This window comes from Spermophilus citellus (assembly GCF_964194105.1).
Source record: "Spermophilus citellus genome assembly, chromosome: 5".
In the NCBI taxonomy this organism is placed as follows: domain Eukaryota; kingdom Metazoa; phylum Chordata; class Mammalia; order Rodentia; family Sciuridae; genus Spermophilus; species Spermophilus citellus.
In genome coordinates, this window is record NC_138186.1 from 48,611,410 (window position 1) to 48,683,498 (window position 72,089).

General features: G+C 39.9%; 1 protein-coding gene and 2 pseudogenes across 3 annotated transcripts; all 3 read left to right on the forward strand.

Annotated features, from left to right (window-relative positions):
- Positions 1–2,589: 2,589 nt before the first annotated feature.
- Positions 2,590–15,725, forward strand: LOC308650344 (butyrophilin subfamily 3 member A2-like; the record flags this gene model as incomplete). The annotated part of the gene is made up of 10 exons (XM_081296406.1): positions 2,590–2,726; positions 3,528–3,610; positions 5,144–5,491; positions 8,301–8,582; positions 8,689–8,889; positions 9,163–9,183; positions 9,272–9,298; positions 10,443–10,472; positions 14,700–14,726; positions 15,082–15,725. The coding sequence occupies exons 2-10, from the start codon at positions 3,538–3,540 to the stop codon at positions 15,723–15,725; spliced, it is 1,653 nt and encodes a 550-aa protein (XP_081152532.1). The 5' UTR covers positions 2,590–2,726; positions 3,528–3,537.
- A 16,459-nt stretch (positions 15,726–32,184) lies between these two features.
- Positions 32,185–38,385, forward strand: LOC308649381 (butyrophilin-like protein 1; annotated as a pseudogene). Its single transcript has 5 exons — positions 32,185–32,325; positions 33,008–33,094; positions 34,619–34,966; positions 37,747–38,027; positions 38,135–38,385. The product of its transcript is annotated as a butyrophilin-like protein 1 (transcript).
- Positions 38,386–44,762: 6,377 nt separating this feature from the next.
- Positions 44,763–46,315, forward strand: LOC308649382 (butyrophilin subfamily 2 member A2-like; annotated as a pseudogene). The gene is made up of 3 exons: positions 44,763–44,766; positions 45,294–45,320; positions 45,673–46,315. The product of its transcript is annotated as a butyrophilin subfamily 2 member A2-like (transcript).
- Positions 46,316–72,089: the final 25,774 nt, after the last annotated feature.

The following is a 72,089-nucleotide window of genomic DNA, read 5'->3' on the forward strand; positions in this document are numbered from 1 at the left end:
GACAGGAACAAGGTGTGCACCATTCTAGGGAGTGTTAGAATGTGCCTCTTGGGGCTAGACAGGGCCTCTCTTGCTCTGGGCCCCCCTCTACTTCTCTGAGGGTCAGAGGTCAACCTTTGAGACCTCTAGGCCTTTTTCCATGATCCAGGTCTGAAATCCCTCCACTGGAACTCACCTGTTTCACATTTGAACATACATGGGCCTGACCTACCTGGGATTGGAAACATCAGTAAATTCTTTCCAGGTCACTGATGGGTCACACATATGGTCAGTGCCTGTGATGGCTCTCTGCAACTGATCTGACTTAGAGTAATTGGGGAACATGTTTCAGATACTCTGGGCCAATGTGTCCATTCTGGTGTCACATCTCCTAATAGGCAGACCAAATGCCAGGTCTGACCTTCCAGCCTCCCTTTTCTTAAAAAAAAATATTTTTAGTTGTAGATGGACACAATACCTTTATTTCATTTACTTTTATATGGTGTAGAGGATCAAACCCAGTGCCTCACATGTGCTGGCCAAGGGCTCCACCACTGAGCCACACCCCCAGCCCTGCTCCTTTCTTTTTATGGCAGCTTTCTCTCAGTCTGCTGTCTTTTCCTTTTAAATTTTTATTTATTGTTTGCTTTTCATTAGTCTAATACATTTCACTCAATTTTCTATAGGCATGTATATTTTTCTCCCTCTAGCCTCACTCCCTTACCCTTCTCTATCTCAGGGCTTGAGTGGGAGGGATATTTTATGTCCCTGGAATCTCAGATGAGGAACGGGTGAATTGCTCATGCAGAAGGTGGTGAGGCAGGTGCTCCAGCCAGGAGGGCTCAGCAGCTGAATTCAGGGTGGGGCTGGGCCAGGCCCTGGCTCCACTAAGAGAGAGAGGCATAAGGAGGTCTCTCAGATACTGGTGGTTGGATATTTCAGGATGTATTCAATCCACAGTATGAACTGAATTGGGGGTCTGGGGGATTAACTACTTTATATAACTGTCACATTTTTAGAATCTCAATGAATTTAATACATTTTACATTAACCATTGTTTTATGGTTTTAGCAATTATCCGAAGCTATTTAGAAAACATTTAATATGGGAAAAGATAAGAGTTATTTATTACGTGTTGGTCATAAAAGAAAGTTAATATTAACCTCATTAGTATTAGGATCATTTAAGTTTATACAAGAAAATTATTTGTGGTTTACTGAATAGTGTTTCTTGTCAAAGCAGCTGAATGGTGATCCTGATGAGCTGGGAGAGGACAGTGCTAAGGTTCGGTGTCCCCTGCCAGTGCTGGTCAGGTATTCTGCCAGTGTTCTTTAAGGAGACCTGACCTGCACTTTGTCACCACTTCCACCCCCTCCTCCCCAAATGGAAGGCAAAGTGCACCTTGGGAGGGAGAATGCTCAGGTCAGGGTGAGATAAGCTTTCTGGCCTGTAATTGAGGCACCTGAGAGTCCAAGGTCCCTTTCAGGATCTTGATCACTTGAGTTACCTGGGGCAAGGGGCTGGGCTTGGCTGGAGATGTGGTGGTGGGAGGCAGTCTCCTGGCACATCTAGCCTCACCCTCCTCTAGGAAGTTACTAGATTGATGTTACCAGATGGCAGGGCTCATGGCTTTATCTCTGCAATTATAATAATGAGAACCATAAGTAAAAATTATGTAGCACAGCTCTTGATAATTAGTAGGGATTCGATATAATTTTGTTTTCTTTCTTTTGTATCATGTCCCTAACATTTCCAATTTAGAGTTTGCCCTTAGGGCAGGGATTGGTGGTGGCATTGTGGGGTGGTTGTGGCATTTCACCTCTAAGTGGGTTGTTCTGCAGTGTTCCAGGAAAATTGTGGGTAGCCTCTTTTTGCTGCTCTGCTGTGCTGCTTTCTTCCTGGTTAAGGGAGCGATGTCCAGAGGGCAGGGCACACTCTGCCCAGGCTCCCTTTGCAAGCTTTCACTTTAGATGGTGGAAGGAACCAGAGAGGGGTTGCTCCTCTAACTGGGAGGGCTTAGTGAGGTCCCCGTGTCAGAGACTCTGCAGAGATCACTGCAACTTATGTCTGGTTCTGCTTTTTCCCCCTATTCCTGGGGACCAACTGCCTTTTGGAAATGAGGAATTTGGGACCCCAGCATTGGACTCAGAAGCAGAGGGTAGGGCTCTAAGTGCAGTTTGGGGCAGCTGCAAATTCTGAGGGCAGCTTTGGGGCCTACTGGGGTCCTTGTGACTCTGACCTATCTCCAGCTGCTGTGTTTAGAGACGCTCCAGGAAATCACAGCCTTTCATAGGTGGGAGAACACAGAAGCAGGTAAGTTGGCTTTGAAGATACCTCTGACCTAAGAGGAGGAAACCAGGGTGAAGCTGGTGGCAGAAAGAAGCTGCGGATGAGCTGGTGCAAGAGGCAGTGGGAGTAGGTAGGTGAGACAGTCTTGTTCTAGGAAGAACCAGGAGAAGCTTAGTGAGGGTTTTTCCTATATTCATTTGTTTTAATGATATTTCTGTAACATTTTCTGTGCCCAGGCCCTGTTCTATTACATGTAGTGACTATAAATTCACCTCATTTTCATTACAAACTTGGGGGGTAGATGTTGTAAGTGTGCCCATCATACAGATAAGGAAACGGAGGCCAAGAAGTTCATTTGGAGAGTGGCTAAGTCTGGAGGGCAGCCTAGAAGTTGGCTCCAAGAATTTGTTCTTCCCAATACCACAGACTGCCTTCTCCCAGCCACTTCCAAACAGTAGGTGATTTGGGGTCTTTTCTCTGACCAGGGCTCATTAGCTCTATGCTCTGTCTCCAGGAAGGGTCCCTTACCTCTCAGGATGAAATCTTTCTTGAAGAAACAGAAGGAAAGGAGAAACCTGTTGGTGGGGATATGTGTGGCCAATGAAAGACCATGTTCTGAGCCCACAGTGGAAGGGACTGGGCTGAGATTCAGGTTTAGGTGAACTCCCCATCTAAAAAGGCAGGACAGGGTTCTGGGCTCCTGTGATGGGCACCACAGCCTCCTTGAGGATGTGTGTGTCTCTGACACTGTCCAGGCCCAACCTGGGCATAACTAGGGGGCAGAACAAGAGAGAAGCAGGAGCTGGATGTCCTTCCTGATGAGAGCCCTGAATCTGGGTCCTCCTTTCTGGGGGGTCATGAGTGGTGTGTGAATAACAGAGAGATAGAGGAATGGCTTCCACCACAGAGCTCCAGGTATGGGGAATGGAAGAGCCTGGTGTTCTGGGATGAGTAGAGCTGCCCTGAGTTGGCCTGGGAAAGAAAGGAAGATTTTCTTACCAGGGAACTCTAATGGTTTCCTGATACCACAATCTTCTCAGAAGAGCTGGAAGGATCCTGGGCTCAGCTGTGTGTCAGTGTCAGGGTTGTGGGGGCCCTAGCACCCTCTTAGTATGATGTGCCACTTTGAAATGCTTTGCTCCAGCAGGGGACTGCTGTCCAGCACTGAGTCCTGCTCTCTATGCTGAGGTGCTGGAGCTCTGGGCTGGACCTGCCTCCTGCCTGCAGGTCTTGGCCCTCATCCTCATCTCTCTCCCCAGCTCTAAAGATATGGAAGGGCGCTGTAGTCACTCCTTGCTCTGCTGTCTCACTTCCCTGCTTCTCCTTGTCCAGCTGTCCATGGGTGAGTGTCCCCATTGGTCTTACTTTGTGGTTTTAAACAGCAGGATATAAAACATCTGAAAGTATATTTACCCTCAATTTTTGTTTTATTGCCTTTTTTGTGTGTGTGTGTGCTGCAAGCGTTAATTCTTTCATTTTATTCCTGAAATATTAATGAAATGTTGATTGTTAGGTGGAATTCTATGAAAGAATCAGACAGAAATTCTGTCATAAAGTTTGCCTTCTAGTTGGAGAGAGTGAGTAATAGTAGGTAGAGCGGCCTAAGTGTATTGAAGGAGATGACCATGATGGGAATTTCAGCAGGGCAAGGTGTGGGCAGTCAGGGACATGGGAGGCAGGTGTGGGCAGGCAGCAGGGTTCAGTGAGGTGGTGTGTAGATGGGAACATAACCCTGGAGAAGGAGGAGTGAGCTGTAGGACCATTTGGAAGGAGGGTTCCTGCAGGGGGAGGAGCCTGTGCAGAGCTGGAAGTGTGCTGAGGTGTGAGGAAGCTCAGAGGCCAGTGTTGCTGGACAAGAGCCCATGGGGAGAGACTCAGCAGGTGAGTTCAGAGGGGTCTTGGGAAGGAGGGTCCACCTTGTCAGGACTGGGGAGAAGTGGGAGCCATGTGGAGGCTTTGAGCAGAGCAGCAACATGGATTATCTCACATGTTAAAAGGATCACTGAGATCAGGAATCCTAGTCATCCTCCAGTTGAGATTTAAAGGTGACTGAGACCAGAGTGGAGAGACACAGGGTTTGAGAGTAGCTCTTTGGAGGCCCATTGCAGTGTGTCCTGCAGAGGAGTCATGTGGTAGCCTCAGAAGCCCAAGAGGACCAAGGGTGGAGAGTGATGTGAACTTGCTTCTTGAACATGCAGTGATGGGGGTTTCTGTGAATGATGAGAGCAGGATCTTCACAGCAGTAAGTAGCATTTGGCTCTGTGTTTCAAAGAAATACATATATTTATATGTATCTCTCTCCTCCCTCAGTGGAGGAGAAAACTATAGACTGAAGTATAAAATTCAGAATTGGAAGAGGGGAATTTCCAGGGTGTGACTGAATGTTCAAATAGTGCTGACCTTTTGTCAGGTGTGCTCTTTGTCAGTTTTGAGGTTTGTCCTTAGACAGGACAAGTTTGACGTGGGATTCACAATGTGTGTTCCCCAGACCACCCTTGGAACTTCTTGTAAATGCACATTCATTGGCCCACCCCAGATCTAGTGAATGAGATGCTCTGCAGTGGGGTCCAGTGTTGTGTGCTCTATAAGGCATCCTAGTGGTTCAGGAGCATGAAAGCTTGAGAACCACTGAATTATAGATTACTTCATGGAAGGGCCTGGGACCAGGAGCAGAAGACAATGAGGAATTGTCCTTGACATCATTTCTGGCCACATCATTATGATCAGAAGACCTCTTCCAAATCTATCAGACTGGAGGGCTCATCTCATGTGGCCCCTGTCCCAGCTTTCCTGGCCTTCCCACCTGGTGGTGTGTGTTCTCTGTTTTTTGGTCTGTGTTTCTCTAGCTTCCTTCCCCCTATGTCTGTGTTCACAGAGCAGTTCGAGGTTATTGGCCCTCAACACCCCATTGTGGCAGTGCTCGGCGAGGATGTCATTCTGCCCTGCACCCTATTCCCAGCCATGAATGCAGAGAACATGGAACTGGGGTGGTTCCGCACCACATTCTCACAGGCAGTGTTCATCTACTGGAACCAACGGGAACAGACTGAGGAGCAGATGGCTGAGTACAGAGGGCGGACCTCACTGGTGAAGAACTTCCTTTCTGAAGGGCAGGCTTCTGTGCACATCCACAAGGTCCAAGTTTTTGACAATGGAATGTACACCTGCTTCTTCAGACATGGAGACTTCTATGAAGAGGCTGATTTGGAAGTGAAGGTGGCAGGTTAGTTTCTTGATGTCTATTCTAGAGACCTTGGGAGTACTGGGTTTGGTTGGAATATCAAGAATCATCCAAATTAATCCTCACATTTTATAGGTGAAATGAAAGAAAAAAGTGGCTTTCTTTTATTCATTGATTCAATACAAGCACTGTTTAGGGGCATCTAAAATAAGTGAGGACTTATCCTGTGCCCAGAGATATATCAGTGTAACAGAGATCCCAGCCATGAGGAGTTTACTTTCAAGAGACAAAGAAAAAAATATAATAAATAACTCAATAGAAGATGTGATAAGATGATAATTACTTAAGACAAAAGACCAAATAGAATTAAGAAAGGGGCACAGGATGTGGGCTGAGAAGTTAGGACAAGCTGTAGTGTTACATAGGGGCTTGGGCAGAGCCTTAATGACAGTCTGAGCAAGACTCAAAGGAAGTAGGTATTTAGCCAGGTGGATATCTGGGGGGCCAGAGTTTAATGCAGATGGAGCACCTGGTATAAAACCTTTGAAGTAGGAGTATGGTTGATTATTCTGCGTATAATGAAGCCATCATGGTTGGTAGGAGTAGTGAGGGAAAGGATGGTAAGAAGTGGCAATACTGGCATAAAGAGATGGTCCTGTATTAACACTACTCTCAGGTGACAGGATGAGGTCATTAGGAGTGGACACCTGGGCTGGCACAAGAGCCCTGGATGTTGATGGGATGGAAGGTGAAAAGGCAGAGGGCAGACAACATGATGATGGTGGCTACTTGCATTTGAGCAGATAGTTCTTGGGTTTGAGTATGTGAGCCCTGAGGGTCTCAGGTTGTGGAGTTTGGGGAGAAGTGTTGGAGAGGAAGGCAGTTACCAGGTCAGTAAAGGCTTTGTGTGCTGTGTTATGGAGTTTGGATGCAGAGTAGGGGGAATCTTAAACAGAGCCATGCTGGGAATGCTCATGTTGGCAGCTGTGAATGGATGGATGGGAGGTGAGCAAGACAGAGGCCTGGAGTGCAGTTATGATGTGGAGAGAATGAGTGCCTGACCTGAGGCATGGCAGTGGGGTGGGAGAGGAGGGGTCAGACAGGTTTAGAAACTAGAGTCAACTGTGTAGATTTGTGGGCCCACACTTTGGAAGGCCAGGAGAAGACTTCAGAGACTTCCAGGATTTTATTTGAACCATTTGTTGTTTTGTGGCAGGACTATTGATAATCATGTGTCAGTTCTACTGCTGTGATAATGCTGTGTAACAAACAGCCACAATCTCAGGTGCATTTGGCAATAAAAATGTATTTAATTCAGGCACTAAGTGAGTTCAACTCATTGTGGCTGAACTTGGCTTATCTCATCTGGGTTTACTCACACCTTTGGTCATATTTCAGAAACATAATTACAACCAGAATATTTCTTCCATGCTAGGAGAAAACACTTTTATACTTTTATTACTGAATAAGCATCAAACCAGAGTGTGATACATAGTATGGTGATCTGTGAATGGATTACACAACCAGAAAAATAATTTCATCATTCTCTTTAGAGCCAATCATATATAATCTCCTGTATATTTGTTTTCAGGATGAACAATGAGTAATCCTCAACTAAGACGGCTCAAAGCACTGTTGTTCCATATAACTCATCCTAAATTTACCTGGTAGTTTGGGAGACCATCTGTGTCATCTAATAGGCTTTATCTGGAAGCAAAATTAACTCCTTCAGCTTTATGACAGGAAGCAGTTTTATTGGAGCAAGATGCCCACATAAGTTAGGCTCCTATCTTTCCACAAAATGGGGGCAAAGTGTTGCTATCTTCCCTGATGTTTACATTTCAAAGAAATGGCTCCCAGGTCCTTGAGAAAGGAATTCCTGAGCCACAAAGCTGGCAGAAAACCTAACCAGTTTTCAAAATCATGTGTAAACATTTCAAAAGAGGAGAAAGTACCTATTTGTAATTGACATTTCCTAAAGCAAATGGTATAAGAAAAAAGAATAAAATATTTTATTCAACAGGGAGAATTAAGCTTTTTACTTGTAATTTTTATTTGTTCTTAAGTCAGCTGGAAAGTTCACCAGGTGCGTCTTGATTGGGTGTGTTCATGTTTTAGGTGGTCATTTGGCTGAACTAGGGCAGCTGTAGCAGGTTGACCAGGCAATGTTACATGAGTCCATCCTCCAGTGGGTAGCCCAGGATTGTCCTCCTGTGGAAATGGCAGAGGGTAAAACCAAGGTGCAAGTGCTTTTCAAACCTCTGCACTAGCCACATTAGCTAATTTCTTATTGGCTAAATCAAATCTCATGCCTGGGCCCAGAGGCAGAAGATAAAGGCTGTAAAAAGTGTGTGGAAGTGGGAGAACTAGGTATAAAGAAGGGTGAGGAATTAGGGAGATTTCAATTTTTGTTTTATCACAAGTGGTACAAATTTATGAATTCAGTTTGGAGTTTGGAGTTTGAGGTGTATGTGAGGAAACTGGGTAAAGATAACTCATGGGAACATGAGTGTAGAAGAGAATTCAGGAGACAAGGTGGTCACTCAATATAATTTTGGACATGATATACAGAGAGGCAGATGTCTCAGGAGAGTGTGTGAGGTGAGAAGAGTGAGACTCAAGGAGGGAGTCCTGGGACCAAATTCTTCCTGTTTGCCTTGGCCTCACAGTTGGGGAGAAGAGCCCACTGCCCTGTGGGGGTCCCTGTGCTCCTTCCTTTCCTTCCCTCTTCCCATAGAATTCTCAGAATTCAACATGAATCCATCCCTCTGAAGTTTTGTGATATCTAGGCAACTTTGGGGTCTCAGGGCCCAAGGTGGCCTCCTGGGGCTCCATAGCTTCCTTCCCACAGGGATGGGCTCTTCCCCCCAAGTGCACATACAAGGGCCAGAAGAGGATGGAGTGCGCGTGGTGTGCAGAGCCTCAGGATGGTTCCCAAAGCCCCAGGTGCAGTGGAGAGACCTCAGTGGAAACAAGTTCCCGATGCTTTCTGAGGCCCACACCCAAGACACTGAGGAGCTGTTTAGTGTGGAGGCCACTCTGGTGGTGAGAGACAGTTCTGTGGGGAATGTGACCTGCTCTGTCCTCAACCCTGTCCTGGGCCAGGAGAAGGCCGTGGCTATTTACATCCCAGGTCAGTGCTGTGCCCACTCCCAGCAGAGCTGTGGGGAGGGCTGGCCTCTCTGAGTGTGCTGGCTCTCCTGGGTGTGCCCCTGACCTGCTCTCTGCCTGGGCCACAGAGTCCTTCTTCCCTCAGGCTTCTCCCTGGAAGCCAGCATTTGCTGTGGTCCTGACCATGCTGGGTCTCCTACTCTTGGGGGCTAGCTATTTAAGCACCAAAGAACATTCCAGAAGAATGCAGGTGAGACAGGAAAAGGAGCATCTGCCGCGGCTTAAGGAGGAGGAACAGCAGGCAAAGGAAGAGGCACTGAAGGCCATTGGTAAGACCCCACAGGGCAAGTGCAGACCTGGTGGTGAGTGGGACAGCTGATAACGGCCAGAGTCTGGGGTCCAGCTCTCTAGGGAGATCCAGGGTCCTGGGCCCAGAGGAGGTGACTGAGCAGATCAGAGAGGAGAGCTAGAGACTGGTGGGGTTGGGTGGGTTTGTAGTTAGAAATTCTAGTGAACAGAAACATTATTCCTAGGTTTTTCCAGGCACAGTCTTTCCTTTTCTTGGGGATGGGTGTTCATACTTTTTTTCATTTTTTTTTTAGATGAACTCAAGGCAGACCTCCGTAAGTTCTTCTTTCCTTCCTGAATTTTCTGTTTCTTTGGTAGCACATGTTCTAGTTCCAAGCTCCCTTCTTTCTTGTTGTTTTTCAGATCAGAGGAAAGAAGCTTATCTGTCTGGTAAGTGACTCTGCAGGTAATCCTTGTTTCCTTATCTTACCTGTGTCCTGGTGACCCTGTACTTGTTTCTGTCTAGGCACAGACATATGGGGCCCCATCCCTGGGAAGCTAGTGGAAGCCAGAACACTGGTCCCTGGACTTTCTTTGACCTTGGCTGCTATTTCCTACCTAGTGCTTGGAAACCTGGGTGTGATGGTGACCCATGGTGTGTCATGTATTCTGCATCTTATTTCAACCCTGGATTGCCCATTATTTTGTTTTATTTCCTTCAATGCATGTAGCTGTTGGACTCCACCTAAAAGATTTAGGCATATAGTATGATTTTATTAAATGATCTATATAAACAAATGGTGTCATTAAGTTTACGAGTGTGACCTTCTGTTTGTGTCCCTACAAATTGCCAGTGAGGGATTATGTTTTCTCCAGCTCCTGAAGGTGCTAATTCAAGGGGGCTGCTCATCACAGGTGGAAATGTGTTGGAGTGAACCAAGTACTTCCTAAAAACTGGTTCTTATTGTCTAGAAATATTTACAAAAGTGAAAAATTGGGCAGTTTTACCACAGAACTCATTGCTGTCTCTAAACCATTCTTCATATTTGGTAATCTCCCAAGTGTCTTTTCAAATTTAAATTTTATTTTTTTCATTTTGTGGTGCTGAGGCATGCACCTGGAGCCTCATGCATGCTTGACAAGCCCTCTACCAAGGTGTACATCCCCACCCCTTTTCAAATATATCTTTGCCAGAAAAAGCCTGGATATAATAATAATACCCCTGACAATTGCAGAGTGAATTATATTTTATTCTCTCAAATATTTTCACACATTTTTATCCTTAGTGGCAAAACTGAATAAAGACAAATAGAATATGGACTTTTATGAGTTTTGAGGCAGATGGTTTTCTGACAGATAGAAATCAGTTGGGCAATGGCAGCAATTGGCCTGTAAAGCCGCTGTCTTCATCTGTGGTCCAGGGGATTTCCCACAACACCCAGCAGTCCCTGCATACTGCATGAGGCCATCTCTTTCTGATTCTCTCCTCCTGTGGGTAGTCTCATCTTTAGAATGGAGGGAGGCCAGGGAAGGTACATTCCTGCTGAGCAGGCTTGTATTAGCTGTGGTCTCACCACCCTGTGTTCCCTTTCAGCCTGGAGGAAGGCCCCCTCCCTGTATGCAGGTAAGTGACTCTGGTGTTTCCTTGGCCTTTCCTCCTTTTGGCTCCACCTCTGACCTTCCTTATCAGTGTCCTCCACCCAGAATGGGATGAGGTTTCCTGCTCTCTCTTCTTTAATTTGTTTCCCACCCCTCCCAGTTAACACTTTTAACTTCTCTTGTTTTTTTTTTCTTTCATAATCGTCACAGATTAATCTGCCCCCTGCCCAAACTAACCAAAGCCAAGCACAATAGGAAAGCAAAATTCTCCTAAATGGAGAGAAAAATGATTGTAACTTGCATTGGAAGACCACAGAGACTCCTTCTGTTTGGATCAAAGAAGTCACCTCATATTCCTATCTTTTAAACACTCTTCAGTTTTTTAAACATTTTTTTAGTTGTAGATGGACACAATACCTTTATTTTATTTTTATGTGGTGCTGAGGAACAAACCCAGTGCCTCATGCCTGGTAGGCGAGCGCTCTACTTCTGAGCCACAACCCCAGCCCCAAATCATTCTTCATTTTTGGTAATTTCCCAAATGTCTTTTTTAATTTTGATTTTAGTTTTTCAATCGCATTTAACTGTTGGTACAGTGGCACTGGAGAATTCAGTTGTGAGCAGAGCCTGGATGGAACAGGGTTGGAACTGGGGATAGGAATTGCTGGTCTCCCAAAACTTCAGAAATCATATTTGACAGTTTAGGAATTTCACCTTCCTAATGTGGGGCCTTGGTTCTCTATTCCCTTTACCCCAAATTCCCACTGTTTTGGTCCAGATTTGGTTTTCTTGTTTTTTTTTTTTTTTTTTTTTTTTTTCTGGTCCTCTGGATATTGGTCTTCTCTCAGCCACCTCCTACTCTGACTCGCTGTCCTAGCTGGGTTTCTTCCAAGCACCTTGGTTTCTGAGAAATGAGTTTCTGGTGTTCTGAATTTTGGGTCTAGGATGTTTAGGGGATCTGTGAACCATGTGAAATTACATACAAAGTCTTTGTTTGTATATAAGGAACACAATGCAATTTATGATGTTCACTATAATTTTCTTTGCTTTTAAGAATTTTTTCATTTGTGTGTTGGTCTTTGAATTTTTTTTAATGTGTGAAGATCATAAAAAGAGAAACCTGGAGAGTTTAATATTGTTTCCCTGAGAAAGGTTTGGAACAAATCAGAAAAGAAAGGATGAGGTGGGAGGAGAGAGGAGGTGAGAAAGAAAGTAGAGTGCCCAAGATTCACATGGACATTTTGGGTGTGCTGAAGCAGTGAGAGATGGAAAATCCCATCCAAGGTGGTTAGAGTTGAGTGTGAAGAGGATTTGTGGGTTTTTTGTGTGCCTGAAATGTAACCAACTCCTTGATACATCTTTGAGAGTTTTCAGTGAATACATTGTGTGTGTGTGTGTGTGTGTGTGTGTGTATGAATTCCATTAAGCCATTTCTAAGTAATAATCTCATTGAATTTGTGATAATGAGACCACCTCCACCTTCCAGTAGCAGTCAGGACAGGCATATGCTAAGGTAGTTTCCTATGCAATGAAAGATAATCCAGAGGAATCTTTAACTCTGGGGGTGAGTTTAGGACCTGTGCCATCTGAATTTGTATAATATGCCCTTTTCCTGCTCTGGATGTTTCTTTTTGGCATCAGGGATATAGACTGTGAGAGACAGAGAAGGGTGAGTCATGGCATCAAGGAGGCTTTGGATTAAAATATCTGAGGAACACTCTTTGAGAATCTTAATGATTTTCCTGGGGACATGTTTATTAAAAAAGAAGGATCACATAGTCTTTTTTAAACCATCTCCCCATTTTCTGCTGAATTAATGTCTATAAGTTTTCATGCATAACTTGCATACTCTTTTATTTTGTAAGGATAAACACCATTGCTATACTAGAATCAACACTGTCATATTGACAGGTGCATAGTGTGAGGTGGACAAATCTCTATTTCATCTTGTTCATGAAATTGTAACAATGAGTTATAAATTAAAATTTTCTGTGGGAATTATGTGAAGGCTGCATTAAGGTGCATAGCATGGTACTTGATACACTGGAGAATCTCAAAAGGTTTTCTCTTTCAGTCCTTCTCCTTTTCTTCCTCGTCTGCTTCCTTTTCCTCTCTTTTCTTCTTCTTTGATAATCTCAGTCAGTTATTATATAGAAAATTATAATTGAATTTCAACTAATGTCTTAGTAAAAAATGATCAAAGTTTACTTTTCTCCGAGGGTTACCTGGGTCTGCTGAGCCATTTTATATGATCTAGTTTCTATCAAGCAACTCAACAAAGATGGAAATACCCATGTAGGTGATTGAACATATATTAGTGGAAATGGGGAGAACAAATTTAAACAAAAATCTTTAAGAAATAAAAATGTTGTTTAGTTCTTATGCTAATCATTCTAATCTTGTTCCTGAGGCTCTTCCCTGTTGGAGGCAAAAGCTTTCCAGTTGAAGACATTTTGGAGTGTATGACATATGTAGACTTTGCTTAGGTCAACTACCTTCCTGACCTCTTTCCAAAAGGGAGTGTGGTGGTTTTAGGAGACTTATGTAGCCTTGGGACGGTGGAGGAAGAGGGACAATGTATTTTCTCTTAGTTATTTCAGGTCTTCTCCATCAGGAGGCTAGTCTGAACTGGTTCATAAGACTCTTGGGTTGGTGTCTCCTGAGAAAAGGCAGTTCTCATCTCATTGCTTGGTCCCCCTTCCCTTGACCCTGAGGTAAAGTCCAAGGTCTGTGTCACTGATTCTTGGTTGCCACTGGACTTTTTCCTCTGATCTTTAGACCTTTTCTGGTTCACTGGTTCACTGGGCCCCTGACTTTTCACCATCTAGCAGAGAATGTGAGATTTTCCTGGTACTCAGCTTCCTAAGTGCAGGAGACAGGGAGGTTCATGGTTTCTGTAAGCACATTTCTCTGCCAGTGCTTTGTTCCACATTGGGTGTGTCATCTATGTGGGCATATTAGTTTTCTATTTGCTGCCAAGTTAATGCAAAATTAGTAGCTTGAGTCTGGGGTTGTGGCTCAGTGGTAGAGTGCTCCCCTAGCACGTTCGAGGCTCTGGGTTCGATTCTCAGCACCTCATAAAAAATAAAGGTATTGACAACTACAACTAAAAAATAAATATTAAAAACAATTAGTAGCTTCAACCAACACAAATATATTATCTTACATGTTTGTAGGCCAGAAGTCCAAGAATGCACAAGTCTGTGTTCCTTTCTGGAGGCTGTTATATTGTGCAGTATCTAGAGGCCATCTGTATTCTCTCATTTGGGGGCCTGTTCTTCCATCTTCAAAGCCAGCATCACAGCATGGTTTTGAGCTTGTTTCTGTGATTCTATCTGCTTCTCTGATATAGCCAAGAAAATTCTCTCTCTATTCACAAGGGTTCATGTGATTAGATTGGACTGGCCCAGAGAATCCAGAAAAATCTCCCCTGCTCAAGAACCTGAATCTTAGTCACATTTGTAAAGTGGCCTAGTCATGGATTTCACACATTCACACACTCTGGAGTTTAGGACTATGGGTTCTATCATAGCTGGAAGTTTTGAAACTTTTTAGGCAATTCTTGTGGGAGGCAAATGAGTAGGTCCAATACTTTTGGGTTTTCCCATATCTTATTGGTCTTTGCGAAGTGGAAGAAAAGTCACTAGTATTGACCTCTCACTGGATATGTTTGTTTCCTGCTTTGAACTTCTTTCTCTCCCATCTTAAAACCCTCTCCATTGCAACCTAACTGGGTGAGATTTCTCTGAGTTCCCTGCATTCATGATTTATTGTCATCCTGCAAGTTCAGCTAAGCTAGATGTAATTCTCTACTCATGGCTTAGAGTTAACCTTACGAGTTCAGCACAGTCAGTTCTTTATAAGTAAATGGAGGTCTTTGAAATTTTATAACCTTAATTGTATCTCAAGATAACCCAGTTTTCAGGATTGTTGTGTGTCTTTGTCTTGAGAAAGCATTATTGGGTAGCTAAATCTGAACAGTGACTTTTCATATTGATATCCTGCATTTTGATCCTGAGGTGTTAAGCTTTAGGCTTAGTCTTCAGGGGAAGTGTGGGTGTTGTGTGTGTGTGTGTGTGTGTGTGTGTGTGTGTGTGTGTGTGTGTGTAAGAAATAAATATAGCAGCTGAATGTTTTCAAACAGATTTTTCCCTTCTTCCTCCCACATTGCTGTGTTTCAGAAGACTGGGTGCTGACCCTGATATGTAAGGACTCCGCAAATCCCTGACATGAGATGTGTGTTCTCTTGTAGATTGGCGGAAGGAACAGTTCCAAGCCTGTGAGTGACTGTGTGCTTCTAGATGTTCCTCCTGTTGCCCTCATGGCTTCTGGCTTCTCCTTAAGTTCTCTGTGGTGATTCAGATGCCGGCATCACCAATGGTGTTGCTGTGGCAGAAGTGATGGTCACAACACTGGTACTGGTTTTCAAGGGTCCTGTCACAATTCTACCCTCGAAATCAGCCTCTGGCTCCTTCTCCTGGTTTAGGATGTGGGCTTGAGTTACAAGACTCATATCTCAGGAGGCTTATCCCCTCCTCAGCTCAGGCAGCTATATGGCTGTGAGGTGGTGGGTGGCTGTGGGCTTTGTTTTGGGGTGGGAGAGGACCTTGAATGACTGAAAATTCTCTCAACAGGTTCTGTCACACTGGATCCAGACTCTGCTCACCACAGGCTTTCTGTTTCTCATGAAAAGACGCATCTGACCTTGGAGGACCCCTGTGTGTACCGTGATGAAAAATGCAGTGTGTTGGGTCTTGAGGGCATCACATCAGGAAGATGGTACTGGGAAGTGGAGATAGAGAATGAATTACACAGCAAGTGGACTCTGGGAGTCGGCAGGAAAGATGTGAGGAGAACAGGCAACTACCTCGAAGCATCACAAAGGGGGTTTTGGGTCATGGGGAAAGTTAATAAGAGTTATTTTGCCCTAACTCATCCTGAGACTTGGTTATCTTCCATGCAGAATCTTTTCAGGGTGGGGGTTTTCCTGGACTACAGTGAAGGGGTGGTCTCCTTCTATAACATGATTGTTGGGTCCCACATTTTCTCTTTCCCTCCAGCCTCCTTTTCTGGAGCTCTGTTTCCCTACTTCATGATTATGTATGGAAATGTGTCCATGACCATCTGCTCCATGGAGAGTGGGTCTGAGGGGCTCCCTCTACCCCTTAACAATTTTCCTCCTTTGGAGGAAACCATGAGCACCCCAAAGGAGGGGTTTAGCTCAGGTTGTGGTGTTGATGGAGCTCCCCCAGAGGCTGAATCTCTGTTACTTCCCTGACACTCTCGGGTTTTGTCCACATAGGGTCCCTTGCTGTCTGTGATCCCTCACTGTGGCTCTTCTGGGGCTATAGACTCCCTGTGTCAAAAGCCCATGATATGAGACTTGGACTGTTCAGTGGGCTTGTCCTTCTCCTCTGTCTTAAGACTTCTGATGTGTGGTTATGAGAGTTCAGTTCATATCTTTTATTTTCTATAAAAGATAAAATTTGGCTCTATTTTAACTGGTTCAGAGAATGTTCAATTTAACTGAGGAGCCCTATTTTTTGGTATTAATAAGTATTTCAAGCAGCTGTAGCAGCACATACCTATAGTCCCATCTACTGGGAAGGCTAAGGCATGTGGATCAATTTATCCCACATGTTTGAGACCAGCCTGGCCAACATAATGATACTCTGTTTCCAAAAACAAAACAAAACAAAATAAAAATACAAACAAAGGAGAGATTACATTACTGCACCTGCATGTGTGTAGAGGAACCTTGAGGTTGAGCGTGGTCCTCAGTTTTATTTATTTTTTTTAAATTTTTATTGTTTGTGCATATTTGGACCATCAGATGACAGTTTAGTATCCAAAAATTTCCAGTGAAATGGAGAGGTGTGTTATTCATTTTTTTTTGTCTCTGTGACAAAATACTGAGAAAATCAACCTAAAGGAGGAGAGATTTATTTTCCTCACAGTTTTAGAGGTTTTAGCCCATAGTCACCTGGCTGCATTGTTTCTGAGTTAGAATGTATGGGAGCAGGTTGGAGTGAGTGGCTCACCTTATGCAGACAGAAGGCAAGAGAGGGAGAGAGAGAGAAAGTGAGGAGGAGAGAGGGGAGGGAAGGAGAAGGAGCAGAGAAAGAATGAGAGGAGAGAGAGAGAGAGAGAGAGAGAGAGAGAGAGAGAGAGAGAGAGTAATATATAGATAAGGGGCCAAGACATAGTCTTCAAGGACACAGTCACAGTTACCTACTTCCTTCCTCTTTCCTAGTCCAAACCCATTGAACTTTCTACCACCTCCCAAAGGGCCACCAGCTGGGGACCAAACTTTTAACACATGAGCCATTGGGAGATATTTCAGTTCCAAACTTCAATGAATGATGGAGTTTTAAGAGAAGAGTCCAACATTTTATGTTATCTGCTCTTCATTTGTCAGGTGGCTTGTTCATGTAGATTTGTTGTCTTATTGAAGTTCAAATGGTTGTAAAATGGTTGAAACATGTATGCACATGTAAAGTATAAAGTCAAAGATGTGGACAGAGTCCAGTATCATTTCATTGCATTTCTGTTCCAAATCCACTCCATGTTGGTTTTTCTTTGTGTTATTGGAACTGGATCTTGTAAACACTTCTTTGCCATCTGAGACAATGTGAGATTGTTGGTACAATGCACTGGAAGGGCCACTGCAAGGCAAGTTAATTCTCTTTCATTCTTTCTTTCTTTCTTTCTTTCTTTCTTTCTTTCTTTCTTTCTTTCTTTCTTTCTTTCTTTCTTTCTTTTTCTTTTCTTTCCTTTACTTCCCTTCCCTTCCCTTCTCTTCCCTTCCCTTCCCTTCCCTTCTCTTTCTGTTCCTTTCCTTTTTTTCTTTTTTGTTACCAGGGATTGAATCCAGGGATACTTAATCACTTAGCAACAATCCCATAATATATTGTTTAAAAATAGTTTTCTTTAGTAGTGGATGAACACAATACCTTTATTTAGTTTATTTTTTAATGTGGTGCTGAGGATTAAAGCCCGTTCTACACACTTGCATCAACAGTGAGCTACAATCCCAGCACCCAACCCCTGCCTTTAAAAATTTGAGACAATCTTATCCTACATTTCCTATGTTGCTGAGGGCATGGATAAGTTGCTGAGGCTGGCTTTGAGCTTGTGATACTCCTTCCTCAGCCTCGAAAATGCTGGGATTACAGGCACGGGCCACCATACTGGGCTGTTTTCCTTTTTTGTTGCAACTTCTGGTGGTGTACAGAAGGCCCACCTTTTGGTGACATAGTAAGAAATGTCTATATTGATGTATTTATCTGTACTTTTAGTCTCTTCCCTAAAAAGTGATTTCTCTCCCTGATTCCTGAAAACATCTCTTAAAAACCTTGGAATTTTCTGTTTAGATGAAGGGAGAGTCTATTGTTTTTAATAACAAGCCCCTTTCAGCCATCTGAGTTTATATTAATAAAACAATTTTTAGAAAGCTCCTGGGTTACCTGAGGATGGGGGAAGGTTACCAAAGGAACAAATTTTATGAATAAAAAATGAAAGAGGGGACAAAATAGAGCTGAATGTTGAATTAATTAATTGCAAGCAGTCAATGATTTGATCAATCAAAATGACACGGTGAAATATCCATAAAATATTGAGGGAGCTTCTGAGTTGATGAACAACAATGTATTCATGTTTCTGGGGGTGCTACCTCTCAAACTCCACCACAGGCAGGTATTCCTGTGCTCGAGGCTTTTCTGGGCCTCACCCTATGTGCATTTCATCTGGCTATTCACTGTATCCTTTACAAGATGTTTTATAATAAATTGGTTAGTAAACAAAGTTGTTTCTGTTGATTTTCTGAGCCCGTCTAGAAAATGGATGTAGAAAATCACCCAATCTAAGAATGGATCTTGGGAATGGAAGATGGTTATTTGGAATGAGATACAAATATAGGATACTACAAAAAAGCTCTAAAGGAGAAATGTGCCTGTTGTGATGTGGAACAATAACTTGTGAACTGCTCCTGACCTGGACAAAGAATATTAAGCGAGAGAAAGAGACCAAAGGTAAAAATGTACCAAACAATCTCAATAATTACTTTGTAAGTTTTCAGTTCTGTATAAATTTTCTGGATGCAGCAAAGCAGGAAGAAGATTTCAAAAGAAAGACACTACTAACCTCATAAAGCTAGGGGCTAACATTTGATTGGATCAAATACCTGATGAAATATCTGATGAAAACAACATAGCAGACTAGATTTCCTAATGGGAAACCATGTTACTCAATATTTCCCAGTCTCCAGGGAAGTCATGTCCCTTTGGATCATATATTCTACCTTTGTAACCTATAAAATAACCTGTCCTTAATGCCTGGTGGTGTGGTTCTTCTTGCTCTTTAGATTGCCCACATTATTCTCTGAGGGATTCTATATTAACTTTTCACTTTCTAATGATGCTCTTCCTCTCTTTACTAAAGCCAGACACATCCTTACATTCTTTTCTGTGGTATGGGCAAGGGTCTGAAAGTCCTGAGTAGAAGTTTTCTTTGCCACTGGACCTCCTTACAGTGACAGGAACTTCAGAAACAGATGGGTAACATGAGGAGCCATCTTGCGATTGTCATCTGAAGTCATGGGGACATACTTTTAAGACTGTGGGGTCCACTTAACCTGTAGGACTCTCTGGTAATTCCTTAATTGAATTATAGGACACCCTGATATATGCAGAGAATTGGTGTGGAAACCTCCAAACATTTGGTGTCACAAATGTTGGAGCAGGGGTATTATGAAAGAGGACACCTGGTGAGTTGGAGCATTACAGATCCATTTCAACCTTCCAGTGGGCCATGGTTCCATCTTCCTCAATGAATTCTGCACCTCAGTCTCATTGGGGACCCTGTCATACATTTTTTTTCCTTCATTGGCTATTCTGCCTCAATTTAGAGGTATATTATCTTTTCCCTATATATGCCATTTCTGCATTCTTTTGAGGCTTCTTTTACTTTTTTTAGTAGTTAACTCCTTTTTTTATTCAATTCTTTTTCTTTTTACTCTGTGTTGGGGATTAAATTCAGAGCCTCAGACATGAATAGGTCTATGTTAAGTTTTCCTTGTTCAAATGATTTATGTGGTTTCTAGACTTTGAGAGAAGCGTCTAAACTACAATAACTTAGTACTTGTTAAAGGAGGTATATCACAGCATGTCAGAAAGAGTAATTGAGAAATTAATCAACTTAGTAAATGCTTAACTCTAACAATAATGTTATATAAATATGTTGATTTTTTGGTGGTTTTTAAGTATTTTCTACATGTAAATATATTACTTGTCAGTTTGCTTCAGAATTATATTATCTGACTTAGAATGTGATGACATTAATGCTAGATCATGTTGCTCAGAATTGCTTGGCCACACCATTGTCACTGTATTTTTCTTATTTCATTTAACTGCCTCATCTTCCTTTTCAACTAACCTGTTACTACTTGGAATACAGATTGGTTCATTATGGTGCCAAATGGCAATATGGGGGTGTTTGATTCAAGAGAAATACAAAATTTAGGGCAACTGAAGTTGTTCATGAAAGAAGCCTTAATCAAGCTTGGCTTTCTGTTGGGAGCTACCATTTAGGAATTGAGTGCACCTTGACCTTGAATGATGAGAATGTGGAGATGTGGCAAGCCAGCCATGGGCTGTGTGTGTGTGAACTATGAGCACTGAGAACACAAAGTGGACTGAACCAACATTGCCCAGCTGTTTGGGCTGGCCTTGCTCTGGTCTTTTTGCTTGCTCTGCCATGATCCCTATACAGCTCATGAGATGGGCATGACCTGCCCAGATGTCAATCAACCTGCTGACAGCAGACATCATGTAGGTAGACTCAATCCCTGAAATCTGACCCCTTGCCTCATTTCAATGGCTTTTTCCCAATAAAAGTGTTCAGCATGTTCTCTCTCTCTCTCTCTCTCTCTCTCTCTCTCTCTCTCTCACTCTCTCTCTCTCTCCATGGACCCCCTAAGGTTGGAGGAACTGTCACAAGACCTAAGGTATTTCTCTGTCTCTGTGTGATTATTTCATGCAGCCCAGTTCACCTGGAGTGACCCTAAATGTTTATTCATGAAATGCAACAGTTTCCATTTGTTTTGTTTCTTTATGTATCTTTAAAGTATGATTTTTAGCTTTGATAAATGTCTGAAGGCAGAGAAACTGTGGTTGGAGTTAAGATACACTACACTGGCATATGATCAACCCAAACTGAGTCAAGAGGACATACACCATTTATACAGACCAATTTCAAGCAGGGAAATAGAAGATACCATCAAAAGCCTACTAACCAAAAAAATCCCAGGACCAGACTGATTCACAGCTGAGTTCTACAAGACCTACAAGGAATAATTAACACCAACACTCCTCACATAATTCCATGAAATAGAATAGGAAGGAACTCTTTCAAACTCATTCTACAAAGGTGGTATCATCCTGTTACCAAAAGCAGTCAGAGGCACATCAAGGAAAGAAAGCTTCAGATCAATATCCTTGATAAACATTGGTGCAAAAATTCTCAAAAATGGGACTGGGGTTGTGATTCAGTGGTAGAGCACTTGCCTAGCATGTTTGATGTACTGGGTTTGACCCCTGGCACCACATAAAAAGAGACAAATAAAAAATAAAAGTATTGTGTCCATCAACAATAAAAAGTATTTAAAAAATTTCAGTAAAATTTTGGCAAATTGCATACAAAAACGTATTTAAAAAATAGTGCACCATGATCAAGTGGGGTTTATTCCAGGATTGCAAAGTTGTTTCAACATATGGAAATCAATAAATATAATTCATCACATCAATACACTTATAGATAAGAATCATATGATTATATCAATTGACGCTGAGAAAACATTTACCAAAATACAGCACACTTTCATGTTCAAGACACTAGAAAAATGAGGAATAGTAGGAACATACTTCAACATTGTAAAAGCTATCTATGCTAAACTCAAGACCAACATCATTCTAAATGGCAAAAAGTTGGAACAAAAAACTGGAACAAGACAGGAATGCCCTCTTTCACCACTTCTATTCAATATAGTCCTTGAAAAACTCTGCCCAGAGCAATTAGACAGATGAAAGGAATTAAAAGTATACAAATAGAAAATGAAGAACTCAATTATTATTTATTGGTGACATGATTTTATACTTAGAGGATCCAAAAACTCCACCAGAAAACTTGTAGAATTAATTAATTGATAGAGCAAAGTAGCAGGATATAAAATCAATACCATATATCAAATGCATTTCTATATATCAGTGATGAATCCTGACAGAGCAATTAGGAAAACTACCCCATTCACAATAGCCTAAAAAATATATGCTTGGGATTTAACTTAATAAAAGGTGAAAGACCTCTACAAAGAAAACTACAGAACACTAAAGAAAGAAATTGAAGAAGACCTTAGAGGATGGAAAGATCTTCTATGCTCTTGGATAGGCAGAATTTATATTGTCAAAACGGCCATACTTCCCAAAGAGCTATACAGATACAATGCAATTCCAATTAAAATCCCAACATCATTTCTTATAGACATACAAAAAGTAATCATGAAATTCATTTGGAAAAATAAGAGACCCAGAATTGCCAAAGCAACCCTTATCAAGAAGAGTGAAGCAGGAGGCATCACAATAACAGACCTTAAACTATACTACAAAGCTATAGTAACAAAAATGGGATGGCATTGGCACCAAAATAGACATGTAGACCAATGGCAAAGAATAGAAGACACAGAGACAAACCCATAAAAATACAGTTATTTTATACTAGACAAAAGTATCATAAAAAAACATTGGATAAAAGATACCCTCTTCAACAAAATGTACTGGAGACCTGGAATTTCATATGCAGCAGAATGAAAATAAACTCCTGTCTCTCACCATGCACAAAACTCAAAGTGGATCAAGGACCTAGGAATTAGTACAGTAACCCTGCGCCTAATGGAGAAAAAAGTAGGCCCAAATCTTAATCAGGTTGGATTAGGCTCTGACTTCCTTAAAAATAGTCCTAAAGTGCAAAAAATAAAATCAAGAATTAATAAATGAGATGAACTCAAATGAAAAACCTTCTTCTCAGAAAAAGAAATAATCAATGAGGTGAACAAAGAGCTTTGAATTTGGAACCAAATTATTGCCACACATATGTCAGATAGAACACTAATCTCCAGGATACATAAAGAACTCAAAAAACTTAATACAAAAAACAAAACAAAACGAAACAAAAAAACAAACAACCAAAGAACCAAATCAAAAAATGGGCTGGAGATTAACAGACACTTCTCAGAAGAAGATATACCTTCAATGAGCAAATATGTAAAAAATTGTTCAACATCTGTAGTAATTAGAGAAATGAAAATCAAAATTACTGTAAGATTTCATTTCATACCAGTCAGAGTGGCAGTTGTCAAGTATACAAACAACAATAAATGTTGATGAGGATGTGGGGGGAAAGGCACACTCATACATTGCTGGTGGGACTGCAAATTGGTGCAACCACTATGGAAAGCAGTGTGTAGATTCCTTAGAAAACATGGAATGGAACCATCATTTGACCCAGCTATGCCACTTCTCAGTCTATACCCCAAAGACTTAAAATCAGCATACTACAGTGACACAGCCATATCAATGTTCATTAGCAGCTCAATTTATAACTAAACTACGGAAGAAACCTAGATTCCCTTCAATATATGAATGGATGAATAAACTGTGGTATATACACACAATGGAATATCACTCAGGATTAAAAGGGAATAAAATCATACATTTGAAGTAAATGGATGGAGTTGGAGAATATCGTGCTAAGTAAGCCAGTCCCTAAAAACCAAAGGCCAAATGTTCTCTCTGATAAGTGGATGGTAATCCAAAACGAGGAGGGGGGGAGGCATGGGGAGAATGGCGAAATTTGATTGGGCAAAGGGAAGGGAGGGTGGGGAGGGGTTATGGAGGCAGGAAAGATGGTGGAATGAGATGGACATCATTAATTTAGGTACATGTAAGACTGCACTTAGGGTGTGATGCTACATTGTGTACAACCAGAGAAATGAAAAGTTGTGCTGCAATGTATACAATGAATCAAAATGCATTTTGCTGTCATACACCTAATCAAAATTTAAAAAATGATACACTACAGTGAACAATTGAGGAATCAGTGACTACCTACATCATCCTGAGAACCATGACCATAGCAGTATATAATTTAGTATTTGAACAAGATAGTATTTTTACCATATAAAGTATTTAAAAAACAACAGAAAAAATATTACTTGTCATATCCCCCTTCCATTTAGCCTCTATCTTTATGAACTATATTATTTTTGAATGAGCTACAGACACACTTCCTTTGAAACAGAAAGGATGCTATGCAGATAACATGATTTTATCCATACAAAATAGAAGTAATCTTTCTAACAAGTGGACCAGCTGCCCAATCCCAGAGAGAATGTTTAACATCCTCACTATTGATAAAGCTTTGTTAATATTTCTCTGATTTCTAAGTTACCTAGGTAGACATCTTGCAATGAATTTCTCTTGGAAAGTTATACTGATCAAGGTTGCAAAGTGTTTTTCTGAGATTTTTAGGTTTGTTGTAGGGACATGTTTGATTTTACAGAGGAAGACTTTTTTTCTGGCTACATTTATTACATCCAAATCCATGGTGTAGATCCTTGAAACCCTGTTCTCTTTGTTTTAAAGCAGAGATCACTTCTCCAGAAGATTCTTGGTGCTTCTGTACACGCCCAGGTTCTTCAAAGTCCCCCAGACTTCAGAAGGGAATGTAAACTTAACCCCACAAGCTAGCTCCACTTCACTGTCCACACAGATTGGCTGCTCTATGTCCTTGTTTCAGCAGTTCTACTCAGTCTCTGGTTGTTTTTGTCATGGTTTATTCCTATCTTAGTACTATCTCAGTATTATTGAAGGTATCCATTCTTTATATTGTCAAGGAAAATTATTTAAAACATAATAAGTTTAATAAGTTGGGTTTTATGTCCTTTCAGTGTAATACTGGAGCATTAATAGGCTATATGTATTACCTGTATGTATGTGTACATATGTGTTTATGTTGTGTGTTTGTTCATATATTTTCTTAATCTATACATCCATCCATGGACACCTAGGTTGATTTGCCGCAGTCTGGCTGTGCACAAATAACCGAGCTGCCACAAAGCCTTGTAGATTCAAACAGCAACTCTTTATTCCCCAACTCTCACCAGCACTCCTCACACCACACGGGACCACACTCCCTCCACCAGGCTCTGTCCAATCTCTCTGAACCCCTGTGAGAACTCCATGGGAACTCCAAAATAGCGGGCGCTGGAGGCAGTAAAGGTCAAATATACAATACAATCAATCCAGCATCAGAGAAATAATATATAGCTTAACTTAAATCATCATCTCAATGGTTCGCTGGTATCACCTTTCAATCATTCCCTCTGGCAAAGGCCAGGCATCATTCTGACTGGGCTGTGGCTCTCAACATTGATTCCATATCTTAGCAATTGTGAATAGTATCACAATGAATAGAAGTTCAGATATCTCTTTGCCACACTGATTTCCCTTCCTTTGGATATATTACTAGGCATAGGATTGCTGGATCATAGCATCTTTAATTTAAATTGTATTTCTTGTTGCACAATAAAAATTTGTTCCTTAAAATACTCTCTGAATCAGCCTAGAGTAATACTGATTCTAATACTGATTAATTAATTAAACAATTTCTTTGATTTCTATACTTATCCCAGAGTCTTATTTATTTAATATTTTAGTATTAGAAAAGATTTATTAAAAATTTCTTGCCCCTAACTATATAGTATGTGATACTGAATGACCATTCATTAAAACTGGAGGGAAAAAGAAAGAAAAATATCTAAATGAGTAAATGTGGTTTGATTGAGGAATAAAATACATATATAAATAATTTTCTTTTTTTCCCATTTTTATTGGTGCATTATAATTATACATAATAGTGGGATTCATTGTTACATATTCACAAATACATGTGATATAATTTGGTCAGTATTGTTCCTCAGTAAGAAAGATGTTTATGACTATGAGAACTATACAGTATTTTATTGCTTTCAATAGATTGATTTTATAAACTTTTATACTACTTGTATGTTGAATATTTTTATATTAGGGGTTTTATGATAAACACTTTACAATATATCTTTTTATTAATTTGTAAATATCAAACATTAAAATTTAAGTTGCAATATACCCAAACATTTTTTTCTGCTGCAGAATTGACAAGAAGAGTAAAGAGAGGAAGAGACTTTTCTGGATCATCCCCACAGGACTGGAACTCAGATCCTCTATTCTAACTTGAAAGCTGCTCATCTCATAACCGTGGACCCCCTTCTCATTCCCTTACCTTGGTTGTCCCCACAGCTGAGTACCTTCCAGTTTCCACTTCATCACAAAGTCCTTGCTAGTGTTTTCTTTGCCTCATTCTCTGTATGAACCTTTGCTTGTTGTCTGTCACTTTTGCCACTCACCTTTCTGACTCTCTCTCTGCCTCAGTGATGGGGACATGTGATGGAAAGCAGAGTGCTTTAGCCAGAGGAAGGGGGAATCTCAGAATGGCCAAGGGATGTTTGGGAGAGTTAGTTTCTCTTCTGAAGAGTCATCCTCCCTAAATGGCTTTTTTTTTTCCTTCTTTGACGCCTCCTATGTGTCCTCCCACCACACAAAGCTCTGGAGAAACATCAGAGTCTCTTGGGTGAAGCCCAGACCAGAATATTTCAACACTGGTTCTGAGGGAGTTCAATAATCTTTAACTTCCACTGTGTCCTTTATTTTTTCCTTCATTCTTTCCTCTACTGTTCTTTTTTAAGTTGATTTAATTTTTTGAATACATGATGGTGGAATGCATTACAATTCTTATTACACATATGGAGCAAAATTTTTCATATCTTTGTATATAAAGTGTGTTCATGCCAATTCATGTGTTTGTATATGTACTTTGTTTTTTAATTATAATTCCTATTACACATATATACCAAATTTTTCATATCTTTGTTTATATATAAAGTATGTTGACACCCAATTTGAGTCTTCATACATGTACTTTGTATAATGATGTCCATCACATTCCACCATCTTTTTAATCCCCTGCCCCCTCCTTTTTCCTTCCCACTCCTATTTCCTATCTAGAATTCATCTATTCCTTCAAGCTCTCCCTCCCTAGCCCACTATAAATCAACCTCCTTTTATCAGAGAAAGCATTCAGCATTTGCTTTTTTGGGATTGGCTAACTTCACTTATTATCTTCCCCATTGCCATCCATTTACCTGCAAATTCCATGATTTTATTCTCTTTTATTGCTGAGTAAAATTCCATTGTATATATATGCCACATTTTTTTATCCATTTCTCCACTGAAGGGTATCTAGGTTGGCTTCACAGTTTAGCTACTGTGAATTTTGCTGCTATAAACATTGATGTGGCTGCGTCCCTGTAGTATGCTGTTTTTATGTCCTTTGGGTATAGACCAAAGAGAGGCATAGCTGGGTCAAATGGTGGTTCCATCCCAGATTTCCAAGGAATCTCCATACTGCTTTCCATATTGGCTGCACCAATTTGCAGTCCCACCAGCAATGTCTGAGTGTACCTTTCCCCCCACATCCTCCCCAACACTTATTATTGTTTCCTTTACTGTTCTACATTGACTAGCCACATGGCTTTTCCAGTGGGGTCGGAGGGATGCTCTAATAATCCTATTATAATCCAGATTATTTTCTCCAGTACCACAGGATATTTTAACAAAGTTTCTCTGAGCCGAGCACCATGAGGAATGGCACACAGCCCACCTGTTCCTTTATCAACTTACCTATGAAGGAGCAAGGGCAGCAGAAAGTTAGGCCCCTGCTGCACTTATTCTCATTCCCCCTGGAGATTGCTCCTTTGACCTTGACGTTGGCATTTTGCCCTGGTCCACACCAGGAAGTGTTACAAGGATGATCTGACTGGACTCAGTGTTGAATGTATTGTGGGGATTTTGCTTGCTCTATTAAGTGCTGTGTCTTTTTTAGTGAGGGATGACAGGGGTGGAATCTCTCTGTTCTTACTACCAGGAAACAATGGAGTAGTACCATGCTACTATGGTTTGGGTCTTAAATGTCTGCACATTTAAATGTTTGGCTCCCAGCTTGGTGCCAATGGGAGGTGGTGGAGCCTTTAGGAGGTGGGGACTAGCAAGAGGTTTAAGTCATTGGGGGTGTGCCCTTGAAGGAGATTTTAGGACACTTTTCTCTTAGTCTTTCTCTCTTCTTAGCCATGAGATGAGAGGTTTTGCTCCTGCATATGCTCCCACCATGATGAGCTGAGTCACCCCAAAGCATCAGGGCAATCCATGTGATCAGTTATAGTCACTGAACAAATATTTATTAAGTAGCCATGATATGACAGGCTCATATCATATAATCCCAGGCTTTGGGAACACATGCACACCACCATGAAATTTATATTCTAGAGGAAACTTGGGCTTCAATCAAATAATGAAGACTAACTGTAAACTGAAAAAGCTTATGTATGCTTGATGTGTGTTATAAGGGTTATTTTGACCATACTTAAATTTTACCTGCCTAAAAAACATTGTGTAAGGTGAATAGTTTTTTTTCTCTTCCCCTCTCCCATAATCTCTTTCCATATGTATGTATGTATGTGTGTGTGTGTGTGTGTGTGTGTGTGTGTGTTTGTGTGTATTTCTAGTAGGGATGGGACCCAGAGGTGCTTACTCCCTGAGGCACATTCCCAGCCATTTTTATTTTGAGAAAGAGTCTTGCTCAGTTGCATAGATCCTCACTAAATTGCTGAGTCTTGCCTCCAATTTGTAATCCTCTTGTCTCAGCCTCCTGAGCTGCTGGGTTTATATGTGTGTTCCACTGTGCTCAGCCTTTTCTTATTTTTTTAATGTTGAAAGTGAATGAATGCACTGACCTTTAGTTTCCAATTACACAGTTTACTTGTTTGTATACCTGAGGAAGCACCCCAAATTAAGATATGAAGCCTTCTCTCACCCCAGGAGGCACCCTGCTGTCTTTTCTAGTCTTAACTACATCCTCAGCCTGCCCTGGAGCTCCTCATATGACTTCTGTCACCACAGCATTCGTCAGTCTATTCTTTAACTTCATATATTTGCAATCCCAAAGCATCTGACATTTTATGTCTGGTTTCCTTTGATGTCTTCCACATTTTTAAGATTCCTTTTTTTAAAAAAAGAAACTTGATTTAAACTTAATTTCATTCACCTTTTTTATGTGGTGCTAAGGATCGAACCCAGTGCCTTGCACATGCTAGATAAGCTCTCTACTGCTGAGCAACAACCCCAGCTCCCCTCAGTTTTAAGATTTCTTTTCTGCACCTCCATACCCTTTCTCTGTCTTCCTTATGGAACTGCCTTTTCTCTCTGCCACATTCTAGCCACAAGGGGGCAGCAGCAGAGGCCGAGGAAACCTGGTAAGACTGCCTGGGTGGCCTTTCGATTGGCCCAAGAGTGCTCTGGCATCCATGGAGCACACTCTTGTTGGGTGTTTGTGTTTCCTTCCTCTCTGGGAGGGAGTTTCCAAATGGTTCTGGACATGCCCTCCTTTTATTTTAAAAAAATATTTTTTAGTTGTCAATGAACTTTTATTTTATTTATTTATATGTGGTGCTGAGAATTGAACCAGGTGCCTCACACATGCTAGGCAAGCGCTCTACCACTGAGCCACAACCCCAGACCTGCATGCCCTCCTTTAAAGTTATGTATTTGAAAATGCAGCTAACAGATATGTACACATATTATTCAGCTTATAAAAACAAATAGATATAAGGATAAAATTTTTATGATAGAAGTTCTGATGTACTCTTTTCCTTCCCTTTTGTCCTCCAGGTCCCTGAAGCACCCAAAGCGCTGGTGCCCCCAACTCTTTTAGATTTAGATTTTGCCTTGGGGCAGACCTCCCCCTGTCAGTGTTTGTCCTCATGACCCTATGACCTTGGATAGCTTCCATATATTGGAGAGACTCCATCCCTCAACTCTAGAATGAGGACAGTGAGAACCACCTCATGGTATTGTACTAAATCATCGTGGGAATGAGGTATAAAATGTCCAAGGTAAAATGACCCTCAGTGAATGGTGTGCCTAAGTATTTCTTGGTGGTTATTAGAGAGCAGAGGCCCTTGGTGTGCCTTGGGAGAGGAGTCTCTGTGACAGGAGAGGAACAGGGTGTGTAGCATCCCAAGGACTATTAGAATGTACTTCTTGGGGATGGACAGGGCCTCTCCTGCCCTATGCACCCCTCTATTTCTCTGAGGAGAAGAGGTCCAACTTTGAGACCTCTAGGCCTTTTTCCATGACCTAGTTTTGAAATCCCTCCACTGGGACTCACCTGTTTCACCCTTGACCGTACATGGGCCTGACCTACCTGGGATTGGGAGGGTCAGTAATTCTTTCCTGAGTCACTGATGGGTCACACATATGGTCAGTGCCTGTGCTGGCTCTCTGCAACTGATCTGACATTGCTGTAACTGGGGAACATGTTTCAGATACTCTGGGCCAATGTGTCCATTCTTATATCTTATCTCCTAATAGGCAGACCAAATGTCAGGACCTCCTAGCCTCTTTTTTCTTAAAAAAATATTTTTAGTTGTAAATGGACACAATACCTTTATTTTATTTACTTTTATGCGGTGCAAAGGATCAAACCCAGTGCCTCACATGTGCTGGGCAAGGGCTCTACCACTGAGCCACACCCCCAGCCCTGCTCCTTCCTTTTTATGGCAGCTTTCTCTCAGTCTGCTGTCTTTCCTTTTAAATTTTTAGTTATTGTTTGCTTTTCATTAGTCTAATACACTTCACTTAACTTTCTATAGGCATGTATATTTTTCCCTCTGGCTTCACTCCCTTACTCTGTTCTATCTCAGGGCTTGAGTGGGAGGGATACTTTACCTCCCCTGGAATCTCATATGAGGAAGGGGGTGGATGCTAATGCAGAGGGTGCTAGGGCAGGTGCCCCAGCCAGGAGGGCTCCGCAGCTGAATTCAGGGTGGGTTTGGGCCAGGCCCTGGCTCCACTAAGAGTGTCTCTCAGACACTTCAATCCACTTTATGAACAGAATTGGGGGTTTGGGAGAGTTAAATACTTTATATCAACCATCACTTTTTAAAAATATTAATGCATTTAATACATTTAATATTAATCATTGTTTTGTGGTTTAGGCATTTATCTGATGCTATTTAGAAAACACTTAATATAGGAAAAAGAAGAGGTATTTATTGCAGGTTGGTCATAAAAGAAATTTAATATTAACTTCATTAGTATTAGAATCATTTAAGTTTATACAAGAAAAAATAATTTGTGGTTTAGTGAATAATGTTTCTTGTCAAAGCAGCTGAACGGTGATCCTGATGAGCTGGGAGAGGACAGTGCTGATGTTCGGTGTCCCCTGCCAGTGCTGGTCAGGTATTCTGCCAGTGTTCTTTAAGGAGACCTGACCTGCACTTTGTCACTGCTTCTACCCCCTCCTCCCCAAATGGAGGGCAAAGGGCAACCTTGGGAGGGAGAATGCTCAGGTCAGGGTGAGATAAGCTTTGTGGCCATGTAATTGAGGCACCTGAGAGTCCAAGGTTCCTTTCAGGTCTTGTTCACTTGAGTTACCTGGGGCAGGGGGCTGGGCTGGGATGCAGATGTGGTGGTGGGAGGCAGTCTCCTGGCACATCTACCCTCTCCCTCCTCTAGGGAGTTACTAGATTGATGTTCCCAGATGGCAGGGCTCATGGCTTTATCTCTGCAACTGTGATAATGAGATGGCATAAGTAAAATTTATGTAGCATAGTTCTTGATACTCAGTAGGAATTCAATATAATTTTGTTTTCTTCTTTTTGTAAGATTTCCCTTATAATTCTAGGCCTTGGGGAATCAGCCCTTAGGGCAGTGATTCATGGTGGCAGTGTGGTGTGGTGGTGGCATTTCACCTCTAAGTGTGGTTGTTCTGCAGTGTTCCAGGAAAATTTTGGGCACCCTTTCTTGCTGCTGTGCTCTGCTGCCTTCTTCACAGTAAAGGGAGCGATGTGCAGAGGGCAGGGCACAATCTACCCAGGATCATTTTGCAAGCTTTCACTTTAGATATTGGAAGGAGCCAGAGAGGGGTTGCTCCTCTGAGTGGGAGGGCTTAGTGGGGCCCCCAGTGTCAGAGACTCTGCAGAGATCACTGCAACTTATGTTCAGCTCTGGTTTTTCCCCATTTCCTGGGAACCAACTGCCTCTAGGAAGTAAGGAATTTGGGCCCCCAGCATTGGACTCAGAAGCAGAGGATTGAGCTCTGAGAGCAGCTTGGGGCAGGTGCAAATTCTGAGGGCAGCTTTGGGGCCTTCTGGGGTCCTTGTGACTCTGATCTATCTCCAGCTGCTGTGTTTCAAACACTTCAGGAAGTCACAGCCTTTCATGGGGGGAGAACAGAGAAGCAGGTAAGTTGGCTTTGAATACACCTCTGACCTAAGAGGAGGAAACCAGGGAGAATCTGGTGGCAGGAAGAAGCTGAGGATGAGGTAGTGGTAGAGTCAGTGGGGGTGGGCATGTGGGACAGTCTTGTTCTAGGAAGACCCAGGAGAAGCTTAATGAGGGTTTTTCCTTTATTCATTTGTTTTAATGATATTTCTGTAATATTTTCTGGGCCTAGGCCCTGTTCTAATTACATGTAGTGATTATAAATTCTTATCATTTTCATTACAAACTTGGGATGTAGATGTTGTAACTATGCCCATCATACAGATAAGGAAACGGAGGCCAAGAAGTTCATTTTGACAGTGGCTGAGCCTGGAGGGCAGCCTAGAAGATGATACCAGAATTTATTTTTCCTTATACCACAGACTGCCTTCTCCCTGCTCCTTCCAAACAGTAGAGGATTTGGGGTCTTTTCTCTGACTAGGGCTCTTTAACCTCTAAAAGATAAAAAAATGCGGAAGGGAATGGGCTGAGGTTCAGGTTTAGGTGAACTCCATATCTAAAATAAAAGCAGGACAGGGTTCTGGGCTTCGGTGAGGAGCACTACATCCTCCTTGAGGATGTGTGTGTCTCTGACACTGCCCAGGCCAAACCTGTGCATAATTAGAGGGAAGAACAAGAGAGAAGCAGGAGGTGAATGTCCTTCCTGATAGGGACCCTGAATCTGGGCCCTCCTTTCTGGGGGAGTCATGAGTGGTAAATAACAGAGAGAGAGAGAGAGAGGAATGTCTTTCACCACAGAGCTCCAGGTATGGGGAAAGGAAAGGCCAAGTAGAGCTGCCCTGTGGTTGAGGTGGGAAAGAAAGGAACAGTTTATTACCAGGTAATTCTATTGTTTCCTGATACCACAGTCTTCCCAGAAGAACTGAAAGGAGCCTGGGCTCAGCTGTTTGTCAGTGTCAGCATTGTGGGGGGCCCAGCACCCTGTTAGTATGATGAACCAATAGGAAATGCTTTGCTACAGCAGGGTCCTGCTGTCCAGCCCTGAGCCCTGCTCTGTATGCTGAGGTGCTGGAGCTCTGGGCTGGACCTGCCTCCTGCCTGCAGGTCTTGGCCCTCATCCCCATCTCTCTCCCCAGCTCTAAAGATATGGAAGGGCACTGCAGTCGCTCCTTGCTCTGCTGCCTCACTTCCCTGCTTCTCCTTGTCCAGCTGTCCACAGGTGAGTGTCCTCATCTGTCTCCCTTTGTGGTTTTAAAAAGCAAGATAGAAAAACATTTGAAAATATATTTTCCCTCATTTTTTGTTTTCTTGCCTTTTCTTGTGTGTGTGATGCATGCATTGCATTCATTCATTCATTTTATTCCTGAAATATTAATGAAATGTTCATTGCTAGGTGCTATTCTATGAAAGAATCAGACAGAAATCTTGTCATAAAGTTTACCTTCTGGCAGGATAAAGTGATAATAATTGCAAGTAGGCAGAGAGGCCTAAATGTGTTGGAAGAGGTGGCCACAATGGGAAATGCAGCAGGGCACAGTGTGGGCAGGCAGGGACATGGAAGGCAGGTGTGGGCAGGCAGCAGGGTTTAGTGAGGTGGTGTGTAGTTGGGAGCATAACCCTGGAGAAGGAGGAGTGAGCTGTAGGACCATTTGGAAGGAGGGTTCCTGCAGGGGGAGGAGCCTGTGCAGAGCTGGCAGTGTGCTGAGGTGTGAGGAAGCTCAGAGGTCAGGGTTGGCTGGACTAGAGCCCATGGGGAGAGAAGCAGCAGGTGAGTTCAGAGAGGTCTTGGGAAATGTGTCCACCTTCTCAGGCCTGGGGAGAAGTGAGGAGCCATGTGGAGGCTTTGAGCAGAGCAGCAACATGGATTAGCTCACCTGTTAAAAGGATCACTGAGGTCAGGAATCCTAGTCATCCACCAGTTGAGATGTAATGGTGGCTGAGACCAGAGTGGAGAGGAACAGGGTTTGAGAATAGCTCTTTGGAGGTGTTGCAGCATATCCTGCAGAGGAGTCATGTGTTAGCCTCAGAAGTCCAAGAGCACCAAGGGGGTGGAGAGTGATGTGAACTTGCTTCTTGAGCATGCAGTGATGGGGGTTTCCATGAATGACTGAGAACAGGATTTTCACAGCATTAAGTAGCATTTGATCTGTGTTTTAAAGTGCATATGTATTTCTCTCCTCCCTCAGTGGAGGATAAAAATATATACTGAAGTAAAAATTTAGAATTGGAAGAGGGGAATTTCCTGGGTGTGGCTTAATGACCAGAGTCTGATCTCACCATAGGTGTGCTCTTTGTCTGTTTTCAGATTTGACCTGAGACAGGGCAATTTAGGCCTGGTGTTCCCAAGGTGTGCTCCCCAGAGCACCCTTGGAACTCCTTGTAAATGCACATTCGTTGGTCCACCCCAGATCTAGTGAATGAGATGGTCTGGATTGGGCCCAATGATGGGTGCTCTATAAGGCATCCTAGTGGTTCAGGTGCATGAAAGGTTGAGAACCACTGAATTAGAGATTACTTCATGGAAGGGACTGGGACCGGGAGCAGATGCCAGTGAGGGATTGTCTTTGGCATCATTTTTGGGCCATATCATATAGTCAGAAGATCTCTTCCAAATCTATCAAACCTCAGGGGTCATCTCATCTGGCCCCTGCCCCAGCTTTCCTGGCCTTCCCACCTGATGGTATATGTTCTCTGTTTTTTGGTCTGTGTCTCTCTAGGTTTTTCTCCCATGTTGTGTCCACAGAGCAGTTCCAGGTTATTAGCCCTTATTGCCCCATTGTGGCAGTGCTGGGCAAGGATGCCATACTACCCTGCACCCTAGTCCCAGGCATCAATGCAGAGAACATGGAACTGAGGTGGTTCTGCACCACATTCTCACAAGCAGTGTTCATCTACTGGAACCAACAGGAACAGACTGAGGAGCAGATGGCTGATTATAGAGGGTGGACCTCACTGGTGAGCAAGTTCCTCACCCAGGGGTAGGCTGCTGTGCACATCCAGAAGGTCCAGATTTCTGACAATGGAACATACACCTGCTTTTTCAGACATGGAGGCTTCTCTGAAAAGGCTGATTTGGAACTAAAGGTGGCAGGTTAGTTAATCGATATCTATTCTGGAGACCTTGGGAGTACTGGGTATGGTGCGAATATCAGGGACCATCTAATTTAGCCTCACATTTAATAGGTGAAATAGAGGAAAAAATGGTTCATTTAATTTTTCATTGATCAATACAAACACTGTATATTGGGCATCTCAAATATGGGGGGACTTGTTCTGTGCACCAGAGATATATCAGTATAGCATAGACCCCAGCAGTGAGTTTACATTCTAGAGACAAAGGAAAAATAATTATAATAAATAATTCTGTACAACATGTGATAAGGTGATAAGTACTTAAGACAAAAGACCAAGTAGAATTCAAAAAGAGGAACAGGATGTGGGCTGGTAAGTTAGGACAAGCTGTAGTGTTACATAGAGGCCAAGGCAGAGCCTTACTGATAATCTGAGCAAGGTTCAAAGGAAGTAGGTATTTAGCCAGGGGGCTATCTGGGTGGGCCAGAATTTAACACTGAGGGAGCGCCTGGTATGAAACCTTTGAGTTAGAAATATTGTTGATTATTCAGGGTATAATGAAACCATCATGGTTGGTAGGAGGAGTGAGGGGGAGGATGGTAAGAAGTAGCAATGCTGGAATAAAGAGATGGTCCTGTACTAACACCACTGACAGGTGTCAGGATGAAGTCATTAGGAGTGGACACCTGGGCTGGCACAAAAGCCCTGGATGTTGATGGGTTGGAAGTTAAAAAGGCAGAAGGCATACAATATGGTGATTTTGGCTACTTGCACTTAACCAGATAGTTCTTAGGGTTGAGTGTATGGGCCCTGAAGGTCTCAGGTGGTGTAGTTTGGGGAGAAGTGTTGGAGAGGAAGGCAGTTACCAGGTCAGTAAAGGCTTTGTGTGCTGTGTTATGGAGTTTGGATGCAGAGTAGGGGAAATCCTAAACAGAGCCATGCTGGGAATGCTCATGTTGGCAGTTGTGAATGGATGGATGGGAGGTGAGCAAGAAGGAGGCATGGAGTGCAGTTATGATGTGGAGAGAATGAGTGCTTGACCTGAGGCATGTAAGTGGGTTGGGGGAGGAGGGGTCAGGCAGGTTTAGAAACCAGATTCAACTGAATAGACTTGTGTGCACAAAATTTGGAGGGGGAAGAAAATACTTGAGAGACTTCCAGAATTTTATTTAAAACATTTGTTGTTTCATGGCAGGACTATTGATAATTATGTGACACTTCTACTGCTGTAATATTGCTGTGTAACAAGCAGCCACTATTTCAGGTATGTTTGGCAATAAAAATGTATTTAATTTAGGCACTAACCAAATTCAACTAATTGGGGCTGATCTTGGCTAATAATCACCTGGGTTTAGTTTTGCATACTTGGTTATGTATCAGAAATATAATTAAAAACAAAATCTCCCATACTAGGAGAAAATACTTTAAATAATTAATAAGCATCAAACCAGAATGATACATATCATGCATGATCTCCTAAGGAATTACATGACCAGAAAGGAATTTCTTCTTTCTTTCTATAGCCTGTATACTTGTTTTCAAGATGAACAATAAGTAATTCTCTACTAAGAGGTCTCAAAGCAATTTGTTCTGCATATATCATTCTAAATTTACCTGATAGTTTGGGAGACCATATGAATCATATAACAGGCTTTATCTGGAAGAAGAATAAGCTCCTCCAGCTTTATGACATGAGGTGGTTTTACAACTTGGAACAAGATGCCCATATAAGTTTGACTCCTACCTTTACACAGAAAAGGGGCCAAGGGTTGGTATCTTCCCTGATATTTACATTTCAAATAAATAATTCCCAGATCCTTGAGAAAGAAATTCCTGAGCTACAAAGCTGGAAAAATCTTACCCAGTTTTCAAAATCATGTCTCAACATTTCAAAAGAGGAAAAAGTGCCATTGTGTTATTGCAGTTTCTCAAAGCAAATGCTAGAAGAAAAAGAGAACAATCTTCTTTTATTCAACAGGGACAATTGAGATTTTCACTTTTAATTTTCATTTGTTCTGAAGTCAGCAGAACATTCACCAGGTGTACCTTGGTTGTGTGTGCTCATGTTTCAGGTGGTCATTTGACTGAACTAGGGCAGCTGAAGCAGGTGGACCAGGCAATGTCACATGAGTCCATCCTCCACTGGGTAGCCCAGGATTGTCCTCCTGTGGAAATGGCAAGGTTCAAGTACTTTTCAAACCTCTGGAGTCACATTAGCTAAATTTTCATTGCCAATTTGAATCCCATGACTGGTCCCAGAGGCAAAAGGTAAAGGTAGTAAAAAGTGGAAGTGGAAAAACTGGCTATAAATAAGGGTGAAGAATTGGGATATTTTAATAATAATTTTATCACAAGTGGTCCAAATTATGAAGCCAGTTTTGGAGTTTTGAGTTTGAAATGTTTGTGAGGAAACCTGGTAAAGATAACTCATGGGAACATGGGTGTAGGGGAAGAGAATTCAGGAAACTAAGTAGTCATGCAATACAGTTTTGGAAGTGATATACACAGAGAGGCAGATGTCCCAGGACAGTGTGTGAGGTGAGAAGACTGAGATTCATGGAGGGAGCCTTGGGACCAAATTCTTTGTGTTGCCTCTGGCCCCACAGTTTGCTAGAAGAGCCCACTGCCCTGTGTGGGTCATGCTCCTTCCTTTAATTCCCTCTGATAGGTGACCCTTCTGATAGAACCCCCAGAATTTACATGGAAAACCTTCCCCCTGAAGTTGTGTACTCATAGGCAACTCTGGGGTCTCAGGACCCAAGGAGGCCTCTTGGGGCTTCACAGCTTCCTTCCTTCCAGGGCTGGGCTCTGACCCCCAAGTGCACAAAGAAGGGCCAGAAGAGGATGGAGTGCGTGTGGTATGCAGAGCCTCAGGATGGTTCCCAAAGCCCCAGGTGCAGTGGAGAGACCTCAGTGGAAACAAGTTCCCAGCGCTTTCTGAGGCCCACACCAAGACAGTGAGCAGCTGTTTAGTGTGGAGGCCACTCTGGTGGTAAGAGACAGTTCTGTGGGGAGTGTGACCTGCTCTGTCCTCAACCCTGTCCTGGACCAGGAGAAGGCCATGGCTATTTACATCCCAGGTCAGTGCTGTTTCCCACTCCCAGCAGAGCTGTGGGGAGGGGCTGGCCTCTCTGAGTGTGCTGGCTCTCCTGGGTGTGCCCCTGACCTCTGTCTGCCTGGGCCACAGAGCCCTTCTTACCTCAGGCTTCTCCCTGGAAGCCAGCATTTGCTGTGGTCCTGACCATGCTGGGGCTCCTACTCTTGGGACCTAGCTATTTTATCAGAAAAGAACATTCCAGAAGGATGCAGGTGAGGCAGGAAAAGGAGCACCTATGGCAGCTTAAGGCAGAGAAACAGCAGGCAAAGCAAGAGGTGCTGAAGGCCATTGGTAAGACCCCACAGGGCAAGTGCAGACCTGGTGGTGAGTGGGACAGCTGACAGGGGCCAGAGTCTGGGGTCCAGCTCTCTAGGGAGATCCAGGGTCCTGGGCCTAGAGAAGGTGACTGAGGAGATCAAAGAGGACAGCTAGAGTCAGTGGGGTTGGGTGGGTTTGTAGATAGAAATTCAATAAACAGAAATGTTTTTCTGGGTTTTTTCAGGCACACAGTCTTTCCTTTTCTTGGGGATGGGCGTTCATGCTGTTTTTCATTTTCTTTCAGATGAACTCTAGGCAGATCTCAGCAAATTCTGCTTTCCTGCCTGAATTTTGTATGTTTCTTTGTTAGCAGACATTCTAGTTCTTAGCTCCCCTATTTCTTGTGTTTTTTTTTTTCAGATCAGAGTAAAGCTGCTTATCTGTCTTGTACGTGACTCTCCAGGTATCTCTTGTTTCCTTATCCTACCTGGTGTCCCTTCTCCTTTCTATCTAGGCACAGACATGTGGGTCCCCATCCATGGGAAGCTAATTGGAAGCTAGTGGAAGCCAGAACTCTGCTCCCTGAGCTTTCCTAGATCTTGGCTGCTATTTCCTACCTAGAGCTTGGAAACTTGGGTATGATGGTGGCCCCTTGTTTGTCATGTATTCTGCATCTCATTCCAACCTTGGCTTGCCCACGTTATATTGTGCGGGATGCCATCCATGAATTATTTGAGGGTCTTCTTTAGTTTGGGCAGCCAGGAAGTCTCTAGGATTAACCTTGGTAACTATCTGTCACTCTCCCATGCAATAGATTTCCCAAGACATATAACCTTTATCCACAACCTACTAGATAACCTCATAGTAGCTGTGGAGGTGGGTGTAACCCTTTGGGAACTGGACAGCCCACCTATAACTTTTTTTGATGAAGGACATTCTATGGAAGGCCTTTGATATTCCCTGATATAAAAAAAGCAAGCGTGGGCTCCATTTTGCAGGTTTAGAATAGAAGCTCGATCTGTATAATTGACTACCCTGTCCCACCCCTGCTTTCTAAAAATATTTTCTGTGTCCTGTGGTTTTTTTCGACATTTTATTTTTCTTAGGTTTCATTTTGCAGCCAGCATATTCCACTGATGGGAACCACATTACCATCACCTGTGTGGGTCTCATGTGAGAATATGAATTTTTAGCTTTCAGTGCATCTAGCCGTTGGTTTGCACTTAGAAGCTTAAAGGCAAATACTAAAAGTTCGTTAAATGATCTGTATAAGTAAACGGAGTCATTAAGTTTAGGAGTGTGACCTTCTGTTCTACTCCCAACAAATCACCATTGTGAAATTATGTTTTCTGCAGCTCCCAAAGGTGCTAATCCAAGTAGGCTGCTCACTACAAGTGAGCATGTGGTGGAGTGAACCAAGAACTTCTTGAAATAGTGGTTCTTATTCTCTAGAAAAATTTCACCTGTGAAAAGTTGGGTTTTTAAAATTTATTTTTATTTTTTAGTTGTAATTGGACATAATACTTTTATTTTATTTATTTATTTTTATGTGGTACTGATGATCGAACCCAGGGCCCTGCATGTGTGAGGTGAATGCTGAACCACTGAGCCACAATCCCAGCCCCCAAAGTTGGGTGTTTTTATGGAAGAACTCACCTTACATTTAAATCATTCTTCATTTTTGGTAATTTCCCAAATGTTTTTTCATTTTTATTTTTTTATTTTTTGCTAATGAGCTGTGAATCTGGTGCCTCCTGCATGCTAGGCAAGCCCTCTACCACGGGCTACATTCTCACCGCTTTCCCAAATATATCTTTGCCAGAGAAAGTCTGGATATAATAATATCTCTGACAATTGTTGAGTAATTTATATTTTATCCTCTCAAATATTTACACACATAGTAGAACTTTTACCCTTAGTAGCAAAACTGAATAAAGACAAATAGAATATGGACTTTTATGAGTTTTCAGGAAGATGGTTTTCTGACAGAGAGAAATCAGTGGGACCGTGGTAGAAGTTGGCCTGTAAAGCAGTTATCTTGATCTGTGGTCCAGGGGATTTCCCACAATACTCTAGGGTCCCTGCATACAACAAGAGGCCATCTCCTTTCTGGCTCTCTCCTCCTGTGGGTAGTCTCATCTTTAGAATGGAGCAGAGGCCAGGGCAGGTACATTCATGCTGAGCAGGCTTGTTTTAGCTGTGGTCTCACCACTGTGTGTTCCCTTTCAGCCTGGAGGAAGGCCCCCCATGTGCAGGTAAGTGACTCTGGTGTTTCCTTGGCCTTCCCTCCTCCAGACTCCTTCTCTGTCCTTCTGTGTCAGTGGCCTCCACCCAGGATGGGATGAGGTTGTCCTGCTCTCTCTTCTCTAATTTGTTTCCCACCCCTCCCAGTTAACACTTTTAACTTCTCTTGTTTTTTTCTGTCATAATCATCACACATCAATCTGCCCCGTCTCCAAACTAAATTCTTCTAAAAGGAGAGAAAAATGATTATAACTTGCACTGGAAGATCACAGGGACTTCTCCTTGGGTTTGGACCACAGAACTCATCTCACATTTCTGTATTTTAATCATGCTTCATTTATTTATTTTATTTTTTAACTTTTAGGTAGGCACAATATCTTAATTTTATTTTTATGTGGTGCTGAGGTTCAAACCCAGTGCCTCTCATATGCTAGGTGAACACTCTACCTCTGAGCCACAACCTCAGTCATAAATAATTCTTCATTTTTGGTAATTTCCAAAATGTCTTTTTTAATTTTGATTTTAGTTTTTCATGTTCTGGAGCTGAGGAATGAACATATTCTAGGCCCACCATCTACTGCAGGCTAGTATTAGTTGCAGATCTTGAAAACATCAAGTTCAACTGGTATTTGTTGTTGGTGCACTGACACGGGAGAGTTCAGTTGTGAGGAGAGCCTGAATGGAGCAGGGTTGTGTCGCGACCCCCTTGCCCGCAAGGAAGACGCAACAACAGGAATCTTCTTTCAGCCGTTTATTCAGGTCCTTGATATTTCTTCTTCTCTCTCCCGGATGCCTCTCCCAGCCTTAATAAAGCATCTCAAGCCCCAATGCGAAGCTGCCACGTGGAGCTTTCTCATAGGGTGTTAAAAAACCATGCGCCAACTCTCCCAAATAAGGAGTTGTTTGTTACAGACCACAGCGGAGCCAGCGCCATCTTGTAATGGCGACCACAGTCCGCAGAAACGGCTCACCACAGGGTTGGAACTGTGGATAGGAATTGCTGGTCTCCTTAAAATTTCAGAAATCATATTTGACAGCTTAGGACTTACATCTTTCTACTGTGGGGACTGGGTTCTTATTCTCTTTACCCCAGATTCATACTGTTTAGGTCCAGGTTTGGTTTTCTTCTTTCTTCCTGATCCTTTGGATATTGGTCTCCTCTCAGCAACCTCATGCTCTGACTTGCTGTCCTAGCTGGGTTTCTTCTAAGACCTTAATTGTTGAGAAATTAGTTTTTGGTGTTCTGAGTTTGGTGTCCAGGATGCTTAGGGGGTCTGGAACCACTTGAAAGTATATGCAATGTTCTGTGTTTGTGTTTCTGTTATAGGAACAAAATGAAATTAATAATGTTCACAAAAATTTCTCTGCTTTTAATAGAATTTTGCTTTGCTTGTTGGGCTTGTTCTTGGAGATATATATATATATATATATACATATATATATATATATATATATATATATATATGTATATATATATATATACACACACACACACACACCTTTATTTTATTATATATTTGTTATATATTATATACAATATAATATATAATATATAATATATGATATATAAATATATAATGTATTTATATGTATTATACTATATATATATATATATATATATATATATATATATATATTTATGAAAATCATAAAAGGAAGAATCTGGAGATGTTAAAATTGTTTATCTGAGAAAGGATATGGAACAAATGAGAGAAGAAAAGATGATGTGGGAAGAGTGAGGAGGTGAGAAGGAAAGTAGAGTGCTCAAGATTCATGTAGAAATTTTAGGTGTGTTGAAGCAGTGAGAGATGGAAAATCACATCCTAGGTGGTTTGAATTGAGTGTGAAGAGGATTTGCAGGTTAATTTTGTGCATGAAATATAACCAACTCCTTGACATATCTTTGAGAGATTTCAGTGAATACATTGTGTGTTTGTGTGTGTGTGTGTGTGTGTGTGTGTGTGAGCATGTGTGTGTGTGTGAATTCCATTAAGCTGTTTCCAAGTGATTATCTCATTGAGTTTTCCTGCAATAATGAGACCACTTCAACCTTCCAGAGCAGTTATGACAGTCATATGCTAAGGCAGTTTCCAATGCAATGAAAGATTATCCAGAAGACTCTTCAGCTCTGGAGGTGAGTTTAGGACCTGTGCCATCTGAATTTGTCTAGTATGCCCTTTCTTCTTTGGTTGTATCTTTTTTACATCAGGGATATAGACTGTGAGAGACAGAGAAGGGTGAGCCATGGCATCAAGGAGGCTTTGGGATCAGATGTATGAGGAACACTCTGAGAATCTTAATGATTTTTTCTGGGGACATGTTCATTAAAAAAAGGATCAAATAGTCTTTTTTTAACCATCTCCCAATTACCTGTTGAATTAATGTCTATATATTTTCATGTGTAACTTGGATACTCTTTTATTTTGTAATATAAACACCATTACTATATTTTGTAAGGATAAACACCATTGCTATTCTAGAATCCACACTTTCATATTGACAGGTCCATAGTGTGAGGTGGACAAATGTCTGATCTCATCTTGTTCATGAAATTGTAACAATGAGTTATAAATTAAAATTTTCTTTGGGAATTATGTGAAGAGTGCATTATAAGGCACACAGCATAGTACTTGATACACTGGGAAGTCTCCAAATTTTTTTTCTTTCAGTCCTTCTTTTTGTCTCCCCTGTCTGCTTCCTTGAACTCCCTTTGCTTCTCCTTTGATAATCTCAGTCAGTTATTATATATAAAATTATAATTGGATTCCAACTAATGTGTTGGTGAAAAATGAGCAAGATTTACTTTTGTCCAAAAATCATTTGAGTCTTCTCAGCCATTTAGTATTATCTAGTTTCTATCAAGCAACTCAACAAAGATGGAAATAGCAATGTATGTGATTGAACCTGGGTTAGTGGACATGGAGGGCACAAATTTAAACACAAATATTTAAGAAAGAAAAGATCTTGTTCATTTATTATTTTCATCATTCTAATCTTGTTCCTGAGGCTTTGGGACCTCTGCCCTGTTAGAGGCAAAAGCTTTTCAAATGAAGACATTTTGAAGTGTATGACATATGTAGAATTTGCTTTAGTCAATGACCTTCCTATCTTCTTCTCAAAAGGGAGTATGGAAATTGGAGGAGACTTATTTGGCCTTGGGACAGTGGGGGAAGAGGGACCATGTGTTTTCTCTTAGTTATTTCAGGTCCTCATCATCGGGATGCTAGTGTGAACTGGTTAATAAGACCCTTGGTTTGGTGTCTCCTGAGAAAAGGCAGGTCTCATCTCATTGCTTGGTCTCCTTTCTCCTGACCCTGAAGTAAAGTCCAAGGTCTGTGTCACTTATTCCTGGTTGCCATTAGGCTTTTTCCTATGACCTTCAGACCTTTTATGGTTCACTGACTCACTGGACACCTATATGTCTCTTCATTATCTAGCAGAGCATGTTATATTTTCTGGGTCCTCAGCTTCCTGTGTGCAGGAAACAGGGAGTTTCATGTTTTGTGAAAGCATATTTTTCTGCCAGTACTTTGTTCCATGTTGGGTGTGTCACTTATGTAGGCATATTAGTTTTCTATTTGCTGCCAAATTACTACAAAATTAGTGACTTAAACCAACACAAATATATTATCTTACATGTGTGTAGGTCAGAAGTCCAAGAAGGTGTGGACAAGGCTGTGTTTCTTTCTGGAGGCTGTTATCTTGTGTGGTTTCTAGAGGCCATCTCTATTCTCTCATTTGGGGGCCTGTTCTTCCATCTTCAAAGCCAGCAGCACAGCATGTTTTTGACCTTGTTTCTGTGATTCTATCCTTCTCCAACACAGCCAAGAAAGGTCTGTTTTACAAGGGTTCATGTGATTCATTTGGATTGATCCAGAGAATCCAGAATAATCTCCCCTTACTCAAGAACCTGAATCTTAATCACATTGGTGAAGTTGCCTAGTCATTTATTTAGCATATTCACACATTCTGAAGTTTAGGAGTATGGGTTCTATCATAGCTGGAAGCTTTAAAACTCTTCAGGCAATTCTTATGGTAGGCAAATGATTAGGTCCAATATTTTTGGGTTCCCCCATATCTGTATGGATGTTTTTCTCCTATTGGTCTGTGAGAAGTGGAAGAAAAGTCACTAGTGTTGACCTCTCACTGGATATGTTTGTTTCTTGTTTTGAACTTCTTTTTCTTCCATCTTAAACCCCTCTCCACTGCCACCTAAATGGGTAAGATTTCTCAGAGTTCCCTACACTCATGATTTATTGTCATCCTCCAAATTCAGCTAAGCTAGATGTAATTCTCTACTCATGGCTTAGAACTAACCTTACAAGTTCAGCATAGTCAGTTCTTTATAAGTAAATGGAGGTCTTAGAAATTTTGATAACCTCAATTGTATCACAAGATAACCTAGTTGTTAGGATGGTTGTGTGTCTGTGTCTTGAGAACATATTATAAATGTGAACAGTGACCTTTCAGATTGACATCCAGCATTTTATTCCTGGGGTGTTAAGCTTTTTGGCTTAGTATTCATGGAAGGCTGCAGCAGGATATGTGAGTTGTGTGTGTGTGTGTATGTATGTGTGTGTGGGTGGGTATGTATATGTTTGTGTGTAATAAATAAATACAGCAGCTGAATGTTTTCATACAGATTTTGCCTTCTTCCTCCCACATTGCTGTTTCAGAAGACTGGGTGCTGACCCTGATATGTAAGGTCTCTGCAAATCCCTGATATGAGATCTGTGTTCTCTTGTAGATTGGCAGAAGGAACGGTTCCAAGCCTGTGAGTGACTGTGTGCTTCTAGATGTTCCTCCTTTTGCCCTCGTGGCTTCTGGATTCTCCTTAAATTCTCTGTGGTGATTCAGGTGCTGGCATCACCAATGGTGTTGCTGTGGTAGAAGGGATGGTCACAACACTGGTACTGGTTCTCATGGGACCTGTCACAATTCTAACCCCCAAATAAGCCTCTGGCTCCTCCTGGTAGAGGATGTGGGCTTGAGTTATAAGACTCATATCTCAGGAGGCTTATGCCCTCCTCAGCTCAGGCAGTGATGTGGCTCTGAGGTGGTGGGTGGCTTTGTGCTTTGTCTTTGGGCATGTGAGGACCTTGCATGATTCATAACTCTCTCAACAGGGCCTGTCACACTGGATCCAGACTCTGCTCACCACAGGCTTTCTGTTTGTTATGAAAAGACATGCCTGACCTGGAAGGACCCCTGTGTGTACCGTGATGAAAAATGCAGTGTGTTGCATCTTGAGGGCATCACACCAGGTAGATGGTACTGGGAAGTGGAGATAGAGAATGAATTCTTAAGCAAGTGGACTCTGGGAGTCTGTAGGAAAGATGTGAGCAGAACAGGCTGGCACAAGGAAGTACCAGATAGAGGGTTTGGGTCATGGGGAAGTTTAACAATATATATTTTGCCTGGACTGGTCCTATGTTTTTGTAATCTCCTAGGCAGGATCTTTGCTGAGTGGGGGTTTTCCTGGACTACAGTGAAGGGGGTGTCTCCTTCTATAACATGATTGATGGTTCTCACATTTTCTCTTTCCCTCCAACTTCCTTCTCTGGAACTCTCTTTCCATACTTCATGTTTATGTATGGAGATGAGTCCATGACCATCTGCTCTATGCCAAGTGAGTCTGATGGGCTCCCTATACCTCTTCACAATCCATCTTTTTTGGAGGAGGTCCTGAGCACCCCAACAGAGAGGTTCTGCTTGGGCTGTGGTGTTGATGGTGTTCCCCCAGAGGCTGAATCTCCATTACTTCCCTGACATTCCAAGGTTTTATCTTCATAGTGTCCCTTGCTGTCTATGATCCTTTGCTGTGGCTGTTCCTTTGGCTACAGACTCCTTGTGGCAAAATCCCCTGAGATGATGCTTAGGAGGCTCAGTGAGCTTTTCCTCCTGTTCTTTGTTCAGACTTCAGATGTGTGAGAGTTGTGTTCATGTCTTACATTCAGCTAGCACAAGATAAATGTTGACTGTTTTGTAACTGGTTTGGGGAATATGGAATTTAACTATTATATATATATATATATATATATATATATATATATATATATATATATGTATTTCAGAGAGGTGTGGCAGCATATTCATGTAGTCCCATCTACTGGGGAGGCTAAGACAAGAGTATCACTTTAGAACATATGTTTGAGACAAGGTTGGGCACATAGTGCTAACCTATCTCAAAAAACAACAACACACAAAACAAAACAAAAAACAAACAACAACAACTACAAAAAAACCAAAAGGGATACCCCAATACTGGAATTGAATGTTTGTAGAGGAACCTTGAGGTTGAGAATGGTCCCCTGTTCTATTTTTGCAGATTTGTACTCTCAGATGATAGAAGTTTATTATCCAGAAATTTCCAAGGAAATGAAAAATCTGTTAGTCACCTTTTGTTCTCTGTGAGAAAATCAACCTATAAGGAGGAGAGATTTATTTTCTTCACAGTCTTAGAGGTTTCAGTCTATAGTCACCTGGCTTCATTGTTTCTGAGGCAGAATGTCAGTCATATCATGACAGGGAGCAGGTGGCGGAATGAGTGGTTTACCTCATGGCAGACAGAAGGAGAGAGAGAGAGAGAGAGAGAGAGAGAGAGAGAGAGAGAGAGAGAGAGAGAGAGAGAGGGAGGAGAGAGGAGAGAGGAGAGAGAGAGGAGAGAGGGAGAGAGAGGTCTTGAAAGATACTGAAAGTACATAATTAACTGTCCCAACAACCTTATCTTCTATTTACGCTAGACCCTTGGGATTGCTTGCTATTCCTAGAAAAATAGCATACAACATGCTGCCTTTACGTGGAAAGAATTCTCTGCTTAGAACTGTTTTTGCCTTATTTTTATCCATATAAAGTTCTCTTGTCAGTCTCATTCACTTCTGGGTGTTCTTTTTACACAATTCTTATCTAGTTCTATCTTTTCCACTCCTGAAATAAACTGATTTAGCCTTGGTACTATAGTAATTGAAATACACATCTTATGTGAAATCATGTGTCCCAGGGGTATTTCTTTTGCTATATAGGTGTCTACACAAGAGGAGGTCTCTCCATCTCTTATTTTTCTCCCCCAAACCCAATACAGTGACTAGAATATATTAAATATTCAAAAAATTCAGTTATTCTTGGTGTATGAAAATCATGGTATTTGGGCTGGGGATGTGGCTCAAGCGGTAGCACGCTTGCCTGGCATGTGTGTGTGGCCTGGGTTCGATCCTCAGCACCACATACAAATAAAGATGTTGTGTCCGCCAAAAACTAAAAAACTAGATATTAAAATTTTCTCTCTCTCTCTCTCTCTCTCTCTCTCTCTCTCTCTCTCTCTCTCTCTTAAAAAAATCATGGTAGCCATTACTATATGTAGCTTCTATTTAGTTTTAAAAACATTATTTTATTTCAATGCACATACTTATGAAAAAAATAAATAATTTTTATTTTATAGATTTTGCAGATCATTTAAAGCTTAGAATGATTTAGCAAGTTGGTAAAGTTCATATTGTCCTGTGGACATTTTCCCCTGTAATGAAAAATGATTCAAAACCATGATTTTTAAAAAAAAATATGTATTTTTTTTTAGTTGTAGGTGGACAAAATACATATATTTATTTATTTATTTATTTATTTATTTATTTATTTTGATTCAAATGGGGTATAAATACTTATTTTTCCAGTGTACAGATTACAGGATAACACTGGTTATACAGCCACGTTTATACATACTGCCATACTAGTGTCTGTTGTGTTCTGCTGTGCTTCCTATCCCCCCTCCCCTCCCCTTCCCTCCCATCACCTCTCTCTACCCCATCTACTGTAACACATTTCTCTCTCTCTTTTTTTTCTTCCCCCTCACACCATCTTATATGTAATTTTGTATAACAATGACGGTCTCCTTCCATCTTCTGTGTAATTCCCCTTCTCTCTCCCTTTCCCTCCCACCTCTTGTCCCTGTTTAATGGTAATCTTCTTCTCATGGTCTTCCTCGCTGCTCTATTTTGAGTCGCCCCCCTTATATCAAAGAAGACATTCAGCATTTTTTTTTAGGGATTGGCTAACTTCACTTAGCATAATCTGCTCTAATGCCATCCATTTCCCTGCAAATGTTATGATTTTGTTATTTTTTACTGCTGAGTAATATTCCATTGTGTATAAATGCTACATTTTTTTTATCCATTCATCTATTGAAGGGCATCTAAGTTGGTTCCACAGTCTAGCTATTGTGAATTGTGCTGCTATGAACAGTGATGTAGCTGTATCCCTGTAGTATGCTCTTTTTAGGTCTTTTAGGTATAGTCCGAGAAGGGGAATAACTGGGTCAAGTGGTGGTTCCATTCCCAGCTTTCCAAGGAATCTCCATACTGCTTTCCAAATTGGCTGCACCAATTTGCAGTCCCACCAGCAATGTACAAGTGTACCCTTTTCCCCACATCCTCACCAACACTTGTTATTGTTTGACTTCATAATGGCTGCCATTCTTACTGGAGTGAGATGGTATCTTGGAGTGGTTTTAATTTGCATTTCTCTGATTGCTAGACATGATGAGCATTTTTTTTCGTGTAATTGTTGATTGATTTTATATCCTCCTCTGAGAAATGTCTGTTCAGATCCTTGGCCCATTTGTTGATTGGGTTATTTGTTTTCTTGTTGTTTAACTTTTTTAGTTCTTTGTATACTCTGAAAATTATTGCTCTATCTGAAGTGTGATGGGTAAAAATTTGTTCCTAAGCTGAAGGTTCCCTATTTACCTCACTTATTATTTCTCTTGCGGAGAAAAAACTTTTTAGTTTGAGTATGTCCCATTTGTTGATTCTTGTTATTAACTCTTGTGCTATAGATGTCCTATTAAGAAATTTGGAGCCTGACCCCACTAGATGGAGATTATGGCCAATTTTCTCTTCTATTAGATGCAGAGTTTCTGGTTTATTCCTAGCTCCTTGATCCATTTTGAGTTAACTTGTGTGCATGGTGAGAGAAAGGGATTCAATTTCATTTTGTTGCATATGGATTTCCAATTCTGGCAGCACCACTTGTTGCAGATGCTATCCTTTCTCCATTGCGTGCTTTTAGCACCTTTGTCTAATATAAGGTAGTTGTAATTTTGTGGATTGGTCTCTGTGTCCTCTCCTCTGTACCATTGGTCTACCTGCCTGTTTTGGTACCAGTACCATGCTGTTTTTGTTACTATTGCTCTGTAGTATAGTTTAAAATCTGGTATCGCTATACCAACTGTTTCACTCTTCCTGCTTAGAATTGCTTATGCTATTCTGGGTATTTTATTTTTCCAGATGGATTTCATGATTGCTTTTTCTATTTCTGTGAGGAATGCCATTGGGATTTTGATTGGCATTGCATTAAACCTATAGAGTACTTTTGATAATATGGCCATTTTAATGATATTAGTTCTGTCCATCCATGAACAAGGTATATCTTTCCATCTTCTAAGGTCTTCTATTTTTCTCTTTAAGGTTCTGTGGTTTTCGTTGTATAGGTCTTTCACCTCTTTTGTTAGATTGATTCCCAAGTATTTTATTTTTTTTGAGGATATTGTGAATGGGGTGGTTGTCCTCATTTCCATTTCAGAGGATTTGTCACTGACATACAGGAATGCCTTTGATTTTTGTGTGTTTATTTTATATCCTGCCACTTTGCTGAATTCATTTATCAGCTCTAGAAGTTTCTTGGTAGAACATTTTGGGTCTTCTAGGTATAGGATCATGTCATCCGCAAATAGTGCTAATTTAAGTTCTTCTTTTCCTATCTTTATGCCTTTAATTTCTATTGTCTGTCTAATTTCTCTGGCCAGTGTTACGAGAACAATGTTGAATCGATGTGGTGAGAGAGGGCATCCCTGTCTTGTTCCAGATTTTAGAGGGAATGCTTTCAATTTTTTTCCATTTAGAATGATGCTAGACTGAGGCTTAGCATAGATAGCTTTCACAATGTTGAGTTAAATTCTTGTTATCCCTTATTTTTTCCAGTGTTTTGAACATAAAGGGATGTTGTACTTTGTTGAATGTTTTTTCTGCATCTTTTGAGATGATCATATGGTTCTTATCTTTAAGTCTATTGATGTGGTGAATAACTTTTATTGATTTCTATATACTGAACTAGCCTTGCATCCCAGGGATGAATCCTACTTGATCATGGTGCACAATCTTTTGGATATGTTTTTGTATTTGATTTGCCAGAATTTTATTGAGGATTTTTGCATCTATGTTCATTAGTGATATTGGTCTGTAGTTTTCTTTCTTTGAAGTGTCTTTGTCTAGTTTAGGAATCAGGGTGATGTTGGCCTCATAGAATGAATTTGGAAGTGCTCCCTCTTTTTCTATTTCCTGAAATAGCTTGAAAAGTATTGGTATTAATTCTTCTTTAAAGGTTTTGTAAAACTCTGCTGTATACCCATCTGTATACCCATCTGGTATTAGTTCTTCTTTGAAGGTCTGATAGAACTAGGCTATGTATCCATCCAGTCCTGGGCTTTTCTTGGTTGGTAGTCTTTTGATGGCTTTCTTCTATTTCTTCAATTGATATTGGTCTGTTTAAATTTTGTATATCCTCCTGCTCAATCTGGGCAGATCATATGACTTGAGAAATTTATCAATGCCTTCACTATCTTTTATTTTATTGGACTATAAGGTTTCAAAATAATTTCTAATTGTTTTCTTTATTTCTGTAGTGTCTGTTGTGATATTGCCTTTTACATCCCGTATGCTAGTAATTTGAGTTCTCTCTCTTCTTCTCTTCATTAGCATGGCTAAGGGTCTGTCGATCTTATTTATTTTTTCAAAGAACCAACTTTTAGTTTTGTTAATTTTTTCAATTGTTTCTTTTGTTTCAATTTAATTGATTTCAGCTCTGATTTTAATTATTTCTTGCCTTCTACTACATTTGCTGTTGTTTAGCTCTTCTTTTTCTAGGGTTTTGAGATGAAGTGTGAGATCATTTATTTTTTTTTTTTTTTTTTTTTTTTCAGGACAGAACTCCAAGCAATGAATTTTCCTCTTAGAACTCCTTTCATTGTGACCTTTATAGATTCGAATATGTTGTGTCTGTATTTTCATTTATCTCTAAGAAATTTTTAATTTCCTCCTTTATGTCTTCTGTAACCCATTGATCATTCAGTAACATATTGTTCATTTTCCATGTGATGTAGGATTCTTCCTTCCTTCTTTTATCATTGTTTTCCAGTTTCATTCCATTATGACCAGATCAGATGCAGGGTATTATATCTACTCTTTTATAATTTCTAAGAGTTGCCCTATGGCATAATATATGGTCTATTGTTGAGAAGGATCCATGTGCTGCTGAGAAGAAAGTATATCCACTTGATGATGGTTGATATATTCTATATATGTCGGTTAAGTCTAGGCTATTAATTGTGTTATTGAGTTCTATAGTTTTTTTATTCAACTGTTGTTTGGAAGATCTGTGCAATGGTGAGAGAGATGTATTGAAGTCACCCATAATTGTGTTTTGTGGTCTATTCGTCTCTTGAACTTAAGGAGATTTTGTTTTATGAATGTAGCAGCACCATTCTTTGGGGCATATATATTCAAAATTGTTATGTTTTGTTGGTGAGTGGTTCCCTTTAATAATATATAGTGTCCTTATTTATCCCTTTTGATTAACTTAGGCTTGAAGTCGATTTTATTCAATATGAGTATGCCCACCCCTGCTTGCTTCCAAGGTCCCTGTGAGTGGTACGATTTTTTCCAACCTTTTACCTTCAGCCTGTGTATGTCTTTTCCTATCAGATGAGTCTCCTAAAGGCAGCATATTGAATGAACTGTTTTTTTTTAATCCAGGTTACCATCCTACGTTGCTTAATCTAATTGGCTTACCCCTGAATCTAATCTGTTTCCTTTCTCTTGTAGCTTTTAATATTCTCGCCTTGTTTTCTATGTTGGATATCTTCATAAAAATGTGTCTTGGAGTTGGTCTCTTGTGGTTTTGTAAGTTCAGCATCCTGTAGGCTTCTAGGATTTGGACATCCATTTATTTTTGATGTCTGGAAAATTTTCTAAAATTATTTCATTTAACAGATTGCTCATAACTTTTGTTTTGAACTCTATACCTTCCTCCATCCCAATGACTCTTAAGTTTTTTTTTTATGATATCCCATATCTCTTGGATGTTTTGCTCATGGTTTGCTACCAGCCTTTCTGAGTTGACTAGACTATTTTCAAGATGATATATTTTGTCTTCATTGTCTGATGTTCTGACTTTTACTTGATCTACTATACTGGTAATACTCTAATTTGAGTTTTTATTTGGTTTATAATTTCCTTCATTTCTAAGATTTCTGTTTGATATTTTATAACCTCTATCTCCCAGTAGAGTTATTCTTTTGCTTCTTGAATTTGTTTATGTAATTCATTGTTGAAGTGATCTTTCATTGTTTGCACTTGCTGTCTAATGACCTTTTTAAGATTCCATTCCATCTGAATCAGGTATGCCTTGAGTTCTTTATCTGACCGTTTCTCTGATGCCTCTAGGTTCTGCTGTAAATTTAAGCTGTCCTTCATTGTTTGTGTTCCTTTTTTCCTTGTTTTTTCATGATGCTCACGTTACTTTCCAGCTCTGTTTGACTGCTGTGTTACTATTTTCTCCTATAAATTTGTTTTGGTTTTGTGTAGCTCCGGCATCTCTCCTTTGTGATGGGAGACAATGTCTAGAGATGTTGGGTTTTATTGTAATTAAAGTAAATTATTTATTTCATAAAAGGCATATGGATTCTGGTAGCATATAGAGAACTGCAGTTTGGTCTTAGGACTTTATGTTTAGGTCAGGTGATGTGATGGTATGGGGGTTAGTATATCTTAGATACCTTGGAAGATTGCTGTACTGAAGGAGCATATTAACAGGAGAATAGACAGGAGTATTCTGGGCAGCTAGGGACTTGGGAGAACTATAGAGAGCTTCGGAACATTCACCTATTTGCATTTAGTAAATTACATGTAATAGAAGTCATAATGTTTGGGAGGAAAGATAGGGGAATGGGAAGGAAGAAATCCATAAAGAGAAAGAGAGATAGAAAAAGAAGTAGAAAAAAGAAAAGGAAAAAAATAAAATTAAAAAAAATGCACTCTTAGAGTTTTATTATTTTTTCTTCTGTTATGTGGAGCTGTGCTCTCAGGCCACGTTTCTGCCCTCAAGATGCAGGAAACAATCCATGTGAGGCGGCTCAATCCCGGTCACCCAGAGCTGCTCCTGGTCTCCAACCCTGCTGCTTCTCCTGCCAACCAGGCCCCACTCACTGGTGCCGTTCTCCACAGATCTAGCTACACTCTGGGCCTACAGCCTCCTAGATGCCCTGCTCTCTTGAATGACTGGGCACTCTCTCTGTTTGCCATTCATCCAAATCCCAAGGTTATGGAATCTGGGAGTTGGGGATGGGCAGCTTATTCTGCCTGATTCCCTCTGATAGCCACGCCCCCAAGAGCTGGCGAGAAAGGTTTCGGTTTTCATCCCTGGTGGGAGGGGGAGTTAGAGATCAGGTGCCTTTCCTGTTTCCCTTGGCTCCGATAATCATGCCCAGGCAGAGTTGGGATTTTTGAGTTTTCCCAGCTGTATAGAGATGGTGGGCTGAGTGTAACACACCTGTTGTCGCAGAATTAGCTGTGAAGCAATCCCATCCGCCAAACTCTAATAACTTCAGTTCTCTGCTCTGGTAGATGCTGGTTTCCTTCCTGGGGTGTCCAATGGGAAGGGTGGGTTTGGGCTGTTTGTCTCTGATTCACTCGTGTCTGAGCATGCTGCAGCTGCTGAGATGTTCAAACTCCTCCCCTAGGTTTCACCTTGGGCCAACTTCCTTGAAGGTTCATGACAAGACAACATCCAGCCATTCTGAACTCACTCTTTGCCAGTGCAGTGGAGCAGGTCATGGGAGTGCCACCTCCCCACCCACCGCCATGTGGAATCCCCCCTATTTATTTATTTATTTATGTGGTGCTGAAGATCAAATCCAGAGCCTCACATGTGCTAGGCGAGTGCTCTACTGCTGAGCCACAATCCCAGCCCTCAAAACCATTTTTTTACTAATATAAAATTCTATGATGTGGACCTGCTGTAATTTAATCTCTTATTTATTGTTGGAAAGTACTTGCTTAGTCTGCTTTTACTGGGAAGTTGGTTGCTTCAAATACTCTTGTTATAAGAAAGTACAGTAAACAATTTAAGCCTATATATGTGTGCTTCAGTTTTCTTTCAGAAATTTATAAATTATAAGAGTCCTTACCTCAAAGAATTATAGCATCAGGTAAAATGCATTGCTGTTGCCAGTGCATATCTGATACGATCCAGATACCTTGCTGTTAGTGCAGATGTGGCTACTGGAAGTTCCACAATTAACATGGGCTTATAGACTAATTAAATAAATAAATGGAAATCTGCATAATACCCTTTTTTGGGAAAAGGATTTAACATCATGGCCCAATGAACCCCCAGGTGTTGTATCCAGGAGCCATCTTTAGAAAAAAAAAAAACTATAGTCTGAATTTGGACGACTGTAGGGGTCAGAAACCCCTCTGCACATTCCTACCTCTGGGACTTCACAGACTTTTCACTTAAGTGGCTCAGTGGGTAACTGTCTCATGAACCAAACTTGGTCCAGGAGAGTGACAGACTCAAGCCCTCTAGCTTCCCTATAGGGGATGGATGTTGCAAGATGGGGAGAAATGAAGGTCACTGCCCTCAAGAACCAGGAGATTAGAAAGCTTGCATTCTAAGACCAGGGACTTGTTCAGTTATGTGCAGATTCACACCGGTGTCAGGTCTGAAGGCAGTAACCTACTATCAGTCCCTCCCAGCACCACACACTGTTCTTTTTCTGTTTATGGGGAAAGAACTCAGTGGTTTCCACTGTTGCCCTGCCCACAGGGGCCTGCTGGGATAATTTGGAACAGTACCTGCTTTAGCTGTTGTCTTACCTCTGGGTTGCTTAGCCCAGGGAGATCAAGAAAGAAACTTTACCTTGTGCTGACCATGTCCCACTCTCAGTCACTGCTGCAAGCACTTCAGCTGAAGGAGTCGGGAGTTGGGGAGAAAGGTGCTGACCACCACCCTGCCCCTGGATTCACACAGCTAAGGGAGGCCCTGAGAGGAATTTTGCCTGGCTCTGGCCATATCTTACTCCTGCTTGCTCCGTGGTGGGCACAAAAGCTGAAGGAACTTATTGGGGGGTTAAAGCCTCAGCCATTGTCTTAGTCCTAGGTTTGCAGAGTTAGGGATCCCAAGGTACCACTCCTGGGCTAGCACTCCCTTATAGCAGCGGAGAGAAATACAACAGTTCCTGCTGCCACCACACCTATTGGTTTCTGACTATTGTCACCGCAGCACCTTGTCTGACCACTTCTGTCATGACTGAGTGAGCTCCACAGAGGGGATGGTGTAGTTTGTGCTACTGCCTTTTCCTATGAAGCCCCTGAGTTTGCAGCACTGATTAGTCAGAGGCCAAGTGCTTCAGGTCACTCACTACTACTGGTACAACCATTGCCAAGGGCACTGACAAGTAATAAAACCAATATCAGCAGCGCTTGACTGATATCAGGAATATTGGTCTGTAGGTTTCTTTCCTTTTTGGTTTTGGTATCAAGGTGATACTGGTTTAATTGGATGGATTTGGGAATGTTCCTCTCATTTTGAATTAACAGAAAAATTTGAGAAGACTTGACATTAGTTCTTCTTTACAAGTCTGGTAGAATTCAGCTGACAATCCAGCTGGTCCTAAGGTTTTCTTTGTTGGATAGCTCTTTATGGTTTTTGTTCTGTTTAGATTTTCTATTCCCCAGTGGTTCAATTTAGGTAGGTCTTATGGATCTATAAATTTGTCAGTATCTTGGGCTGGGGATGTGGCTCAAGCGGTAGCGCGCTCGCCTGGGATGCGTGCGGCCCGGGTTCGATCCTCAGCACTACATACCAACAAAGATGTTGTGTCCGCCGAGAACTAAAAAAAAAAAAAAAATAAATATTAAAAATTCTCTCTCTCTCTCTCTCTCTCCTCTCTCACTCTCTCTTAAAAAAAAAAATTTGTCAGTATCTTATAGGTTTTTCAAATTATTGGAACAAAAATTTTTTGTAATAAATCCTAATAATCCTCTGAATTTCAGAAATGTTGTGGTGATATCTCCCTTCTTAGCTTTGATTTTGTTGATTTGGGTCTTCTTTCTCTTTTGGTTAATTTAACTAAGGGTTAATTAATTTTGTTTATCTTTTCAAAGGCCAATTCTTTTTTTTTTAAAGAAAGAGGGAGAGAGAGAGGCAGAGAGTGAGGGAATTTTTAATATTTTTTTTTTAGTATTTGGCAGACACAACATCTTATTTGGTATGTGGTGCTGAGGATCGAACCCGGGCCGCACGCATGCTAGGCAAGCGCGCTACCGCTTGAGCCACATCCCCAGCCCCAAAGGCCAATTCTTTGTTACATTGTATTTTTAATTATATTATTATTATTATTATTATTATTATTATTATTATTATTTATTGTACTGGGGATTGAACTCAGGGGCACTTGACCACTGAGCCACATCCTCAGCCCTATTTCATATTTTTTTTATTTAGAGACAGGCTATCAGTGAGTTGCTTAGCACCTTGCTTTTGCTGAGGCGGGCTTTGAACTCATGATCCTCCTGCCTCAGTCTTCTGCTGAGGCGGGCTTTGAACTCATGATCCTCCTGCCTCAGTCTTCTGAGTCACTGGGATTACAGAAATACACCACTGTGCCCAGCTCAGTTCATTAATTTTGACTCTGATGTTTATTATTCCTACTGGTTTTGGGATTAGTTTATTCTTTCTTTTCTAGGGCTCTGAGGTGTAAAATGGACAATGAGCTAAACAGACTTTTCTATAAAGAAGACATGCAAATGACTAAAAAAATATGAAAAATGTTGAGCATTATTAGCATTTGAAGATGCAAATCATAGCTTCCCTGGAATTTCATCTCATCTCAGTTAGAATGGCAAGCATCAAGAATGTAAATAATAATAAATCATGGCAAGGAGAAGGGATGAAAGGAACAGTTTTACATTGTTGGTTGGACTACTAATCAATACAACCACTATGGATATCAATATGGAGATTTCTCAAGAGACTGATAATGGAAAAGCCACATGACTTAGCTAATCCATTCCTTGGCATTTATCTGATCAGTATACTATAGTGATACATGAATTTCATTGTTTATGGTAGCACAATAGTAGCTAATTTATGAAACTAGCCTAGGTATCTATCACAGATGAATGGATAAAGAAAATTTGACATATAATACACAATGGAGTTCTACTTAGCCATAAAGTAGAATGAAATTATGTCATTTGCTGGTAAATGTATAGAACTTGAGAACATGAAATGAAATAAACTCAGATTCAGATAGTCCAGGGTGAAATGTTTTCTCTCATATGCAGAGGCTAGAGAGAAAAAGGAAAGAAAAAAGTGAGACTCTCATAAAAATAGAAGGGATATCAGTAATGTAGAAGGGAGGGTGAAGGAAAGGGAATAGAAAAGAACTGGGGAATGAAATTGACCAAATTATGGTATCTGTATGTATGAACATATCACAATGAATACTACTTTTATGTATAATTATAATGCAGTGTTTTAGACATCTTTTTTGCTGCTGTGACTAAAAGACCTGAGCAGAACAATTTTAGAAGAGAAAAAGTTTATTTTGGGGCTCATGGATTCAGAGGTCTTAGTTCATAGGTAGCTGGCTCCATTCATTGATACTCAAGTTGAGGCAGGATATGGCAGCAGAAAAGTGTGGTGGAGGAAAGCAGCTCACATTATGATCAGGATGCAGAGAGAGAGGGAGAGCTCTATTTGCCAAATACAAATATATACCCAAAGCCATGCCCAAAATGACCACCCTCCTTCACCCACACTCCTCCTGCCCAGTTACCACTCAGTTAATCCTATCAGGGGATTAATTCACCAATTGGGTTAAGTCTCGTACAACCCAATCATCCTCTGAACCATCTCTTCTTATCTCACATGTGAGCTATTGGACAACTCACACCAGATTATAACATGTACTAACTAAAAGCATATATAAATAAATAGAAAGGATATCAGTAGAATAGAGGGAGAGGACCAAGGGGAGGAGGAAGGGGAAAATCTGAAAAATAATATGGAACAAATTATGTTATGTGCATATATGAATATGTCACAATAAAATCCACTATTATATATAGTTATAATGTACCGATAAAACAAAAAAGGTTTAATTAAACCTCATTTTAATTTTCTAATAAAAGAGAATCAAACGTTATCAATACAGTAAAACTGCCAAGTTATAAAGATGAACAAAAAAGGGAACCAAAAACATTAAAAACAACTGGAAGAAAATTAACAGAATGTAGGAGGAAATCTTTACGTATCAATAAGAACCTTGAGTATAAATGGACTAATGTCTCCAGTGAAAAGATATAGGTTAGCAGAATGAATAAAAATATGAAACCCAACAATGTGCCCCATAAGAAACTCACTTCATCAGTAAAGACACACAAATTGAAAAAGAAAGACATTTTAAGCAAATGGAAACCTAAAACAAAGAGCAGTAGCAATAACTATATCTGATATAATAGATTTTAGGACAAAAAGTGTAAGAAGAGACAAAGAAGATCACTATATAATGACCATCATTGTTTATGGTAGCAAAATTTACAGTAGCTAAGTTATGAAACTAGTCTAAGTATCCTTAATGTTTTTTAAATTTTTTTTTCATATATTTGTTAGTCATTTTCATATCTTCTTTATAGAAAAGTCTGTTTAGCTCACTGCCAATTTTATATCTCAGAGCCCTAGAAAAGAAAAATGACCCTTCATCATTATATAGTGACCTTCATTGTCTCTTATAGTTTTTATCCTAAACTCTATTTTATCAGAAAATAATTCAAAAGATGATATAATAATTATAAATCTATATTCACCTAATATTGGAGCAACTAGTATTACCAAATATATGCTATTAGACCTAAAAAGGGATATGGACTCCAACCTAGTAATCACAGAGGACTTCAACACCTCACTTTTATCAATAGATCTTCTAGACTAAGAACAAACAAAAAAAGCAAAACAAAACAAAACAACAGAATTGGGGTTGTGGCTCAGTGGCAGAGCACATTCCTCACACATGTGAGGCACTGGGTTTGATCCTCAGCACCACATAAAAATAAAACAAAATAAAGATATTGTGTCCATGTATAAATAAAAAATATTAAAAACAAAACAACAATAACAACAACAAATATCAGGTTGAACTACATTGTACACCAAATGTACATAACAAACATTTATAAATCATCCCATTCAACAGCTACAGAATACACATTCTTTTCATTGGCACATGGAACTTGATCTAGAATAGATTTTATATTAGGTCACAATACAAACCTTAACAAATTAAAAAAATGGAATCACATCATGTATGTTTTCTGATTATAATGGAATAAAACTAGAAGTCAACAAAAAAGAAAATTTTGAACTGGGTGGTGCATATCTGTAATCCCTGCAGCTTTGGAGGCTAAACCAGGAGGATAACAAGTTCAAATTCAGTCTCAGCAACTTAGTGAGGCCATAGGCAACTTATCAAGATCCTGTCTCGGAATAAAAATAAAGAATGAACTGGGATGTAGTTCAGTGGTTAAGTGTCCTTGGATACACACACACACACACACACACACACACACACACACACACACATATATATATATATATATATATATATATATATATATAATTATACAACTGCATGGAGACTGCATAACACACTTTTGAATGAACAAAAGATCATTGAGGAAAAAAAATCAAAGTTTTTTTTTGAAAGAACAGAACACACCAAAACTTATGGAATATATCAAATGCAGTACTAAAAAGCAAATTTATAGCAATATGTGACTATATAAAAATAGAAAGATTTCAAATAAACAACATAATGATGCATCTTAGTGATTTAGAAAAGCAAGAAAAGCCAAACTCCAAATTAGTAGAAGGAAAGAAGATCCTCAAAGATTAGAGCAGAAATAAATGTAATATAAAAAAAGTCCAATAGAGTGATCAATGAAACAACGACTTGGTGTTTGAAAACAAATTAAGTTGACAAACCTTTAGGTAGACTAAAAAAGTAAAGATCCAAGTTAATCAAAGATGAAAAAAGAGACATTATAACTTACATTACAGAAATACAAAGGGTCCTTACAGATTATTATGATAAACTATATAAAAACAAATTGGAAAACCTAGAGGAAGTGTACAGGTTTATATACACATAGGACTTACTAAAACTGAACCACCAGGACATAACAAATTTGAATAGATGAATAACAAGTAATGAGATAGAATCAGCAATGAAATAATCTCCCAACCAAGAAAAGCCTAAGACTGGGTGCCTTCATTGCCAAAATTTACCCAAATTTTAAAGAACTCATGTCAGCTTTTCTGAAATTATTTCAAAGAAATTAAATAGAAGCAACTCTTCCAAACTCATTCTATGAGGCCAGTGCTACTCTATTACTAAAGCAAGAGAAAGACAAAACAACAACAAAGGAAACTATAGACCAATATTCTTAATGAACATAAATGCAAAAATTCTCAATAACATACTAGCAAATTGAATTCAGCAGTTCAACAGGGCATCAAAAATTATTCTCCATGAACTACTTGGTTTTATCCCAGGATACAGGATAATTCAACATATACTAATCAATAATTAACATAGCACATTAACAAAATTAAGGATAAAAAAATCACACGATCATCTCAATAGATACAGCAAAAGCATTTTAATAAGATTTAATATATCTTTATGAAAAAAAACAGAACAAATTTGATATAAAAGGATTGTACCTTTTAAGGTACAATCTTAATAAGTATATATGACAAACTCACAGCTAACATTGGTGCATGGAGAAAAGCTGAAAGCATTTCCTTGAAGATCAGGAACAAGCCAAGGATGTAGACTATTACTACTCTTATTCAATTATAACAATTTTTTTTTGCCAGGGCAATTAGGGAAAAAAAGAAAGAAAAGTTATATGAGTAGAAAGGGAAGAATTCAACTTATTCCTGTCTGCAGATGAGAATTCTGTATATAGAAATACTCTTTGATGTGTCTTTGCCTGGATTGGGGATAAAGGTGATATTGGCCTCATACAATGAGTTTGAAATGAGTGCCTCTTTTTCTATTTCCTGAAATAAATTGAAGAGTATTGGTATTAGTTGTTCTTTAAAGGTCTTGTAGAACTTGACTGTGTATCCATCCTGTCCTGGGCTTTTCTCGGTTGGTAGGCTTCTTATGGTGTCTTCTATTTCATCACTTGATATTGGTCTGTTTAAATAGTGTATATTGGTCTGTTTAAATTGTGTATATTGTCCTGTTTCAATCTGGGCAAATCATAGGAATTAAGAAATTTGTCGATGCCTTCAATTGGAGTATAAGTTTTCAAAATAATTTCTAATTATCCTCTGTATTTCTGTAGTGTCTATTGTGATATTACCTTTTTCATCACATATGGTGGTAATTTGAGTTCTCTTTCTCCTTCTCTTCATTAGCATGGCTAAAGGTCTGTCAATTTTATTTATTTTTTTCAAAGCAAAAAGTTTCTTCTCAGCAAAAGAAACAATATATGAAGTGAACAGAGAGCTACATGCTGGGAGCAAATTTTTACCCCTTACACATTAGATAGAGCACTAATCTCTAGGGTGTATAAAGAACTCAAAAAGCTAAGCACCAGAAAAACAAATAACCCAATCAACAAATAGGCCAAGTACTTGAACAGACAGTTCTCTGAAGAGGTTATACAATCAATCAACAAATATGTGAAAAAATGCTCATCATCTCTAGCAATCAGAGAAATGCAAATCAAAACAACTCTAAGATATCATCTCACTCCAGTCAGAATGGCAGCTATCATGAAGAAAAACAACAATAAGTGTTGGCGAGGATGTGGGGTAAAGTGTACACTCATATATTGCTGGTGGGGCTGTAAACTGGTACAACCAATATGGAAAACAGTCTGGTTATTCCTTGGAAATCTGGGAATAATACCACCATTTGATCCCACTATACCTCTCCTCAGACTATACCCAAAGGACTTAAAAAGAGCATATTACAGGGACACAGCCACATTAATGTGTACAGCAGCACAATTCACAATAGATAAACTGTGGAGTCAAACTAGATGCACTTCAGTGGATGTATGGATAAAAAAATGTGACATATATACACAATGAAATTTTACTCAGCATTAAAAAATAACAAAATCATGGAATTTGCAGGTAAATGGATGGCACTGGAGAAGATAATGCTAAGTGAAGATAGCCGATCCCCCCAAAACAAATGCGAAATATTTTCTCTGATATAAGGAGGACAATTTATAGTGGGGTAGGGAGGGGGAGCATGGGAGGATTAGATGAATTCTAGATAGGGCAGAGGGGTGGGAGGGAAAGGAAGGGCACAGGGGATTAGCAAGGACAGTGGAATGTAATGGACATCATTATCCCATGTATGTACATGTATGAAAACTCAAATTGGATGTCAACATACTTTATAGACAAACAGAGATATGAAAATTTGTGGTATATAGGTGTAATAAGAATTGTAATGAAAAATAGTACATGTATAAAGGCATGAATTATCATGAACATACTCTGTATACAAAGATATAAAAATGTACTCTATATGTGTAATAAGAATTCTAATGCATTCAGCTGTCATGTATTTAAAAACAATATTAATAAAAAATTATTAAAAATATTCAAAGACTCCACCAAAAGTATAGTAGAACTGGTAAATTAATTTAGTAAGTAGCAACAGACATCAACAAAATCAAGTAACAAAAATCATTAGCATTTTTACATTTATAATGAATTTGCTGAAAATAAATAATAAAAGCAATCCCATTCACAATAGCAAACCTCAAAACCAAACAAATAAATAGGAATAGGAATAAAATCAACCAAGGAAATTAAATTTCTCTACAATGAAAAGTACAAAATACTGATGAGAGAAAATGAAAATGACACAAAAAGATAGAAAGACCTCCAATGTTCATGAGTTGGAAGAATTAATACTGTGAAAATATTCATAATATTCAAAACAATCTGCAGATTCATTTCTGTCCCCATCAAAATACCAATGACATTCCTCACAAAACTAGAATCATCAGTCCTAAAATTCATATGGAATACAAAAGATCCTGAATAGACAAAACTGTCAAGGAAAAACAACAAAGCTGGAGACATCACAATACATGCTTTTAAGACATACTTCAGAGCCATAGTGACAAAAACAGCATAGTATTGGTATAAAAACAGGTATATAGACCAAAGGAAAACAGTAGAGATTTCAGGAATAAATACATCTATCAACAGTGTTCTTGACAAAGGAACAAAACATATATCCAGAGAGGAAACTTCATCTGAAACTTGATCTGGCTCTTACCCTGTACAAAAATAAACTCAAGATGGATTGAAGATCTATATTTAACTATGTATGAAATTACTAAAAGAAAAAATGGGGGAAAATTTTCAAGGCATTATTGCAGGGAATGATTTGCTGGATAGAACCCCCAGAGCACAGGAAGCAAAAGCATAAATTGACAAGTGAAATTACATCAAACAATAACATTCTGCACAGCAAAAGACATACAAAATGATGAGATTCACTCTGGTATAGTCATATATGTTAGGTCAAATTCATTCCACTTTTATTATTCCCTTATCCTGTCCTACTTCCCTTCCCCTCAGTCCTCCTTCACTGATCTTTCTTCTGTTTTGGTAGGATCCTCTATACCCCTCTCTATTTTTCTCCTTATTTTGGACTATCTGCTTCTTATCAGATAAAACATTTGACTTTGACTTTCTGAGTCTCACTTGTGTCATTTAGTATTATAGTCTTTAGTTCCACCCATTTACCAGAAAATGTCATAAAGTCATATTCTATATAGCTGAGTAATATTCCATTATGTATCTATACCACATTTTCTTTATCAGTCTGTTGAAGAGCACCTAAGTTGGATAAATAGCTTGGCTATTATGAATTGTGTTGGCATAAACATTGATGTGGCTGCATTCCTATAGTATGCTGATTTTAGATCTTTGGAGTATATACAGAGGAGTGGGGTATATAACATACTAGGTCATATGCTGGATCATATGGTGGTTCCATTCCTAATTTTTTGAGGAATCTCCATATTGCTTCCCAAAGTGTTCGCTCTAAATTATAGTCCCATCAACATCCTTGCCAATAATTATTATTTATATTCTTGATAAATGACATTCTGACTGGAATGAGATAAAATTTCAATGTAGTTTTGATGTGCACTTCTTTAGTTACTAGAGATGTTGAGCATTTTTTCATATATTTTTGGCCATTGGTATTTCTCCTTCTCCTTCTCCTCCTCCTCCTCCTAGTCCTCCTCCTCCTCCTCCTCCTCCTCCTCCTCCTCCTCCTCCTTCTTCTTCTTCTTCTTCTTCTTTATTGGGAATCAAACTAAGGGGCACTTGACCAGTGAGCCACATCCCCAGCCCTATTTTGTATTTTTTTTAGATACAGGGTTGAGTTGCTTAGCACCTCACTTTTTGCTGAGGCTGGCTTTGAACTTCCCATCCTTCTGTCTCAGTCTCCTGAGCCTCTGGGATATATTTCTTCTTTTGAGAAGTATCTGTATAAATCTTTTTCCCATTTATTAATTGGGTTACTTGTTTTATTGGTGTTAAGTTTTTTGAGTTCTTTTTATATTCTGGATATTTCTGTCCTGAGAAGGTGATAAAATTTTTTCTTTCATCCTGTATGCTCTCTCTTTACATTTTTGTTTCCTTTGCTGTGCAGAAGCCTTTTAATTTGATGCCCTCCCATTCATTGACTTTTGATTTTATGTCTTGTGCTTAGGAGTCTTGTTAAGGAAGTTAATGCCTGTGCCAATATGTTGGAATATTCGACCTATATTTTCTGCTAGGAGTTGTGGAGTTTCTTGTCTAATCCCTAGGACATTGATCCACTTTGAGTTAATTTTTTTTGCAGTGTGAGAGATGGGGTCAAAAGCATTTTCTCTACAAATGTGAACAAGACACAGATGTTCACTCTCACCACTCCTATTCAATGTAGTCCTTGAAACTCTAGCCAGAGATATCATGCAAGAGAAGAAAATTAAAGGAATACAAATAGATTAAGAAAACATCAAATAATCTCTGTTGATGACAAGATCTTATATTTAGAAACCAGAAAAGCTCCACCAGAAGACTTCTGGTGCTCAGAAACAAATTTAGTAAAGTAGCAGGACACAAGACCACCATACATAAATCAATAATAAATCTGCTGAAAAAGTAATTAGGAAAACTATCTTCAAAAAATATATTCTAAAAAAAAAGAAAACTTGGGTATTAATCTAATGAAGGAGGTGAAGGATCTCTATAATAAAAAAATATACAAACTGAAGAAAGTAATTGAAGAACTTAGAAGATGAAAAGAACTCACATGTTCTTGAATAGGCAGAATTAATATCATAAAATGACCATAATACCAAAAGCATTATAGAGATACAATGAAATCCCCATCAAAATACCAATGGCATTTCTCACAGAATTAAAACAGCAGTTCTACATTCTTTATTTAAGAGAGGAAGGAAGATGGCAGGGCAGAGGGAGGCAGCATTCTGTGTTGCTCTGTGATCCAGATCTCATCTAGTAGAAATTCTGCATCTCTGAGAGTGTTAGAAGATCCCAATACAGCTGAACTCTGCAGAAATCACCAGTGCCATGACCCTGCACAGGACTCCGGGACTCAGGGTTTGAGCAGGATGCCCAGCATTCAAGTAGAATGCCTGATTCCCAACACCCAAAGTTCAAAGTTCTATCAATGTAGGACTCTCGAGTGCCTTAGCATAATTGGCTATCAACAAATCTGCAGATCTTCAAGACTTCGCTCCACTCCCATACAGATGGACTCAGTTGCTACCTACCCACAGCACAATGCCATCACCTGTCTCCTCTTACCTCACCAGACAACCCAGAGATGAATCAGACTGCCTCCATCTGGGCTCAACATTTGTGCCATATTAGGTGGGGAAGCTCCCAGATTGGATCTCCAGTGGCCAGGTACAAGATTTCCAATCTCCCGCTCTCCCCAGCAGAGGTAACTCAACACAGTAGCTGCCCAGCACAAGTGTGCAGAGCAACCAGGGAGCTGCCCATGGGAGATCCGGTGTAAGAGTTTCCTAAATTGGGAATTGCTAAGGGAAAGGGAGACAGGGCTAAAGTTTGGAGCCTAACAGAGAGACCAGTAACTAGGAAATCTCCAGGCAACATATGGAGACAGTACTGGGCACTCAAGTCATACTAGAGGTCCCAAAAAGAGATCCATGAGGTGCAATCACCCTGCAGGGACTAGCAGATGCCACTCCCTGCTTCCCGGTGCCCTGCACCAGGAACTATCTTCCAACCCTGGTTAACTCCACCATTCTGAGGCCAAGACACCAGCTTAAAACATGAAACCCCATCTATTGGGTGAGAAGAGAAGCAGGAAATATACAGATCTCTAAATCTAGCAAAAACCCTGATTTCTTCCTTAGAGTTTTTTTTTCTCTCTCTTCCACCCCTCTATCCTCTGACCCTCATATCTCCAATGTATGTGAAAGCAAGAACTTTGCATGAAATAGGATTTTGAGGACTTAGTCATCTGAATAACATAATTAATATAGACGTGCTGAATAAGCACTTTCTTCCTTTTCTCTTTTGTCTTCTTTAATTTTTATTTCCCCCTCCAAATTTTACTATTTTAAGATCCTGTATTTTCCTAAATACATATGTGTTTGTTTTATGTACTCTACTGTCTTCCCGTATACTTGTCTACCCTAAATCACATCCTGTCTATTCTCTTACTACTAACCCTCTTCATTAGATGTCTCTTTCACATTTTCTAAGATATTTTAACTCTATATCCCCGAATCCTTCCTCCTCAGCATGTCGTACTATGCCCCACCCCCAGTTCATTGTCCACCAGCAGAAACAGTGAACCTTTTTACAAAACTGATTATATTTTATATTCTGACATTTACAATTTTCTGTACATTGAGTCTAAACTGCAAATGTCTTAATAACAACAAATTGTTCATAGGTGACACGTTATTGATATAGTGATCTGATAACATTGTTCTTCCCCACAAAGGAAGGATCTTGGAATGGTACAAGAGCACTAAAAACCTATAGGGTGAAAACAATAACACCCTAGAACCACAGAGCTGGAAAGGAAGACACAAGAGCAACATAAAAACACATGGGGAGAAAGTACCACAAACAAATCAAGACACAATATCATTAGAATCATTGGCAGCCAAAGAAGAAAAAACGACAGAGAAATAGTTCAGAATATATATGGTTAAAATGTTTTGTGGACTCAAAGAAGATATAAGATAGCAAATACAAGCAGTAAAAGATCACTTTGACAAGGAGCTACATAAACAAATCTAAGAAGCAACAGGGAGATAGAGGTTAAAAAAATCAAATAGATATCCTTGAAATAAAAGAAACAAACCAAATTAAAAGCTTAAATGAAAGCATCACCAAGAGAGAAGACCACTTGGAAGATAGGACATCAGAAAATGAAGATAAAATATATACTCTTGAAAAAAACATAGACTTCACAGCGATAATGGTAAGAAACAATGAGCAGAACATTCAAGAAATAGGGATAGTATAAAAAGACCAAATATAAGAGTTATTAGGATAGAGGAAGGCATAGAGGTCCAAACTAAGCGAATGAACAATCTATTAAATGAAATAATACCAGAAAACTTTCCAAACATGAAGAATGAATTAGAAATCCAAATTCAAGAAGCCTACAGGATTTCAAATGTGCAAGATCACAACAGACCCACACCAAGGCACATTATAATAAAATGCCCAACATAGAGAATAAGGAGAGAATTTTAAAAGCCACAAGAGAAAGGAATAAGATTACCTATAGGGGAAACCCAATTAGGATAACAGCAGATTTTCCAACACAGACCTGAAAGCTAGAAAGTCCTGGTAAAACATATATCAAGTTCTGAAAGAAAATGGGTGCAATCAAGAATCTTGTATGCAGCAAAATTAAGCTTTAGACTTGAAGATGAAATAAAACCTTCCATGTTAACAAAAGTTAAAAGAATTTATAGCTAAAAAACCAGCACTGCAAAACATCCTTGGCAAAATATTCCATGAAGAGGAAACAAAAAACAATGAAAAACAGCATAGTGAGGTAGTACTCTAAAGGAAAAACTCATCAAAGAGGAAAATCAAGTCAAGTTAAATAACAAAAATAAATAAAAATATGTCTTGGAATACAAACCATGTCTTAATAATATCCCTGATTGTTAATGGCTTAAACTTACCAATCAAAAGACATAGGCTAGCAGATTGGATTTAAAAAAAGACCCCAAAATATGCTTCCTCCAGGAGACTCATCTGATAGAAAAAGACATACAGAGACTGAAAGTAAAAGGTTGGGAACAATCATACCACTCACATGAACTGTGGAAGCAAGCAGGGGTTTCTATCCTCATATCAAATACAGTAGACTTCAAGCCAAAGTTAATCAAAAATGATAAAGATGGACATTACATATTGCTCAAGGGAACCATACACCAACAAACATAGCAAGCATAAATATACTCCAAACAATGATGCAGCCATGTTCATCAAACAAACTCTTCTCAAGTTCAAGAGTCAAATTGACCACAACCCAATAATCATGGATGACTTTAAAACACCTCTCTCACCAATGTATAGATCTTCCAAACAAAAGTTGAAAAAAGAAACTATAGAACTCAATAATACAATTAATAACTTAGACTTAACTGACATATGTAGAATATTTCAACCTGCATCAAGCAGATACACTTTCTTCTCATAAGCACATGGATCCTTGTCTAAAATAGACCATATAATATGCCACAAAGCAACTCTTCACAAATATAAAAAAGTAGGAATGGTACCATGCATTTTATCAGATCATAATGGAATGAAATTGGAAATCAATGACAAAATAAAGAAAAAAAAATTCTCCATCCCCTAGAGACTAAACAATTTGCTACTGAATGAACAATGGGTTTCAGAAGAGAAGAAAGAGGAGATTAAAAAATCTTGGAGGTAAATCAGTAGATAGACACAATGTATTGAAATCTCTGGGAGACTACGAAACAGTACTAAAAGGAAAATTCATTGCATGGAGTTCATTCCTTAGAAGAAGAAAACCTCAACAAATAATGACCTCACATTACATCTCAAAGCCCTAGAAAAAGAAAAACACATCAGCAGAAAAAGCAGTAGAAGGCAAGAAATAATTAAAATTAGAGCTGAAATCAATGAAATTGAAACAAAAGAAACAATTGAAAAGGTTGACAAAACAAAAAGTTGGTTCTTTGAAAAAATAAATAAAATTGACAGATATTTAGCTACACTAATGAAGAGAAGGAGAAAGAAAACTCAAATTACCAGCATATATGATGAAAAAGGTAATATCACAACAGACACTACAGAAATACAGAGGAAATTAGACATTATTTTGAAAACTTATACGTCAATAAAACAGAAGACATTGAAGGCATTGACAAATTTCTAAAATCATACAATTTACCCAGATTGAATCAGGAAGATATACACAATTTAGACAGACTAATATCAAGTGATGAAATACAAGACACCATCAGAAGGCCTACCAACCAAGAAAAGCTCAGGACCAGATGGACACATAGCTGAGTTCTATAAGACCTTTAAAGAAGAAATAATACCAAAACTCTTCAATTTATTTCAGGAAATAGAAAAAAAAAAACAGCACTTCCAAACTCAGATTCTATGAAGCCAATATCACCCTGATTGCAAAACCAGGCAAAGACACATCAAAGAAAGAAAACTTTACCAATATCTCTACTGAATATAGCTGCAAAAATTCTCAAAAAAATCTGGCAAATCTAATACAAAAACATATCAAAAAGATCATGCACCATGATCAAGTGGGATTCATCCCAGGGATGCAAGGTTGATCCAACATATAGAAATCAATAAATGTAATTCATCACATCAGGAGACTCAAAGATAAGAATCATATGATCAACTCAATAGATTCAGAAAAAGCATTTGACAAAGTACAGCACCTTTACATGTTCAAAAACTAGAAAAAACTAGAGATAACAGAATCATATCTCAACATCATGAAGGCTATCTACACTAACCCTCAGGCCAACATCATTCTAAATGGAGAAAAATTAAAGGCATTCCCTCTAAAAATTGGAACAAGACAGGGAAGCCCTCTTTCACCACTTCTATTCAACATAGTTCTTGAAACACTGTCTAGAGCAAATAAACAGATGAAAGAAATTAAAGGAATACATATAGGAAAATAAGAACTTAAATTAGCATTATTTGCTGGCAATATAATTCTAGACCTAGTGGACCCAAAATATTCCTCTACCAAATTTCTAGGACTAGTAAATGACCTCAGCAAAGTAGTGGGATATAAAATCAACCCCCATAAATCAAAGGAATTTCTGTATATCTGTGACAAATCCTCTGAGAAGGAAATGAGGAAAACTACCCCATTTTCAATAGCCTCAAAAAATATTGAGAATCAACTTAAAGAAAGAGGTGAAAGATCTATACAATGAAAACTCCAGAATTCTAAAGAAACAAACCTAATAAGACCTTAGAAGATGGAAAGATCTACCTTGCTCTTGGACAGGCAGAATTAATATTATCAAAATCACCATACTTCCAAAAGCCCTATACAGATTTTATGCAATTCAAATCAAAATTCCCATGACATTCCTCACAAATAGAAAAGGCAACCATGAAATTCATCTGGAAAAATAAGAGACCAGAATAGCTAAAGCAATCCTTACCAGGAACAGTGAAGCAAGTGGCATTCCTATACCAGATCTTGAACTATAATATAGAGCATTAGTAACAAAAACAGCATGGTATTGACAACAAAACATACTGGTAGTTCAAGAGTACAAAATAGAGGACTCAGAGACTAACTCTCAAAGTTACAATTATCTTATATTAGACAAAGGTGCCAAAAACATGCATTGGAGTAAAATTTTTACCTAGGAAGCTTACTCTCCTTGGGGTAAGATTAGCATTTTAATATTTCTCTATATGTTTGTGTTTCTTTTTTGGGGGGTGGGAGGGGCTCCATATAATTATGGTGTAACATCCAAACTTGGCTAGAATTGTTAACCTGTGCAGATCTATTGGAATGTTTAGGATTAACTGGATGATAAACTCATCTTTTGAAAATGGGTGGTCCCCTACAAATGTAGGGTACTGTATTGTGTCTTTAATTCTCTATGAAAATAGAAGGAATTTTAAAAGTCTTCCTAAAATTATTTTTTAAGGCATTCTGTTTGCATGTAGGATTCTATGTGTCTCTAGAAAATTGTCTATGTCCCAGACAAACCATAAGGCCTGTTCCCATTTGTGTCATTGGGACTTGGCCAAGACAAATTTTCTTGAAAACTGATTTTAAGATAGCCATCTATTTTAAAGTATAGCTAAGTAATATCATGATACCTCTCTA